Source organism: Lonchura striata, chromosome 35 (genome assembly GCF_050655825.1).
Source record: "Lonchura striata isolate lonStrDom1 chromosome 35, ASM5065582v1, whole genome shotgun sequence".
Classification (NCBI taxonomy): domain Eukaryota; kingdom Metazoa; phylum Chordata; class Aves; order Passeriformes; family Estrildidae; genus Lonchura; species Lonchura striata.
In genome coordinates this window covers 7441606-7502553 of record NC_140737.1, presented here as the reverse complement: position 1 = coordinate 7502553, position 60948 = coordinate 7441606, and the positions used below count along the sequence as shown (strand labels likewise).

The 60948-nt window shown below is 52.7% G+C and overlaps 1 protein-coding gene and 1 long non-coding RNA gene across 2 annotated transcripts; both read right to left on the bottom strand.

Moving 5' to 3' along the window:
* Positions 1-6528: 6528 nt before the first annotated feature.
* LOC144247599 (uncharacterized) lies at positions 6529-32339 on the bottom strand. The gene is made up of 12 exons (XM_085565009.1): positions 32275-32339; positions 28496-28608; positions 13363-13476; positions 12884-12921; positions 11601-12478; positions 10718-10766; positions 9600-9709; positions 8729-8846; positions 8237-8336; positions 7624-7820; positions 7070-7207; positions 6529-6623 (listed from the first exon to the last, which is right to left on the bottom strand). The coding sequence occupies exons 1-12, from the start codon at positions 32337-32339 to the stop codon at positions 6534-6536; spliced, it is 2010 nt and encodes a 669-aa protein (XP_085421135.1). The 3' UTR covers positions 6529-6533.
* Positions 32340-54325: 21986 nt separating this feature from the next.
* On the bottom strand, positions 54326-54948 carry LOC146764335 (uncharacterized). The gene is made up of 3 exons (XR_014950945.1): positions 54793-54948; positions 54519-54590; positions 54326-54431 (listed from the first exon to the last, which is right to left on the bottom strand). It is a non-coding gene; the product is annotated as an uncharacterized LOC146764335 (long non-coding RNA).
* Positions 54949-60948: the final 6000 nt, after the last annotated feature.

The window sequence follows — 60948 nt, the reverse complement described above, 5'->3', positions numbered from 1 at the left end:
GCAGTTTATGTATTGGTCCAACATGGAAAGGATGGGAATGGGACACGGTTCCCCGGCTCCCCAGCAGACCAGGGGTTAAACGAATGCTGCTACTCCTCTTCTGTGCTGCAGCAACTCTCATCTTTTTACCATGCTCCACACCTTGGCAGTGCAGCTCATCCAGCAGCTGAGCCAGGGCGTGCAGGTGGCAGCCAGGCCTCCTGATCCACAAACGGCTACAAAAGGACAGGGAATGAGGGCACCGAGAATAATCCCAAAAACAAAGAGGACCCGGGAAGAACAAAACAGAGTCAAGGAGTGAATCTGCCTGGAGATAGGGCCAGGAACTTGTAGATAAGGGGAGAAACCATCAGTCCCAATAAATGTTACAAATTGACCCAGACGGCTACTCAAAGTCCCGCTACATTCCCGAACTTAGAGGAGAAGAACAAAGACTTAACAGAGCCATGAATATCGGCTGTTCTACAAAAGGAGGGTGCACATTAACGAGGACAGGCTCCAGGCGCATCGGGAAGTCGGAACCTTCCAAGGAACTCAGCCGGTGGGCAAAGGCAGAGGGAGATGCGGCCGGGAAAATGAGGATAAAAAGGAGGCTGCGGACTACGAGCACGGCAGAGAGCGCACGGCAAATGCCCCACGGCCTCTGCCCCTGCTCGGCAATAAAGTCACTTTGACAGGACTCCTCGCTCTCCGCCGGGCACACGAACCTCCGGCGACGGGAATTTCCCCGCCCGCTCCCGGCCGCGGGGCAGCCCCTCTGTCCTACCCACAGCAGCCGGGCCGAGCCAGCGCTGCTCCGGCAGCGGCTCCTGCCCGGCCCCGGCGGGAAGGAGACCGCGGGCAGCCGCTCCCGCAGCGCCCTCAGCCCGGGGCCGGCACGGGCCGGACACGGCACCGGCGAGCCGCCGGAGCCCCCTGCCGCCCCCTCCGCCCGCAGCCAGCCCCGAGCCCCCGCAGAGCCCAGCGCGGCTCCCACCTGCGCCGGGGCCGCCTCCGAGCTCCGCCGCCGCCGCCTCACCGCGCTCCGGCCGCTGCCGCCGCTGCCGGGCCCGCACAGCCGCTCGGCCAATGGCGGCGCTGGGCGGCCACGGCCGCCCTCAGCCCGCCGCCGGGGCCGCGCCGCGCCCCGCTCCCACCAATCAGCGCGCCGCAACCGCGACTGACGGCACCGGCGGCCAATGGCAGCGAGCTCGGGGCGGGCTCTGCGCACGGCCCCGCCTCGCCCCGCGCTCTCGGCGCCCCCGGGCTGCGTGAGGGGAAAGCCGGAGATGAGGAACAGCCCCGGCACGGGCCCGGGCCGAGCCGGGATTGAGCTGCCCACACAAACAAACTTCTCCGCGCCTCCCGCCACGGCTTTCCCGGCCCTGCGCCTCCCGTGCCTCCGCCTCTGCGGGAAGCCCAGGAGCCTCACTTCTCCTGCCCCTCGTTAGCGCATCAGTGCTTCGCTTTGATTTCCCCCGAAAAGGGAAACCTGCCCGAAGCCCTGTGGGTGGGTGGGGCAGGGGAGAGATTTCTGTCAGAAAACTCCAAAGACTCGGAGCAGGAGAAGGAGAAGTCAGTGCAGAGCCTTAAATGCAGCTTTCCCCACGCCTCCCTGCTCCCAGCTGCACCTCCTCCCCCGGCAGGGCAGGAGACAGGGAATGGGGCCATGCTCAGCTCATCCCCCGGGGCTTCTCCCTCTGCTCAGGGACAGGAGTCGTTCCCTGCTGCACCCTGCGCTCTCTCCCGGCCGAGACTTCTCCAGGAACTTCTCGGAGCGGAGTCCATCCCCTGGGCACAGCCCCCTCCGAGTGCTGCAGCGTGGGTCACTGTGCCACGGGCTCAGTCCTGCCAGGACAGGCTGCTCCAGCGGGGCCCCTCTGCCCGCGGGCTCACAGCTCCTCTCAGGCATCGCCGAGCTCCAGCCCGGCTCCTGCAGGGGCTGCAGGGGATCTCTGCACCCCCATGGACCTGCAGGGGATCTCTGCATCCCCATGGACCTGCAGGGGATCTCCGCATCCACATTTTAATATATGTTATGGAATAATTTGTGCTTATGTAAAATATACATCAAGTCAGTTTTGCCTCTAGAAAAAGAATCTTCAAGTTTTAAATGACCAGTGGCTGCAGCCGGGGCTGGAGAAACCACAGATGGCAGAGAAAGAAAGACCTAATTTACAAATGAAAAAAGGTATCTCGGTGCAGAGATGGGCCCTTTCCGGGGACAATCCAGGAGACTCCCAACGTTTAACCCCTGGTCTGCCGGGGAGCCAGAAAACCGTGTGCCATTCCCATCCTTTCCATGCTTGGACCAATACAGAAACTGCTTTCCTATTTCCTTTATTATCTTTTTCAACACTTTCCCCTTGTCATCTCTTTGCCAACATCAGTTTGAGTAATTCAGTTTTCCACAAACTCCTCTTTTTTCTGCTAACAGATAATCTGATCCCATCGCCTGGTGAAATGTTGTGTTCCTCATTTCAGTGCCTTGGTCGGCAGGAAGGTCAGGAGCTGGAGCTGTCTGGTTGGTCCTTATTCCGAGGACAGCTTAAATCTAATGATTCCATTGAAATGATAAATTGTTTCTCTGTCTCCTGATAGGAATTTTTGAAAAATGCCGATCACTTGGTTTTTAGAATTTTAAAAGTTTAATAATAATAAAATGGTGAAAAAAATAGGAATATAATTAGACTGATAAAAATTTATAGTTAGGGCAATTACAAGACAATAAAAAGGAAAGAATATCTGAGGTCCAGATGCTCTCTGGCACTTAAACCAAGAGGAATGTACCTTGTGAATGAAAGAATCACCCCTAAAACAATACACTGTTGCATATTCATATATCCTTCATGGTTATGCATATATTCTATTTGAAACAAGAAACTCTGTCTGTTGTATGTCAACTGCTTTCTTTAATTCCCACGGGGTGTTCAAGTCTGAGCAAGGCGTGAAGAAATTAGCTTCTTCTAATAAGAAAACCATAAATTGCTCTTCTCTGGAGGATTTGCCTATTCCTTGAAGCGATATCTCATTCCTTAAACCCCCCCCCCCCAACACACACCTACATAGTTTCTTTTTTACTACTAAAGCTTCATTTTATCTACAAAGCTACATTTACCATACTGTTATATGTAGCAGATATAATTGGCGCCATTTCTGATATATGTGACATTGAATATTTGTTAGATTTGTTAGAACACTCTAACACTCTACACGTTTGTATTAGGATTCCCCCCCCTCCCTCGCAGGTGAGACCGGGTGTATATTGGAAACTGATTTACAAGTGAGAAGGTGCGGCTCCCCAGGAGATGGGCCATGGCTGGGGAGATACAGGAACCCCCGGTGCTGATCCTTGCCTGAAGGACCCGAGATGGATATCATGGAAATCCTTGGGCAGACACAGGTGAATGCAGCGTTCCCTCCCGTAAATTTCATCAAGGGATTCAACAAACTCCAGACACTGAATTGTTCTCCCTCATCACCAAAAAAGAAAATCTTATTAACATGTGGACTCTGAAGAGAAGACTGACTGCCGAAATCTTGGCCTCAGGCAGAATTTTCCCTATAAAAACTGCTTTTGCCAGGATGGAGGTGTGTCGGCATAGAGGAAAACCTCTGCTGAGGCTGACCTCTTTGTTGCACACCCAGGGCTGTCCCCGGGCTCGGCTCTGCTCTTTCCTTGTGGCTGGCCTAGATAGAATTTGATTGCGAAATAAATATTTTATTTTTTCATATTAATTTGGCTGGACAAATTTTCATTTATAACAGTTGTAACACATAAAAGGAAGAATCCCCATTTATTCCACCATCCCATCCTCAATACATTACCCCACCAGTTAGTTTTTAACATTGTTTTCCCATTTTTGGATTGGTGTCTGGGTTGTTTTTTTCTAGGATGACCTCCCCATTGTCATCTATTTTCAACAGTCTGATATATTAAACTTTCCACAAACACCCCCTTCATTAGCCAATAAATAGTCTAAAGCCAGCGTATTCTGCTACACTGCAGTTTTTCCCCATTTTGCCTGCAGGTACTTAATTTGGATGGGTTATAACAGTGGCTGTTGACATGGGTGTGTGTAACCAAAAGGAACTTTGGTTTCTTTCCCTGTAACACTTTCTGTAGCATTTGTGACACGATCTTGCTGCTATCTCAGAAGGGAAAAGACAACAAATGAGAGACAGAAACAGGAATGACAGAGGTCTGGCATGGCTTATACCCCCACCTCCCCTGCCTGTGGGGTTGCTGCCCACAGCAGGTACGTGTGATCTTCTCGCTGGTGAGTACAGTGCTCAATCCAGGCTTGCCCTCTGTTTCCCTTGTCACTCCTTCTTGCTGATTTTTCTATGCAAGTCCTTTTCAACACTCCTTTGGTGTGTTTTGGTGTTGCCCATTTTAGATGTGATAGTCCATTCCTCACGTTTCTTCACAAGTCCTCTGCCTCTGTTTCCCACTTTCTCTAACAACCTGAATACCACCTTCTTTCAACTACTCAAAAAGTCCTTTCTCTCACAATACCATTCAACACAATCCACCTGCCTCCAAGGAGATAAAGTAAAGCTCAAAATAAACAATCTACATTATATATACTTCCATTCATCTACATTTACTCACTTCTATTTTTCACTCACTCTCACATACAACAAGGTACCTTTTACTTTCAAACAGTCTACATTACATATCTACACCCTGAGTGCTCATGGAATGTTAATCCATCAACCCAGCAGGTTTAATCCTGGATGTCTCTCAACCCAGCAGAATTTTAGGTGTTACTGTTTTCCAACCCCAGATCCCCTTGGACATTTTTAACCTTCAGTCCTGCTGTGTTGTCCAACCCCAGATCCCCTTGGGCATAACCTCAATCCGCAACCCTGAGTGCTCTTGGAATGCAAATCCCCCAGATCCTCCTCTGAAGGAGCCCCCAGAAAACAAACCCCCACGGCTCCTCCCCACCCACCTGATTTGGGAAGAATTTTCTCTGAGAGAAGTGGAAAAGAACCGGTTTATTTAACAAACAAAACACTCCCCAGCACTAAAAAAAATGAACAACACCAGATGACAACAAAACTCTTTCACCACTCTGCAGAGATGACAAATCCAGAAAGTCTCTCCTGGGGGTGGTCGCCCGGGTCTGGGCGCTGGGGATTGCTCTGGGCACTGGGGATGGCTGCTGCAGATCACAGAGCGCAGGCTCCCGGTGCTCCTCGGGGTTCCCAGGTCCCAGTCCAGAGCAGGTTGGATGGTATTCAGGAAAGGGAAATGGAAAGAAACAGTCCAGGGGAAAAAATGGAATGCCTAGTTAAACTAACTAACAGGAAAAAGCAAAGGCAAGAGCGGAAGCAAAAGCAAGCAAACAAAGCCAGCAAGAGCAAGCCAAGCCAGCCCGCACAAGCCTCTTGTGGAGAACAGACCATGGTGGGAGGTGAGCCAGCTGATAACAAGACAAAACAAACCTTCACTTTCAGAGTCAGTTCTGAGAGCACAGAACAGAATATCAAACATGAACAGAACCTACAACTGGGGATACAAACACCAGAACCTCACCCTGGGACACCTGGGTTCCCACATCAGCAGGAGACAGTTCCTGACAGTCGAAGGGTCAGCGGCAGGGTCCTCATCACACCCGTTCCTTAAATGTTATCTGGCCATGCAGACGGTTTTAGCTACTTCCACAAGTACTTTAAATCAACATTGGCTGTTTCACAAATACCTCTGAGTTATTACTGTCAGTTAGTTACAAAAATAAAAGAATTAGTTATTATTTCACAACTACAGCTACTTCTGCAAAAGTTAACATTCTAATCACAACACATGGCATCCACTTCAATATTTTGCAAAAGCCAAAACTATCATGTATGTTTTTCACACTGTGCACAAACTAAACTATCAGCCATGAATGATGTTCTGAGGATATGAGCTACACAGGGGCCAGGGCATTGGCTACAAAAAGCTGACAAATTATATTACAGCAAAAGCAGTCAAAAGTGATTACAAACTGTACTGTATCAAAATCGTTGTGATTAAGAATAAGTTGCAGAAGTCAAGACATAAGAGCAAAAGCCACCAACTACATAGTTCTCTATAACAAACCCAGGGCAGGTGTTTCCCTTGCAGGGAGCACTGGGGCCTTCCCCGGGCCCCTTCTGCCCTCTGGCAGAGCCGGTGGCATTTTCCAGCACACGCAGTTTGTAACCAAGAGTCGGGTGCAGCCCAGAAGGCTCCGAGCGCCTCCTCCCAGGCTGACTCTGCAGATCCGAGGCTGCTCTGGGCTCTGCCAGAGCTCTGCTGGGGCTCAGCTCTGGGCCAGGCTGGGCCCGCTCTCCCCTGACATTGCTCCGGGCAGCCGAGTCACAGAGGGAGGAGGAAGGGACACCTCAAGGGAGTTGAGGCTTAAGAGAGTTTTTATTCAAAAAACTGCCATACCAAACAGGCTGTCATAAGAGCCGTAACAAACAGGCTGTCCTAACTACCATAACCAACTAGCACTGCTAACTACCATCACTAACTAGTTGTCCTAACTAACTACTGTAACTAACAGCTTTCCTCCAGTGCTTCATCTCCTCTGCTGCTGCCTCAGTTGCTTTGCTGCGGTGATCAGAGGGGTCAGGCTGGAGAGAGGCTTGGCTGATGATAAAAATGGGTGCTGCCCAAAGGATAAAAAAGAAAGAAATGAACTGTTACTTTCTAGAGTCAACTTCCTCACAGGCTCTGTTGCAACAGGACAAAGGGAAATGGTCTGAAACTCAGGAGAGGGAAACAGGCTCAGGTTAGATCGAAGGCAGAATCTTTTTGCCAGGAGTGGGGAAACACTGACAAAAGGTGCCCAGGGATGTGGGAGGTGCCTCCTCCCTGGGAACATCCAAGCTCAGGCCAGGCAGGGCTCTGAGCACCGGACCTGCCTGAAGATGGCCCTGCTCCTTGTGGGGCACCAGGGGCAGATGCCCTCGAAAGGACCCTGCCAAGCCAAACCCGGTGAGGATTCTGCTTGCTTTGCGTGTGGAACGCAGCAAGGCTGGAGACTATCGGAGGGGCCCCAGCAGAAAACCCCTCCCTGGCGCTGCTGCTTCCCCTCAGCCGCTCGGCATTCACCTGCAGCAGCTCCTGGGCAGACCAGCACTGCTCCTCGTCCGGCTCCAGGCTGCACTCGAGGAAGTCCCGCAGCAGAGCCGACAGGCGCCGGGGCTCCTGCAGCTGCGGGGTCCCGTTGTGCCGGATCAGAGCGTGAGCCTGCAGGAAAAGCAAACTCAGCGCTCTGCCAGCTTCCTTCCCACCCACAGGTGCTCACAGCGACCCCGGGTTCTCAGCCCCAGCTCCAGGAGCACTTTCCTCCCTGGCAGAGATCTGCTCACAGCTCATTTTCCTGTGCCAACCAAAAAACCCAAACCCTGGTGCTGCCACAGCCATTGGAAAGAGCTGATGCACTTGCTTCACATTTTCAGGTCATCCTCACAGACAGAAGAGCTGCAACAGCGTAAATCCCAAAGCAAATTGTTGCTGGAGAATGCAGAATACTTGTCTGTGTTGAGGCTCGAGTGCTCTGGGAATTCCCTTCCCCAGGTGCAGAAACCTCCAGCTGCTGCTCCCAGTGCAGGGTCACCCTGTGCTCACAGGGCTCTGCAGCCCCTGGAGAATTTGCCTCTTACCATGGCCCTCGTTTCCTTGAAGTAAGGAGGTTCTCCTTCCACCATCTCGATGGTGACAATGCCAAAGGACCAGATGTCCACCTTGGGGCCATAAGGAGCACTGGTCACAACTTCTGGGGCCATCCAGTGAGCAGTGCCCACCATGGAGCTGCGCCGGTCCTGCTCAGAGCTGAGCTGAGCACAGAGGCCAAAATCAGCTGAGGACAGAAACAAACACTGTCAAAGGCAGCTGGAATGAGGAAACCAAGCACCAAGACTCCCCACTCTCAGTCTGAGAATGCAGTAGTGAAGTCAGCTGGAAAAGTGCTCAGGGCTGTAGCCAAGGGAAGGTGGAACTGGACCCTTAAAGAAACCCTCAGCTTTTGTGCAGTGGCTTTTGCTGTTTCCCTTAAGCTTTAGATTCCAACTCCTGCCCCTCTGGCAGGGCCATACCCAGAGCAAAGCCACCCCTGGCACCCTGCTGCTCTCCGGAGCTCTCTGCAGGGGCAGCCACTCTCAGCTGGCAGCAGGGGCCGGGCAGTGCCCCCAGCAGCCCTTGTGGGGCTCTGGCCGGCACTGGGAAGCAGCCCCACAGCCACACCCGGGAGCGCCGTGCCTGGCCAGGAACACCCACCCAGCTTGACAGAGCCGGCCATGCCCAGGAGGATGTTGGAGCTCTTCAGATCTCTGTGGATCACCCGGTTCGCATGGAGGAAATCCAGACCCTGCAGGCACTGAGAGAGAACAAGAAACACCAGGACAAAAACCAATGGCCGGAATCTATCACACAAGAAAGGACAGGTCTGAATTCTGCCAGCAGCAGCTTTGCTGTGACAGGCCAGGAGTGCAGAGCAGACAGGCTCCAGGCAAACGGTTCAGGGCAAAGCTGAGAACAGCACATCAAATCCAGAACAGACAGAGAGTGCCACAACAGCAGGAAAGAGAGCAAGAACAGAGCAGAAGTGCAGCGATGCTGGCAGGCCGTTCACTGCAGAGGCTCCTTCTTCTCCAGCTCATAAAAACAACAGAGAAACAGAGCCCTGAGCATGGAGCCACTCCTGTTCTCACGCCTGTGTGGAAGGACCATCGTGTCCAAGCCGTGGCAGCCACAGGCAGGATCCCTCACCTCCCGACTGACAGCTGCCATCTCTCCTTCAGCCATGCGTGTCTGTCTGACAACGTCCTGCAAAGTTCCTCCATCCATGTATTCCATCACCAGCCAGAGATCTCCGCCAACAAGGAAGCTGGAAGAGGAAAGCAGTGACATGGAGACAAATGTGCAGTGCTCAATTCCCCCATGGAAAAGCCTGGAGTGGAGTTTTGTTTCCAGGTCACTTGTCCATGAGGACAGAATCTGATGGAGAGACATTCCTGCCAGGCTGCAGAGTCCTTGGAATCTGCACAGTCTAAAGGAGGAGACACCTGTGAGAAAGGAGAGGCCTTAGATGGCAAGCAGGTGAAAAATGCAGTTTAGCAACAGCCCAGATCAGTGTGGAACCACAACACTGGCCCCCAGCTGGTTCAGCTTCTGAGCTCATCAGTTCCACCATTCCCTGCAGAACAAGGCAACACAACTCCCAGCGTTATCCAGGGGAGGAGGCCTTGCAGCACTTGGGACAAAAGCAATCAGAAAACCTTTCAGAAAGTCCCTTCAGAAACAGGCAAGAGCAGTGAAAAATGGGCAAATGAGGCATTTGTGCAAACAAGGCCCTGGTTTTCCTGGCATCTGCAGCAATGGAAAAGGGCTGGGAAGAAGAAGCCAAGGGAAATAATTTCTGCTGTGGTTTATCAGCACTTGCTGTAAGACACAGAAAATGGGGTCAACTTGAAGGAAAAAACAAACCAAAGTAACCAAAGCACACGGAGGGAGCGAACTGCCAGGCTGCTGTTTTGGAAGATACGGCTGGGTCAGGCATTTTCAAAACAGGCTACAGACTACGGGTGCCAGGAAAGGTTAAGGCAGGGCCCGTGCACTGGGTGAGGCCTGGAGCACTCACCTGTCCAAAGAGTTGACAATGTTGGGGTTCTTCTTGTCCTTCAGGAGCAGGAGCTCATTCACAGCGCGTTCCCCGTTCTGCCCTCTGAGACTCATTTTCTTTATGGCCACCTGAGGGGACATTGCAGACCTTTAACTGGAGGAGTCTGTGGCAGGAGGCCACAGCCAACACGGGGCGAGGCTTTTTGGAGCGACGGAGCCGGGCTGTGCCAAACTGCCCTGGGATGGGCACCAGAGCTCAGCAAGGGCCACTCCCACAGCCCATTGCTCTGCTCGCTGGGGCTGCTTACAGGACACACGGCCAGAGACATTTGGCCTTGCAAGTTCTGCAGAAATAGCCCCTCAGCTGTCAGCCTCCAAGCTCTAACCACATTCTCTGCACCTACAGTCTTCTCAAATGGCCTCAACACTCTCATTATTATTCAAACACATTTTGCAAGCAGGAGGTAATTCTGGTTCTGTGAAAACAGAGCAAAACAGCCAGGAACCCTTTAGCAATTCTATGGGATTTAGTAATGATTTCAGATGCAGCTGCTCTGTTTGGGATTGCACAACAAAGCAAACACACACATCCATTGCTCAGGTGATCCCTGTCACAGGCTGTCACTGACCCCAGACCCAAACACAATTGCAGGGTTTAGGAGAGAGTTTTGCCCTGGACATCCACCTTCTCATTTCTTTCCCTCTCTGTGGACAGCTGAAGTGGAACTAAAGCCCCAAATTGAGCCCAAGCAGAATCTCTCCCTAATTAGGCCTTGAGGTACCCTTTGAAGATGAAAGGCAGGATGGAAAAATTGCTAAATAGTGTTCCTGTCTGTGGCTGGGGTGAAGATAAATTGGGCCTCAGTCTCCAGCACTGATCCATTCACACTTTTAGATATGAAGAGCAAGCCAGCGTGTCCTGCTCTGACAGACACCGCTGCCCTCCTTGCATCCCTTTGGGCACTCCAGAAGGACCAAGTGTGTCCCAGCTGTGCTCTGCAGGCTGACACTGCTCTGCCTTCAGAGGAGCAGCCTGTGCAGGAAAGCTCTGCTGGCCCCCAGAGCTGCAGCCACAGCTCCCAGCAGAGGGGAGAGCCCTGGAGAGCTGCCAGACGTGCTGGGCGTGTTGGCACTGACCTCTCCTCCAGTGGCCCTGTCGAGTCCTTTGGAAACGGTTCCGAAAGCCCTGGAGACAAAACAGCAGAGAAGAAAGAAGCAGCGCTTGAGGCCCTGGGAGTGAAAGCCAGCCCAGACAGGAGATCTCTGCTGCCTGCAGCGCTCACAAACACCTGGGTGCATCGACCCTTGTACCAACAGCGCAGCAGCCACCAGCCCTCTGCCATGCCAGGTGTGCAAGGGAAAACTGAGACCCAACACGAAGGAATTGGGCTGGAGCAAATCCCAAATGTCCACGCTGAATTGCTTTAGTTCAAAACCTGAAGTGAGCAATGGGTGTCTAAAGAACTGGAAAAGAATGCATTTCATCCTTTTCCATTTCCTGCCTAAGACCTGCAGGATCCACAAGGGCCCTGCCATCAGGCAGGTGATGCATTTTCCCCCAGAGTGCATCAGCTCTGTGTCTGTTGCTGAATGCATGGGCTCTACGAGCTGTGCTAGAATAGAGCACTCATTAGTTCATCGCTGGTTCCTGTTTCCAAACCATTAGGTTGTTAATGTTGACCAGAGAACATTTTTTGAAGTAAAATATTTGAAAGAAATCTCCTTGACAACTCTTTTCTGACAGTCACCAGATGGTGAGTGGCTCTTTTAGGCACTCTTTCCAGCTCCAGACACAGAAGATCTTCCAGGTCCTGCTCCTTGCTGCAGGCAGGACACTGCCAGCCTCAGGGGCCTGTGACGGCTCCTTCTGACCAGAGTTCTCAATTCTGATCAGGACTGAGAGACAGCAGGATGGCACCCCAGTGTCTGAAGGTGTTTGGAGCTCTCCTGACTTCTCCCTTGATCCTGCACCAGCACAACCCCTGGGCTGCTTGTGCAGAAGTAGCTGCCATGCACTTACCCTTGGCCAATCTGCTCCACTTCCAGGTATTTCTCGGCAGGCTCCTCCACGCTCACGATGTTCCCTGAAAGAAACCACGTGGAAGAGGCTCCCTCCCAGAGCGAGACCCCGCCAGAGCAGAGCCAGAATGCAGCCCCACTCCCTGGGGCCGTGAGCCCCTTGGTCTCAGCTGGGGAAGGACAATAAATGCCCCTGTGACATTCAGCTTCAGAGCAACGCTGGCTGCAGCTGATGCCGAGACACACACACAGCCCCTGCTCTGAACACAGGAACAGAGCAGACGTACTCAGCTGCACCAGGCACCACTCCCCTCTCCCCTCTGGCTGCAGGGCTGTGCTGCTGTCAGAACCTTCAGCCCAGGATCCCACAGCGGAGGGAGGTTCCGTGTCCTCTTCCCAAGCACAGGGAGGTTCTCCATCCTCTTCCCAAGCACAGGGAGGTTCTGGGTCCTCTTCCCAAAATGCTGCAGGTTCGCCATCATCTTTCCAAGCCACGGGACATTCACTGTCCTCTTCCCATGCTGGGAGAAGTTCATCCTCTTCCCAAGGCACAGGATGTCCTCTGTCCTCATCCCACACCATGGGGGCTTGGCCATCCTCGTCCCGCACCAGGGGACATCCACCGCCCTCGTCCCACGCCGGGAGATGTCCACTGTCCTTGTCCCACGCCGCGGGAGCCTCGCCGCTGTATTCCCACAGCACGGGATGTTCGCCCTCGTCTCCCAGAGCAGCGGGAAGTTCACTGTCATCTCCCGGCACCGAGGGAAGTTCACCAGCGTCCCCCAGAACAGCGGGGAGCTCACTGCTGTCTTCCTCCTCTTTGGCCTCCTCTTGGGAAGCAGAGGGAGCCAGAGGAGGGGCTGGTGCTGCTTTTGTGCCCTGTGGACAGACGGCAGCGTGAGGGACGGGAAGTTCTATCTCAGTGATCACCTTATTTATCCTCAGCTGCACATCCAGCTGCACTAAGCAGAAATTGGGTTTGACGCCCTTCAAACTAACAATGGGCTAAAGTCGACATTGCCACTTATTGTTGGGAAAACGATATTCCACTGTGGCTAAAGCCAGCAAGCAATCCTCTGCCTGCAAAACCAGACCTGCAGCCCTTCAAAAGCTCTGCAGCAGAAAAGGAGAAATCTGCTGGGATCCCGCTGCTGCTGCTGCTGCTGCTGCAAAGACTCTGACAGGAACTTTCCTTCAGCCTCCTAAGCTGGTACTCGGCTGCCACACGCCAAGCTCACAGCTTGCTGCACAATTCCAAACACCAAAGGTTCCTTTCCCACTCACCAGAGGAGGAGCTGCTCGGAATCCACACATGAGGTGCCCTGCAACGGGAGAGGGAACATGAACCAGATGCTGTCAGGGAAAAACTGCCTGTGGTGGGAAATGCCACGGAGCAGGGCAACCCCGAGAGAGCATTTTGCTTTCCCAGCGTCCCTCCAGGAGCCACAGTCCCTTCCCACAGCAAGAGAACAGCACAAAATGCTGGGCTGGGTCAGCTCTTGGCTGGGCAGGGAGTTCCCGGCTCTGCTGCCACAGACTCCCCGCTGGAGGGAACAGAACCCCCCAGGGCTCATTGCAAATGCTGTGCACGCCCCGCTGGCTGCAGACACCCCCTTTTTCAGCTGCAGCTGCTGGCAGGAGCTCTCCCAAAGCAATGGTGCCTTCATGGCCATTTGGTTACAAAGTCAGCTCGGGTCCAGAGGAAGAACAGAAAGCACACAGCAAGCCCAAAGCCACAGCACCGAGGGAAAACCTCGACTTACGTGCCAAGTGGGTTAAAAAATAGCCCGAATAAGCCACAGAGTACAGCGTGCAAACTGCAGCAGCCACGTGCTGGATCATTTTGGCTGCGCTGCACACGCCTGCAGACTGCAGCCCTGCAAGCACACAAGGACACCCGTCAGGGCTGGGCTGGTGCTGAGAATGCCTCGGGCAGGAGGATCCTGCGGCAAGGAGCAGTGCCCAGAGCCACTCGGGACACTGAGGCCTCCGTGTCCCACAGCCACGGGAGCACCTCGGGGACGTGGCAGTGCTCCTGTGACATCACAGCAGCAGCTCACGCAGAAACCGCCCGGAAGGTTCTCCTGGGTCACAAAGGAGCACAAAGAACCCTCCCAGGGCACAGCCTATTGCCCAAAGGCTCCAGGAGGAGCTCTGAAAATGCAGCAAACAGGGACACCCCATAGCCCAGCCTGAACACTGAGGAGGAACAAGGACGGGAGCACAGCAGAGGAAACAGGACCTTTAGTCACTGCTACTTCTGACTAAAGCCAGCAAGCCGTGTTCCCGCTGGGATCTTTGTTCTCGCTCTAAAAACAAGCAAGGTGCTCCACTCTAAATATACAGAAGGCAGGAACTGGGCAGGAGGTGGGATTAGGAAGGAGGAGGAGGAGGGAGAGAGGAAAAGGAGGAGGAAGATGAGGATGAGGAGCAGGAAAAGGAGGAGAAACAGGAGGTTCCAGTGCCCCCTGAGGCCGCAGCACCCTTGGCCCCGGGACCATCGCCCCCAGCTCATCCTGCAGGTGAGAGGGGAGGGGGAGCTCGTCCCAAATATATCGGGGAGTCTCTGAGAGGGTTTTTTATTGGGGTGTGTTGGGAGCTTGCAGATTGTGGAATTGAGCCCCAGATGTCGTCTGGGAGGCCCAAATAAACCCTGGGAGGTTTTTTTCTGTGTGTGTGTATAGGTTTGGATCTTTCAGGACCCCAAAGCTGAGCCCCCTGGGGGATCTTTGGGAGTCCACGTGGCCATTGCCCAGTGTCACCAGGGGGAGGACATTGGTCCTGGGGACCCCCGGGGGAGCAGAGGAGGGGAACCCCTGGGACCCCCGGAGTGGGGAGAGCAGAGAGGGGCGATCCTGGAGCTGGGGGACCCCCGGCTGGCTGGAAAGGGGGTGAGCCTGGAGAGGAAGGACCTCTGGGATCTCAAAGTAGAGCATCAGGGGAGAAGGGACCCCATGGAGCCCCAACAGCCCCTGGATCATCCCTAAGCAGGACACCTGAGAAGGGGGAACCCCTGGAGCCATTGGACCCCCATCATCCCAAGGAAAGGAAACCTCTGGAACCCCAAAAGTGGAGAGATCAGAGATAGGGAACTCCTGGGAGAGTTGTTTTGGGCTGAACCTTGATACTGTGGAGATTTTCATGGACACAAGAGTCCTGCTGAGTTCTAGGGATGGACTTGGGCAGGAGGAGCCTCCAGTCCAAGGCGCTCCCACCTTGTTTTTCCCCAAACCAGGATTTTTCATTCCCAGGGCGTGGCTGGATGGCAGAGGAGGAAAAGCCCCGGAGATGCTGCAGGAGGAGGAGCTGCAAACCCAGCCCAGGGAGCCAAGTGATTGGCGTTTTTCACAATTATGGTAGCACAGGATGGTTTCTAACACCTCTCTGCCGGGGCCTGAGGAGAGTCAGGGTGAGGAAGACGGGTCCTGCCCTATTTAGGCAGCCTCGCTCTGTTCCCCTGGTGTGTGACCACAGACACAGGTTATGATCCATGGGCAAAAGGAGACAATAAAACAAAGAACAGGGAAAGGATTCCCTAAAACCGTGGTAATTAGCCCCTGAGACTAAAGTGTACACGAAGAACCAAGACCCAAGGACAAAGGACAGGTGAGTATTTGTTGGGATGGGGCGGATAAGGGGGGAATGAATGTTTGTGACAGAGGCTGCTGGGTACCCCAGACTTGCCAAGTGATTGCTGCAGCCTCTCACGCTGCTTTTCGTCTTTTTCGTGGGAAAAGCGGCCAGTAAAGAGACCAAGGGAGTGATAAAAAAGAGAGAATCCCCCCCGGGGAAACTGGGACTGGGTCTTAGGAAGAAGAGGAACCCCGTGGAGAGAAGAAACCGAGGGTTTCCTGGCCACTGTTATAACCCATCCAAATTAAGTACCTGCAGGAAAAAGGGGGAAAATTATTAGATTGCAAAGAAGTTAAGAAAAAGTAGTAATACATAAAGCATAGAATATCCAAAAGGAGAGAGATGGATTTGCTTTACATTTAATCTTAAAAACATAGTCCAAAATCCAGTAAAAAACAATTAGTAAACAAAAAAAAAAAGTAAAACCAACACAACAGTCTAACTCTGTATTAACCCCCAATTTTATACTAAATGATATTATAAAACTCCAAACAGTTATAAGGAACATAAGAAACAAAGCTACTCAAACATTAGAGTTAATATTAAGCCAGGAAAACCAAACAAAATCTGCAGTGTATTAAAATATGTTAGCGTTAAACTATTTATTAGATAAAAAAAAGTGTATACAAATTATTAAAAATAGATAGCAATAGGGAAGTCATCCTAGAAAAGAAAAAAAATCCCAAAACCAAAAGATATATTAAAAAAATTATGACCCAGGTATCAGTCCAAAAATGAGAAAATAATGTTAAACACTAAGAAGTGGGTTACTGTATTGAGAATGAAATAGTAGAAAAAAATAAAATTCTTCCTTTTATGTGTTACAAGTGTTTTAATGTTTCCTCTTTGTTTAATCCCATGTTTTATTAGATTACCAACGGAGTCCAAAGAATACAAGTAAATAAAAAATATTGCTTAAGCCAAATGATTTATAAAAAATAAGAAGAAAGATGGTGAAAAATGCATATTTTATGACTGGCTTTTCGCAAATATTTTAATGAATATTATATGTGTAATGTTAGAAAGGTATTCTGTATTCATTCTCTTAACTAGTGTGTTAAATAAACTAATGGTGTAAGTTTTAGGTTCCAAAATAATATTAAAATAGAGACTATGTATGTGGTGGGAGGTGTTTTTTTTTTTTTTTTTAGAATGACATACTCACTTTAAAGAACACCTAAATCTTCAGAAAAAAAAAAAAACATTTATAGTTTTGCTATCAAAAGAAGCTAATTTCTTCAAACCTTACTCAGAGTCGAAGACGCCTTAAGAATTAAAAGAAACAGTTTACATACAACAGAAAGAGTTCTTGTTTTAAATAGAAGGTATGAAAGATATATGAATATGCAACCAGCTTTATTTTTAAAGCTATTCCTTTGGCCATAAAGTATGCTTTTCGTAATTTAGTGTCCAAAAGCATCCAGACGTCTGTAATTCTTTGCTTTTTATTGTCTTATAATTATCCTAACTCTAAACTTTACTATTCTAACAGTACTATTATTTTTATAACAATTTTATTATTATGAAAGTTTAAAAATTTAAAAAAACAGGTAATTAGCGTTTTTCACAACGGGGATGCCTGAGAGGAGGCTGTGAGCCCGCGGGCAGAGGGGCCCCGCTGGAGCAGCCTGTCCTGGCAGGACTGAGCCCGTGGCACAGTGACCCACGCTGCAGCACTCGGAGGGGGCTGTGCCCAGGGGATGGACTCCGCTCCGAGAAGTTCCTGGAGAAGTCTCGGCCGGGAGAGAGCGCAGGGTGCAGCAGGGAACGACTCCTGTCCCTGAGCAGAGGGAGAAGCCCCGGGGGATGAGCTGAGCATGGCCCCATTCCCTGTCTCCTGCCCTGCCGGGGGAGGAGGTGCAGCTGGGAGCAGGGAGGCGTGGGGAAAGCTGCATTTAAGGCTCTGCACTGACTTCTCCTTCTCCTGCTCCGAGTCTTTGGAGTTTTCTGACAGAAATCTCTCCCCTGCCCCACCCACCCACAGGGCTTCGGGCAGGTTTCCCTTTTCGGGGGAAATCAAAGCGAAGCACTGATGCGCTAACGAGGGGCAGGAGAAGTGAGGCTCCTGGGCTTCCCGCAGAGGCGGAGGCACGGGAGGCGCAGGGCCGGGAAAGCCGTGGCGGGAGGCGCGGAGAAGTTTGTTTGTGTGGGCAGCTCAATCCCGGCTCGGGCCCGGGCCCGTGCCGGGGCTGTTCCTCATCTCCGGCTTTCCCCTCACGCAGCCCGGGGGCGCCGAGAGCGCGGGGCGAGGCGGGGCCGTGCGCAGAGCCCGCCCCGAGCTCGCTGCCATTGGCCGCCGGTGCCGTCAGTCGCGGTTGCGGCGCGCTGATTGGTGGGAGCGGGGCGCGGCGCGGCCCCGGCGGCGGGCTGAGGGCGGCCGTGGCCGCGCAGCGCCGCCATTGGCCGAGCGGCTGTGCGGGCCCGGCAGCGGCGGCAGCGGCCGGAGCGCGGTGAGGCGGCGGCGGCGGAGCTCGGAGGCGGCCCCGGCGCAGGTGGGAGCCGCGCTGGGCTCTGCGGGGGCTCGGGGCTGGCTGCGGGCGGAGGGGGCGGCAGGGGGCTCCGGCGGCTCGCCGGTGCCGTGTCCGGCCCGTGCCGGCCCCGGGCTGAGGGCGCTGCGGGAGCGGCTGCCCGCGGTCTCCTTCCCGCCGGGGCCGGGCAGGAGCCGCTGCCGGAGCAGCGCTGGCTCGGCCCGGCTGCTGTGGGTAGGACAGAGGGGCTGCCCCGCGGCCGGGAGCGGGCGGGGAAATTCCCGTCGCCGGAGGTTCGTGTGCCCGGCGGAGAGCGAGGAGTCCTGTCAAAGTGACTTTATTGCCGAGCAGGGGCAGAGGCCGTGGGGCATTTGCCGTGCGCTCTCTGCCGTGGCTGTAGTCCGCAGCCTCCTTTTTATCCTCATTTTCCCGGCCGCATCTCCCTCTGCCTTTGCCCACCGGCTGAGTTCCTTGGAAGGTTCCGACTTCCCGATGCGCCTGGAGCCTGTCCTCGTTAATGTGCACCCTCCTTTTGTGTAACAGCCGATATTCATGGCTCTGTTAAGTCTTTGTTCTTCTCCTCGAAGTTCGGGAATGTAGCGGGACTTTGAGTAGCTGTCTGGGTCAATTTGGAACATTTATTGGACCTGATGGTTTCTCCCCTTATCTACAGGTGCCCGGCCCTATCTCCAGGCAGATTCACTCCTTGATTCTGTTTTGTCCTTCCCGGGTCCTCTTTGGTTTTGGGATTATTCTCGGTGCCCTCATTCCCTGTCCTTTTGTAGCCGTTTGTGGATCAGGAGGCCTGGCTGCCACCTGCCTGCCCTGGCTCAGCTGCTGGATGAGCTGCACTGCCAAGGTGTGGAGCATGGTAAAAAGATGAGAGTTGCTGCAGCACAGAAGAAGAGAAGCCGCATTCCTTTAACCCCTGGTCTGGTGGGGAGCCAGGAAAGTGTGTCCCATTTCCATCCTTTCCGTGATTGACCAATACATAAACTGCTCTCCTATTTCCTTTGTTATCCTTTTCACCACTTTTCACTTGTCATCTCTTACCAGCAGCAGTTTGAGTAATTTAGTTTTCCACAAACTCCTGTTTTTTCTGCTCACAGATAATCTGATCCCATCCCCTGGTGAAATGATGTGTTCCTCATTTCAGTGGATTGGTCGGCAGGAAGGTCAGGAGCTGGAGCTGTCTGGTTCGTTCTTCTTTTGAGGACAGCTTGTAATTTAATGATGCCATTGAAATGATAAATGGGTTCTCTGTCTCCTGATATGAATTGGTTCGGGTTCTCAGGGGCTGGTCCATGGTGTTGTAGGATTTGTTCTGGTGGCCATTAATCTTTTCCCCATTTTTGGGTGCTCCCTTCAGCTGGGACTCCATCAATTGACCGCTTTTTTCTAATTACATCATCAAATACTTGAATTCCAACTGATTTTCCTGAACTTGTTCTAGCAAAAACCCCAGTGCTCTGATACACCCTGTACAGCACAGACAGTGACAGTAGATGTTGGAATGGGCAGAGGGATGATCCCCCCCTTATTTTAGTGAAGTTTTCCCAACATTCTCCATTTGCTGTTTCCCTTTGCAGCTTCAGCCATTTCTGTTGCAGAGTCAGAGATCCTCAGCATGGGCTCTGCCTTCAGCTGTGGAGATTCCATCTGTGCAAGCAGGCAGAGCTTGGGGTGAGGGGCAGAGGGAATCAGCCAATTCCTGCCCCAGGCAAGAAGAGCCAGGTACATTGTCCTCACTTTGCCCCTGCAGTGCTAATTTGCATTTCTAAAGCTCCTATCCATGCTACCTGTTTAAACATTAAGGGGTCACCTTTAAATCTCTTCTAGTGATGCAGCCTAAAGGTGAACTTTGAAAAACCCAGATCAAAATTTTTGTATCTTTTACAGCTTCACAAAAACATAGAGAAAAAGGCTCAAGGTAATTCAGTTTTTTCTACTTCCTCTCGGAAGAAAAACTCATTCTCACATCCTTTACCCAAACCTAAGCACTATATAGAAGTATGAGTAATAAAAAAATACTCTAATGCTCTAAACTTTGCACTGAAACTTCAGGAAAATAAAAAGATTAGTGAAGTTTTTCTGTGTTAGAGTCGAGGCATTCCTTGATTCTGGCCAGGATGTGCAACAAAAATCATTCCATTCCCACATAGCCCAGGTGTGCAGAGAAAATAGTTCCATTACATGCGGGTTTTACTAGGTTTTCCCCAAATTTGTGCAGTCTGAAGCAATCTAAATCAACTGGTTTAATATTCTGTAGTTTCAAGTTGTGCAGTTTATATTATTTGGTTTCCTATTGGACCCGGATTTATTGCTTTGTGCTGTTAATGAGGTGGGAAGTGCTGGATTTCCTTCTCAGCCTTTTGCAGACCAGGTGTCTGCAGCCCTGCCGGGGGCAGTGTCTGGGGTAGGTGTTGGTTGCTGTTTGCTGCTGGGGTTGATGTTTTGCTGCTGGTCGTTATCTTTGTCGGTGTCTTTTGGGCCATTCCCAGTGTGTTGAGATGTTAAACTCATCTCCACTGAGTGGTGTAACATCCCTTAACAAAACCTTTAACATTTCTTTCCCCAAGGCCAAGGCAAAGCAAGCCTGAGTAGAGAAATCAAAGGTTAACAATGTTCAAGTCTATGAGCTGGTCTATTTTCCATGGATGCACTGGCCGGCAGAGCAGTGTGTGAGTGTGAGTGAGAGCCAGAGTGGAATTGTCCCGGTGTCTCCCCAGCAGCTGTGGCAGTGCAGGCCCAGAGAGCACTGAAGCTGCAGCAGTGGCAGCAAGGGCTGGCCCCGGTGGCTGGAGCTGCCCAAGGAGGGTGGCCAGGCCGAGGATTTCAGCAGAGGATGTGTGGGCAGGCCCAGGGCCTTGCCCCGCTGTGGAGCCCTGGCTGCTGCTGCGCTGCCTTCAGTGCAGGCTCAGGGGGGCCTCCCATCCTCCTGCTGCAGGCGGGAAGTGCAAATCTCCGGGGCTGCAGAGACCTGGAGCCCAGGCTGAGGGGTCCCCCCGTGTTCAGCTGTGCTGGCGGCTGTTTCTGGCCTCGGGGCCCCTTGGCATGGGCCACGCCACTTGGCCACCAGTGGTGCTGCTTTGCACTCCTTAGGCAGAGCCCACGTCCTGCTTGGATGTTGGCAGCAGCAAAGTGCCAAGGCAGGCTCTGTGCCAGCCCAGCTTCCTGGGGGAGAGATTGCACCAGAGACAGGATTCTGGCCACAGACTGCTTTAAATGTGCATCCGTTATCTCCACCCTGCACTAGGTGGAGAATTACCAGGGTAAGGAATTCCTGATATCAATTGCAAGGGGAAATAATTGAATATGTGCCCTGTGTCTGGCTCTTCTTCTTGCCCAAGCCAATGGCAAAAACCATACCCATGGCATCTTGGTCTCTATCCCCAGCTTCCAAAGGTGTTTCTTTCTTTCCCCTTTCATTCTTTGTACCCAGCCTGAGCTCTGGGGTTGCCAAGAGGTTACGGAGGTCCCATTGTATTCCTAAAGCTTCCATAAGCCCCTGGAGGATCTTTCCTGTAAAATGAGTTCTGCTTCCTGAGTCTGTTGCTTCCACAATCCCTTTTATTGGAATTATGTCTTTTAGAAATGCCTTAGTAAGTGATCCAGTGGTTGCTGAGCAATCAGAATTGCTTTTGCCCCCCTGTTAGGTGAGATGGTGTCACCAGAAGATATTGAAGCCTTCCTGCTCAGGGCATTTCAGTGCCAGGCTCTTACAAGCACACACAGCTGTGCTGGTTGAGCTGACCATGGGGGGTAACCTGCGCTTTGTCTGATTCCCTTTCCTCAATAACAGCGTGTCTTGGAACTCTTTTCCCTTCTGCTGCCCTTGAAGAGCCATCCACAAAGACATTTTCTGCCTGAGGCCAGGCAATGTCTCCTGAATCTCCCCCAGGCTGGGTCTGGAGCTGTGTCACTTGAATGCAGTGCTGGGTTTCTTCCCAGCCCCTCTGTGGGCTGTTCAAACAGGAGGCTGGGTTAAACCCTTCCCCTGTGCTCAGTTCTGAATCCTCCTGTGCCACTGCACAAGTTTCACACTGTAATAACCGAGCACTGCTCATCCATTGCGAGGCTCTTTTGGTGATCAAAGCTTGAACTTGATGGCAGACTGGAACAGTTGGAGATCCTGTTGTCATCAGGTTTTGGGCCTTGGTTCCCGTTGAAGCTGTGGCTGCACAATTCTGCAGACAATGAGGCCACTTTGGCCACTGGGTGAAACATTTTGGCCCAAGAATTCCTTTGGCATGGCCCTGTTTAACATTCACCTACAATTCCAATTTCTTTTCTGAGTCTGGAAGAGCCACAGCTGCAGAATCAATAATTTTAGGTTTTCATTTTCTGAAGTTTTGCTCTCTTTCTCCTGTCCATACCACAGCATGGAGGCTGTCTGGGGTCAAAAAGTCCTACAATGTTCTGGCTGGAACAGAGAATCCTCAATCCAGGCTGTGTAATTCTGTATTAATTCTCAAAATTGTTTCAGGTCCTTTTTGGTGCTGGGATATGTTACTTCTTAGATTGCCCAGACCCTCTCTAGGTAAATCCACCAGAAATCTTCAGTCCAAATCTTTCCAAAATATTTAACCATTTTCTTCTCAATTTGCCTTTTTCTTTTTCCAGATACTCAAAAGATGTTTTTTGCCAGGAAATTCAGCCATTTCACAGGGCTTTGTCTAGCACTTGTTCTTGTCCTCCTCATTGGAGCCATCTGATTCCCTGACTGGCAGGATAGGAGTGCTGTAGGGAGACATCCCTGGCTCCAAGAGCCCTGCCTTTAGCAGGGACTCCATACCAGGCTGTGAGCCCTTCCTTCCCTCCCCTGGAACAGGGTGTTGCTTTTAGACACCACTTGTCCTGGTTGCTTCCAAGTAATTTGGAGAGGCTCCACATCAAATTTTCCCTCTTTCCCTGGGGCTGCCCACACCTCTGGGTTCCCTTCAGCACAGGCCTTGCCAGACATTTGACCCAAAGGTACAGCAGCAATAGCCTCTGTATCACCTTTTACAATATTACAATGCCACCATCAAATTCCTTCCTAGTTAATTACAATCACAGTAGGAAGAAAAAGAAATTAGTTTATTTCAAATCTATCCTCCACACCTTGTAATAATAATTGAACAAATTATACCAGCTCGGCTTTCCCATTTATTCCCTTAATAATTAAACATTCCTTTACAATTTTCCCCCCTTAGGTGTAAGATTCCGAGTGGATGGAGAGGCCCCTGTGTCCATCAGGAGAGGCCTCCTCTGGATGCAGACCCAGCCTGAATGTTCTCCAGGACTCCAGTGTGGTGGGTCCCCGGTGGGATGGGAGCTCAGAGAGCCCTGACAATCCATGTCCATGCAGGGGTGGACTTGCTCCTGCTGAGGGTGCTGCTGTCTGTGCTTGCAGTGTCCTTGTGGGCTGCAGCTGGAGCCCTGACTCCTTCCCAGGGGCTGTTTGGGTGGGCTCTGCCCTGGCCAGGAGGGCAATGCCTCTGCCAGGTGCTTGTGGCCGACCCCATCATGCCCTGGGTGCTGGGGCCCCCTTGGGCCCTGGGGTTGATCCCTCAGGGGCTGTGGGAACTCTGCCGTGGCCTTTGCCTTCAGCTTGGCCTTTTGCTCATCCCTTCTTGCCTTCAGCTGCTGTGCCTTTGTGCCCAAGTGCTGCAGGGCCTTCTTGTGCCACTCCTGCAGCCCCGGTCACTGCCTGTGGGTGCTCATCCTCTGAGAGCTGCTGAGCTTTCTGCAAAACCTTTCCTTTCTGCAGGGACCCAAAGCAAATCCTGAACAGCAAATCCTGATCCTTCCATGTGCACTCTGCATTTCCCAGCTGTTCCTTTGTTTTCCCCGTTGTGCTCAGGGTCCCTGCCCAGCCCGTGTGGCAGAGCCGGTGCCTGTCCTGCCGCAGTGTCCAAAGGCGGCCCCCCCGGCGGGCAGGGCCGGCAGCTCCCCGGGGCCGGGCAGCGGCCGGGGCGTCCCGCAGCCTCCTGGGGGCCGGGGGCCACTGCCGGCCCTGCCCGGGGCTGGTGGGGTCAGGCAGCGCCCGGCGCTGAGCCCCGGCTGCCCCACAGCCCCGGCCTGGCCCCGCAGCTCCCCACAGGCCCCAGCCCGTGCTCCCGGTGCCGCACCTCTGCGCCCGGTGCTGCCGCTGCCAGCGCAGAGAAACCCCTGGCATCCTGACCTCCTGCTTTTCCTGTCTTGGGCAACTGGGAATTCAAAATATTAGCTGGCAAATTGTGAGGTTAAGACTCTGTGGAAAAACATCCCAATCCAGAGTATTTTTCTCTTCCTCCTCTTTGCTATCATCCTTTTTCTTACCACATAGATTCCTCCTGCTGCTTCTTGCCAGAACCATATTTTTGCACACTCCCCTTCACCTGATTTGTTCCCAGCACACCAACACCATCCATCCCCTGTTGTCCAAATCCCTTCTCCACTTCCTCAGTATTCTCCCAAGGGACCCTTCAGAGATATTTTGGGATCATCATCCCTTTGGCCAGACCCCCTTCCTGGCTTTCCCTTTTCTCCCCTCCATGGGTGCCCTGCCATGTTCACTCCCCGAGGATCCCAGGGCACTCACTGATGAGATTTTCAGTGCTCTCTCCCTGCTGACTCTTCCCAGACCCCCTGATGTGTCACTCGTCTGTCTCCTGGTCACTCCCGGGTCCCCAATCAATCCCCGGTGCCGCTGCCAGCCAAGGGAGTCGATCACCCAAAGTGGGTGAGGCACCTTCAGCTGCACTCCCTGCCCACCGCCCCGGAGGGTGGAAGGAATTCCGGATGGGCCCCAGTGTGTGTGGAAAAATTGACATCAGCAGAGAATTCTGTCCACAAAGCAGACAGAGGAGTCCTGTAGAAGTAATTTCATTTCAAAAATGGGAAAGGCCATTGGACATTCCCGATGGGATATCTCCAATTAGTGGAGCACACAGCCTCCTTTTCATCCTAATTCTCCTGGCCACATCTCCCTCTGCTTTCCTCATTGGCTGAAGCACTTGAGAGGTACAGACTTCCCAATCCACCTTCTATATACCCCCTTCATATGCGCCCCACTTCTGTATGGCAAACGATATTCATGGCTCTGTTAAGGCTTTTTTATGTTTCTGGAAGTTCATGAATAGAGTAGGACCTTGTCTGAGCAGCAGTCTGTGTCATCACTTATTTCCTGAAACCAATGGCTTCTCCTGTCACTTCCTTATGAACAGGTCCCTGGCCCTATCTCCGAGCAGCTTCAGAGCATCTGTTTGTAAAGACACTTTCCTGTTGTTCCTTTCATGGGGTCCCCCGTTTGTGGGACATCCCCCCTGGAGCAGGGTGTCCCCTCTGTGCTGCAGCCCCAGGGCTCGGGCAGAGCTCAGCCAATCAGAGCCCGCGGCGCTGATGACTCACCAGTTGCCAGGCAGACTCGCAGCTCCCCGCGTTCCCCCCCTGGACCCACCTGCGCCCCCCCTCGGCCCCATGGCCCCGCGAGGGGAATTTGGGGAGGTGGGAGTGGGGCAGCGCCAAGGCCGGGCCCCCCCGCGCTGTCCTGGCGGGAGCGGCTGCAGTGGGGACCGAGTGCGGGCGGGAGCGGCCGAGAGCCCAGCGCTGCCCCAGCCCGACCTGCCCCAGCTCCATCCCTGCCCCTGCGCTGGGATGCTGTGGGTGTGGGGGGAAGAGGGAGCCGGCAGTGGGTGCTGGGCCTGGGGGCAGGAGGAGAAGGGAAGGAGAAGCAGGCTTGAGGAACAGAATGGTCAAACGATGCAGGTGGCAGGGGAGGGTGGGATTGTGCAGGAGAAGGAGGAATAGCAAGAGAAAGAGGAGTGTGAGGAATAGTAGAGACACAAGAGGAGGAGGAGGAGGAGCAAAAAGAGGAAGCAGCAGAAGGTTCCAGCACTCCTAGTTGCAGTGTCCCCCCAGCCCCAGTAGCATTGCTCCCCCCACATGCAGCAGGTGACTATGGAGATGGATCCACGATCTTCACGGGGTGAATCTTGGTGTTTCTGAGCTTGATCTGTGTCTTGAAGTTTGTGGGATTTTTGGGCTGAAACTTGGTGTTTTGGATGTTCTTACAGACACAAGATTCCCAATGACTTCCTGAGATGAACTTGGGCAAGGAGTAATCTCCAGTCCAAGGTGCTCCCCTCTTGTTTTTCCCTCAAACCAGGATTTATCATTGCCAGGGCGTGGCTGGATGGAGGAGGAGGAAAAGCCCCGGAGATGCTGCAGGAGGGGGAGCTGCAAACCCAGCCCAGAGAGCTGCGGGGAGGAAAGAGCCCCCCTGAGTCAGGAAGGCGGGCGGAGATCCAGGCGGAGCTCGGAGCTGGTGGAGAAGCCTCATGGCAGGGAGAAGCCCCACAAGTGCTTGGAATGTGGGAAGGGTTTCAGCCGGAGCTACCACCTGATCGAGCACCAGAGGATCCACACTGGGGAGAGGCCCTACGAGTGTGGGGAGTGTGGGAAAAGGTTTCAGACCAGCTCCCATCTCCTCAGTCATGAGCGGATTCACACAGAGGAGAGGCCCTACCGCTGCACCGACTGCGGGAAGGGCTTCAAGCACAACTCCAGCCTCACCGTGCACCGGCGCATCCACACCGGGGAGAGGCCCTACGAGTGTGGGAAGTGTGGGAAGAGCTTCATAGACAGGTCTGGCCTGATCAATCACCTGGTGGTCCACACTGGGGAACGGCCCTATGAGTGCTTGGAATGTGGGAAGAGCTTTGGGCGGAGCTCACACCTGCGAGCACACCAGTGCATCCACACTGGGGAGAGGCCCTACGAGTGTCCCCAGTGTGGGAAGAGGTTTCGGACCAGCTCCAATCTCCTCCTACATGAGCGGATTCACACAGAGGAGAGTCCCTTCCGCTGCCCTGACTGCGGGAAGGGCTTCAAGCAAAACTCCAGCCTCACGGTGCACCGGCGCATCCACACCGGGGAGAGGCCCTACGAGTGTGGGAAGTGTGGGAAGGGCTTCGTACAGAGCTCACACTTGACCCAGCACCAACGGAGGCACCACTAAGGGAAGCCCTGTGAGTGCCCCACGTGAGGGAAGAGCTTGGAGTGAGGGAAGAGCTTGGAGTGAGGGAAGAGCTTGGTGTGCTGCTGCAGCTCCACCCCCATGGGAGGATCTGGGCTGGATGATCCCCAGTGACCCCCGATGGACAGTGCCCTGGTGTCCCCGTCTGAGGAATAAAACAGAGAGTAAAGCAATGGAGCTGATAAAGGGGCCTGATACCTGAGGCCTGACTGAGAAGAAACTGTGGGAGACACAGACACACTTGAAGTCTCCCTGGGCAAGAAGACTGGCCAAGCAATATGGTGTGAGACTTTGTGATAAGATAAATGTTCCCAGGTGATGTGATGTCACCGAGAATGTGTAATCAGTGGGAAATTGTTACCAAAAACAGAGCCCTCTATAATCACTATACAAGTAAATCCCTGTATAAACACCTGGTACACTCAGTAAAATTGGCTTTGGTCTAAACTCTGATGTCCTCGTCTCTCCATGGTGGATAACCCTGTTGTGGGTGATCCCCGTTGGGTGGGGGAAGGTGCTGGAGGGATTTCTTTCCCTTCTCCTGGTGCTGCCGTGGTTTGGTTGGTAATAAATTCCCTCCCTGTGCCCAGGCCGGGTCTGTTGTCCCCGTGCCGGTGCTCGGGGCGGGATCTCTCCCGTTCCTTCTCTGCACTGCCGGGCCTCTCCTCAGCCAATGAGAGAACGCGGTGGAGAAGAGTCAGCCAATGAGAGCGAGCGGGGCTGATGACTCACCAGTTGCCGGGCAGACCCGCAGCAGGCAGTGTTCCCCACCTGGACCCGCCCTCCCTGCCCAGGGCCGGCCCCGCCGTGGGGTCCCCCCAAGTCCCTCCCCAGTGCCCCCATGAACTGGGCTGGGTTTAACTGGGAAGCTTTACTGGGAACACTGGGAGCAGGCGGGCAGGGGCAGAGTGACAGCAGGGCTGGGGGGACACTCAATCCCCCTTAAAATCACCGTGGAGTTGGAGTGGTGGTCCCGGCCGGGCCTGAGGCCACGGGGAGCGGCTGCGGCCGCCGGCGGCTCAGGAGCTCTGTGGGCAGAGAAAAGGGGGTGACACCGGGCGGGGGGGGCCCGTGGGCAGCACACACCCTGGGGGAAGGGGGGAGACGACTCCTGGGATCCCCCTGACCTTGCCCAGGTAGAAGCCATGCCCAAGCGCCAGGAAGATGAAGCCCAACACTAAACCCTCAGTGTCTGACAGCATCTTGCTGCATGCAGCATGTCTGGGGGGTTCCGCAGGGATCAGATCCCCTAAAAGCTCTCACAAACACCCCAAGCCCCTCCAAGCACCTTCCCGATCGCTCCCACCCAGCCAGGACCCACTGAAACCTTTCCGCAATCCCTTCCCGGCCTTTCCAGGACCCACCAAAGCCATTCCCATCCCTCTCAGGATCCCACAACCCCCTTTCAGTTGCCCTCCACTGCCCCAGGACCCCCAAACCCTCTTCCAGTCCTTTCCCAGCCCCACCAGGACTCACCCAGACCTCTCCCAGTGTCTTCCCAGTACAGCCAACTTCATCCCAAGCTTCAGTAATCCATCCCCAATCTCCTTCCAGCCCCTCCAGGCTCTCTCCAATCTCTCCCGTCACACCCAGTACCCCCAAACTCTTCCCCAGTTCCCACCAGGACCCCCAGAACCCCATTCCTCCCTCCCCTGTATTCTTCAAACCCATTCTTAGCTCTTCCAAACCCACAACCTTCTCTGCCAGTTGAAACCAGGCTCTCTCCAACTCCCTCGCAGTTGCTCCCACCACATCCCAGTGGCTGTCCCAGCGCCCCCAATTCCTCCCCTGTACCCCAGTGGTGGCTCAGGGGGTGCTCCAGGCTGACGTGCTGCACCTGGCAGGTGGAGGTGACCCTGGCCCAGGCTGGGGTTTCCAGCAGTACCAGGAGCTGGTGGATCCAGTCCCTGTTGGGGACCACGTCGGTGGCCACCACAGAGAGCTCCTGCTGGCCCTGGAACCACCTCAGCTGGGTGTGGGCAGGGTAGAAATCCACCAAGGAGCAGAGGAGGCGGCCGGGGCCGGGCTGGGAACTCAAGGGCACCAGCGAGACGGACACGCTGGGTGGGGGGCACTGGGAGAGAGGAGGGAGGGTTGGTGTGGCCTTGGGGCAGTCTGGGAATTGACTGGGAGATACTGGCAATGGACTGGGAAGACTGGGGTGGCACCCAGAGAGAGGGGAGGGGATGGGGGGCACAGGGAGAGAGCGTGGAGATCTCGGAGTGAACTGGGGAGGAACTGGGAATGGGCTGGGAAGGAGTGGGAGGGACTGGGGCGGCACTGGGAGGAACTGGGAATGGGCTGGGAAGGAGTGGGAGGGACTGGGGCGGCACTGGGAGGAACTGGGAATGGGCTGGGAAGGAGTGGGAGGGACTGGGGCGGCACTGGGAGGAACTGGGAATGGGCTGGGAAGGAGTGGGAGGGACTGGGGCGGCACTGGGAGGAACTGGGAATGGGCTGGGAAGGAGTGGGAGGGACTGGGGCGGCACTGGGAGGAACTGGGAATGGGCTGGGAAGGAGTGGGAGGGACTGGGGCGGCACTGGGAGGAACTGGGAATGGGCTGGGAAGGAGTGGGAGGGACTGGGGCGGCACTGGGAGGAACTGGGAATGAAGCGCGCGGCACTGGGAGGCCGAGTCCAGTGCGGGGCACGCGGCGCTGCGGGTCTGCCTGGCAACAGATGAGTCATCAGAGACTCGCGCTCTGATTGGCTGAGAGGCGGCAGCGCCACGCCAGGCTGAGATGGACAGCCGGGAGGCGCTGGGAGAGACTGGGATGGACTGGGAGAGCCACGGGGTCAGTAATTAGTTGGTTGGTCCGTACTTGGGATGCTGCAGGCGAGGCTACAATTCTGGATGGCACTGAAGTGAGACATTTGGGATCCCTGTCACATGATCCTGTCATTGATCAAGAAATGATGAAGGGGGCTAACCCTCACAGCCTCTGGGCACGGGTTCTGGAAAGTGTAGCACAAAGATACCTGTGTGCAGATGATCTTTATATGCAGCAGACTCAGTGGAAGACTATAGAAAACAAGGGATCCAACGTCTGAGAGAAATGGCAGTGGCAGAGATTATCTTCTCAGATGAAATAACAACTAGGAATCCAGGCTTGGTACCATGTACATCTGTGATGTGGCGAAAACCTTTATGGCTTGGGCCACATGAATACGCTTCTGCTTTAGCAATAATGAAGCAGGAGAAGAGGGATGAGACCGTGCTCAACATGGCAAGGAAACTCCAAGCATATGCAGATGCTGTACATGGCCCAACCCATGCCAGAATTGCAGCAGTGCAAACACGTCTGCAGAAATTAGACGATAAGATAGAGGAGAATCATAAAAGACTCGGAGGAGATTAAGGAGGACCTTTTCCAAATCTCAGCAGTACAGATCAGAGGTTCTGGTATGCAATGTAGATGTTCCTCAGATGGTGAGAGAAGGTACACCCCACAAGCTGAGCTGTGGCTCTTCCTGCGTGACTGCAGAGAAAACATGAGGAGATGGGACGGAAAATCTACTGCTGCTCTGGCACAACGGGTGCATGAATTGAAGGAAGGCAAGACCCAGAGAGGAAGTGCCACCAAAAGGAGAACAGCTCCAGTTGCCCGTAGCCAAACTGCCAGGCATGATGATGATGATGACATGTCCGATCCCCTTGAAGGAACCTCTAAGACATACGCCCAAGGCAAGAAGGATAGCCAGGCTTAGAGGGGCCCTGCCTCTAGCCAGGTAGAGGCGAGGGAAAACCGTGTTTTCTGGACTCTGTGGATTCGCTGGCCTGGCACATCAGAGCCACAAAGATAAAAGGCTTTGGTCGATACTGGTGCCCAATGCACATTAATTCCATCGAGACACATAGGGGCAGAATCTGTCTCTATCGCCGGTGTGACAGGGGGATCACAGGACTTTACCTTGGTGGAAGCTGATGTAAGTCTGGCAGGAAAGGAGTGGAAGAAACACCCTATTGTGACTGGCCCAGAGGCCCCATGTATCTTGGGCATAGATTACCTTCGAAGGGGGTATTTTAAAGACCCAAAGGGACTCAGGTGGGCATTTGGGAGAGCAGCTGTAGTGACAGAGGGCATCCAGCAATTGAACACCTTGCCTGGACTGTCTGAGAATCCAACTACAGTAGGACTTCTGAAGGGAGAAGAACAAAAGGTACCAATTGCCACTTCAACAGTGCATCGTCGACAGTACAGAACAACTCGAGATGCTGTGGTTCCCATCCACAGGATGATCCGAGAGCTGGAGAGCCAAGGGGTGGTCAGCAAAACCCACTCACCCTTCAACAGCCCCATCTGGCCTGTGCGCAAATCTGACAAAGAATGGAGATTGACTGTGGACTATCATACATTGAATGAAGTGACTCCACCACTGAGTGCTGCTGTACCGGACATGCTGGAACTCCAGTATGAGCTGGAGTCCAAGGCAGCAAAGTGGTATGCCACTATTGATATTGCCAATGCATTTTTCTCCATCCCTCTGGCAGCAGAATGCAGGCCTCAGTTTGCTTTCACCTGGAGGGGCGTGCAGTACACCTGGAACCGACTGCCCCAGGGGTGGAAACACAGCCCCACCATCTGCCATGGACTGATCCAGGCTGCACTGGAAAAGGGTGAGGCTCCAGAACATCTACAGTATATTGATGATATCATTGTGTGGGGGAGCACAGCGGCAGAAGTGTTTGAGAAAGGAGAGAAAATCATCCGAATCCTCCTGGAAGCTGGTTTTGCCATCAAGAAGAGCAAAGTCAAGGGACCTGCTCGAGAGATCCAGTTTTTGGGAGTGAAGTGGCAAGACGGACGGGGTCAGATTCCTACAGATGTCATCAACAAGATCATGGCGATGTCGCTACCAACCAACAGGAAGGAGACACAAGCTTTCCTAAGTGCCATAGGTTTCTGGAGAATGCAGATTCCTGAGTACAGTCAGATCATGAGCCCTCTTTACCTGGTTACCTGCAAGAAGAACAATTTCCCCTGGGGCCCTGAGCAGCAACAAGCCTTCACCCAGATCAAGCAGGAGATCGCTCATGCTGTAGCCCTTGGCCCAGTCAGGACAGGACCAGAGGTCAAGAATGTGCTCTACTCTGCAGCCGGGAACCATGGGTTGTCTTGGAGCCTTTGGCAGAAAGTGCCTGGGGAGACTCGAGGCCGACCACTGGGATTCTGGAGTCGGAACTACAGAGGGTCCGGAGCCAACTACACTCCCACAGAGAAGGAAATCTTGGCCACCTACGAGGGAGTCCAGGCCACCTCAGAGGTGACTGGCACGGAAACACAACTCCTCCTGGCACCCCGACTGCCGGTGCTGGGGTGGATGTTCAGAGGAGAGGTTCCCTCCACCCACCATGCCACCAGAGCTGCATGGAGCAAGTGGATTGCTCTCATCATGCAGCGTGCCCATATGGGTAAACTGAATCACCCTGGGATTTTGGAAATAATTACAAATTGGCCCGAAGGTGAAAGTTTTGGTGTCACAGATGAAGAAGAAGAACCAGTGACATGGGCTGAAGAAGCTCCACCATACAACCAACTGCCAGGAGATGAAACACGCTATGCTCTCTTCACCGACGGTTCCTGTCAAATCGTAGGGATGAATCGGAAGTGGAAAGCAGCCGTATGGAGTCCCACATGACGGGTTGCAGAGGCCACTGAAGGAGAAGGTGGATCAAGCCAGCTTGCTGAACTCAAAGCTTTTCAACTGGCCCTGGACATTGCAGAAAGGGAGAAGTGGCCCAAGCTCTACCTCTACACTGATTCATGGATGGTAGCCAATGCTCTATGGGGTGGCTGGAGAGGTGGAAAGAGGCTAACTGGCAGTGTAGAGGAAAACCAATTTGGGCTACTGAAGAGTGGAAAGATATTGCTACCTGGGTAGAGAAGCTACCTGTGAAGGTTCTCCATGTAGATGCCCATGTCCCCAGAAGCAGAGCTAATGAAGAGCAGCAAAACAAGCAGCAGGTAGATCAGACTGCAAAGATAGGGGTGTCAAAGACAGACCTCGATTGGGAACACAAGGGAGAGTTGTTCCTAGCACGATGGGCCCATGATGCCCCAGGTCATCAGGGCAGAGATGTCACCTACAAGTGGGCACGAGACCAAGGGGTGGATCTAACCATGAACAGTATTTCTCAGGTGATCCATGACTGTGAGACCTGTGCTGCCATCAAACAGGCAAAGCGGGTGAAGCCCCTGTGGTATGGTGAGTGGTGGTCCAAGTACAAGTATGGGGAGGCCTGGCAGATTGACCACATCACACTGCCCCAGACACGCCAAGGCAAGCACTACGTGCTCACCATGGTGGAAGCCACCACAGGATGGTTGGAAAGCTACCCTGGGTCTCATGCTACAGCCTGTAACACCATCCTGGGCCTTGAAAAGCAGGTCCTTTGGAGGCATGGTACCCCTGAGAGGATTGAGTCAGACCATGGGACTCATTTCAAGAACAGCCTTATCAACACCTGGGCTAGGGAACATGGCATTGAGTGGGTGTACCACATCCCAAACCATGCCCCAGCTGCAGGCAAAGTGGAGAGGCACAATGGACTGTTAAAAACCACCTTAAAAGCATTGGGTGGGGGATCTTTCAAAAATTGGGAGCAACATTTAGCAAAGGCCACCTGGTTAGTTAACAGCCGAGGTTCCACCAATCGAGCAGGTCTTGCCCAGTCTGAGTCCCTGAATATAGTAGATGGAGATAAAGTCCCAGTGGTACATGTCAGAGGTTTGTTAGGGAAATCAGTGTGGATCAATTCTGCCTTGAGTACAGACAAACCCATTTGTGGGATTGTCTTTGCTCAGGGACCAGGTTGTACATGGTGGATAATGCAGAGAGATGGAGCAACACGATGTGTACCTCAGGGTGATCTGATTGTGGGGTGAGACTCATGGCAAATATCACTGTTTGCTGGATGGTGCTGCCAGTGTCTGTACATGAAAACACACAGACATGAGACAGAAAGAAATGTGTACGTGTCAAAGGTTTGAGCAAGTGAAATAAAAGGAAATGTGTAAGTGTTGAAGGTTTGAGTAAGTGAAAGATGGAAGTTTTAACTTGATGGAGTTTTTACATGATGTTGAAGATATGGAGATAAGGGGTGGAATGTCCGAGGGTGACGTTATGGTGTTTGTATCTCCAATCGTGTGTTCTGTTTATGTTTGATATTCTGTTCTGTGCTTTCAGAACTGACTCAGAAAGTGAAGGTTTGTTTTGCCTTGTTATCAGCCGGCTCACCTCCCCCCATGATCTGCTGTCTAGAAGAGGCCAGTGCTGGCTGGCTTGCTTTGCTTTGCTTGCTGGCTTTTCCTTGATTTGCTTTGCTTTTTTTCCTTGCTTCTGCTTTTGCCTTTGCTTTTTAAAATTAGTTAAGTTAAGCAGTCCAATTCTTTCCCTGCATTGTTCCTTTTCCCTTTCCCTTTAGTGAATACCATCCAACCTGCTCTGGACTGGGACCTGGGAACCCCGAGGAGCACCGGGAGCCTGCGCTCTGTGATCTGCAGCAGCCATCCCCAGTGCCCAGAGCAATCCCCAGCACCCAGACCCGGGCGACCACCCCCAGGAGAGACTTTCTGGATTTGTCATCTCTTCAGAGTGGTGAAAGAGTTTTGTTGTCATCTGTTGTTGTTCATTTTTTTAGTGCTGGGAAGGGTTTTGTTTGTTAAGTAAACAGGTTCTTTTCCACTTCTCTCAGAGAAAATTCTTCCCAAATCAGGTGGGTGGGGAGGGGCCGTGGGGGTTTGTTTTCTGGGGGCTCCTTCCAGAGGTTTTTCTCCCAAATTTGCCCTAAACTAGGACAAATATTTTACTGCCCATTTCGTGTCTGGAGAGAGTGAAAAAAAAAAACCTGTTCTAATAATATTTTGGTACCAATTACTTTGTGTTAGTATGGAGTAGTTACTGGCTTTGTTGTTTGAATTCATAGTGTCTTTTAGAGTAGAGGCCTGTATGTGTTTCTGGTCCCTAGGGTTTTTTAGAGATCTTAATCCCTCTATGGTCCCTAGGTTTATTTTCTTATTCAGGAATAGCTCTGGTATTGTCCCTAATACGTAGTTTTTGCAGTAGAAGGGCACTGACCAGAATATCCATCGGGCTGTGCTAGGGTGTGATGGCATCCAGGGGGTTTATGAAGGTGCTGAAGTCTGTTCCAGGAATGCATGGCTCATGGTCATGGTTGTGCAGCCAGTTTGTTAGAGGGGAAGCGGGGGATGAGGCTTTTCAGACGTTGCTTTCCTTCTTCTCCTCTGAATCTCTCAGCTCCCTATTAGACAATGTTCCGTTTCCCCTGACTGTTAAAGAGACCATCTTCCTGGTGTTTAATCTGGTAAGCTTTCTCTCTACAATCTGCAGTCTCTCTAGAATGAGGGCTGAGATTTCTAGAGGGGCTGAAGAGACCCCTGACCCAAGAGTAGACCCAGGTGTGAGAAATCCTGAGTGGTGTGGGAAATGGGGGGCGCGGGAATTGGCACATAGACCGTTTTCCCACATTCAAATAGATTTTACTGATTTGCCTAAAGTAGGAAGGTATAAACACTTATTGGTGATAATAGATCACTTGACTCACTTTGTAGAGGCTTTCCCTACCTTCAGGGCAACTACACAAACAGTAGTAAAAATACTATTAGAAGAGAGAGTCCCCCGCTATGAACTAGCAGAAGTAATAGACTCAGACAGAGGGCCACACTTTGCCTCCAAAATAATTAAAGAAGTAGTTACAGCTCTAGGAACAAAGTGGCAATATCATACACCCTGGCATCCACAAAGCTTGGGTAAAGTGGAAAGGGTAAATGGGAAAATTAAGAAACAACTAACTAAATTGATGTATGAAACAGTTATCTTGGGAAAAATGTTTACCTTTAGCCTTGTTAAATATAAGAATTCAGCCCAGAACCGATATTGCAATTTCTCCCTTTGAAATGCTTTATGGGATGCCTTATGACATGGATTCTCCTATAGATCACCCTGAAATAAGTAATCAACAAATTAACCAATATGTCATGCAACTTATGAAGGCTCGAGAAGGGCTTAGAAGAGCTGGGTTACTAGTGCAACAACCTCCTTTAGACCTAGCAATCCACAATATAAATCCAGGTGATAAGGTGTTAATAAAAACCTAGAAAAAAACCTCACTAACCCCAAATTGGGAAGCCCCCTATGTTGTTTTACTCACTACAGAAACTGCAGTCAGAACCGCCGAGAAGGGGTGGACCCATGCGAGCCGAATAAAGGGAGCGATTCCTGCTGCTGCCCAAGAGCCCTGGAGAATAACCAGCCAGCCCGGGGACCTTAAGGTCACATTTGAATTGACTGAATGGACTCAGTAAAAATTGTACGAACCAGCTGGTAGAGTGGGATGTTGGACTATGGATATCCTATAACTAATGATTTTAGAGTATATTGTACAAAGAAAGATTGTGATTGTTACCCTTTTGTATGCTATATTTGTAAAATTTACCAGGAACGGTGGTGGGTCCATAGTTACAGAGGCACTCCTCCTAGGGGTATTTGTAAAGGTGTTATCAGTTAGAACTGACAGAGTCAGTCCTAAGGATTGGAGAAGAGAACGGGACCCTACCAAGGGAATCCCAAGAGTGGTGGGAGGTGTTTACTAAGGGGGCTAGACCCGAAAATTGTTGTTTCCACTCCAATGAACCAATTCCCTTAATTGTTCAAATTATAAAAGGGAATTGCTAAAAAACTTTACCTGGGATTCGGTGTGACTCACCACAAGTGAAGGATAAAAACTGGAAATCATTCAAAAAGAGGCAACAAAAACAGAGTTTGGGTCCTCCTGAAGAATATCCTTGCTCCGAGAAGATGGTGCGCCTCGCGGCCCGGAGCAGAGGGATGAGAAGCGGTGGAGGAAAGAGCCCTCAAATGGGACAATTCAAAGTATTTCAAGAACTGCCTCAAGGATACTGATCTCCCAAGGGTAAAGGTGAGCCCAGCAATAACATGTCAAAACAAACACTGGGAATGGGGAGATAATGATAATCAAACCCTGGGGCAGTTTGGACTCCACCCTTGCTGGCAAATTCTGTGCCTATTAGTTATATGTTGTACCTGGCCTGTACAAGGGGACTATGCACACCAGCCAGTTTTCCCCAGCAGCAGCTGCAGGCAGTGACCCTAATTGAAAGGTAGGGATGGTGTTTCCTGGTTATAGAGGAACTGGTAGGGGTTGGTTGGACTCTGACCGAAATAGACCAAGGGAAAGTTGTTAAGCATAATGCCACCACTGTAGCTCCCATTTTTTTGTTACTAATGAGGACTTGGTAAACTCTATGTGGAGATGGAGTAAACCTGAACTCCGGGCTACCTATTGGTGTCCTAGTTCCAATCGTGGGGGGGGGATATTGAAATTATCCTGGGGAATATCTGTGAGTATTAGGGCTGTAAAGCCATAGCAACCTCCTTGGCTGTCACCCATCCAGATAAATTTTTAAAGGTCTCATGGTACCCTGAGAGGTGTAAAATTCCAGAGTATGGCACTCAAGGATAAATTCTGTATAAGGGAGATTGCAGGTTATTGTTGCTACTAAGTTTAACTTTCAAACCTTGCATTTTTAATAAAATCATAGGCATTATAAAAGGAAGACTAGAGGCAGCTCATCTAATGCTTATTAGAGATGGGTACGAAGCATTGCCCAGAGATTCAAAAGCAGATAAAATCCTGGTCTTAAGCTACCAAAAGTTAAAGTGTTTTAATGAACAAATTGGTAAAGAGAAAAAGGAGGGATTGTAATAAATAAAAAGGTCTTTGTTCATCAAACGAGCATTGAAGGAGATAAGAATTTGAACGGAGGAGGGAATCTCAAGATGTGGGAGGAGAAGGAGAAAGGGGGGGAAACAGCAAGTATTCTGCTTAAGAATTGTGCAGATGTAACTAGCATAGAAGACTGTGTAACAAATTATATACAAGTTAACTTTTAGGCCAAGGACCATCCGCAAGGAAGATGAGGAGCCTTCATTCTTATGACCACCAAGGGCAGAAAAAAAGACCCCCAGCAACCAATTGCACCGGTGAAGAGTACATCGAGAGAAAACACGTCAACCAGAAAAAAAAAAAGGGACTATAAAAACAAAAAGGTCAAAGGGGGAAGGTGCACCGTGGCAGAGCAGACACTCCCCGGCCACCCAGCGCTGTTCTTTTGCTTAATTCTGCTTGCTTAATAAATTCATGTTAATTGATTTATCTATAATTAGCCTCCCCAATTGAATTTGTCCATAACAAGCCTGACTAGAGAAATGAAAAAAAATTAAAGTTGGTATATTATCCAACACACATGTGCAGAGCAAGCCCCCGGCTGCTGAGTCTCAGGAGAAGGCTGAGGGAAATGCACCCACTACGACCCCTCTGCGACTCACTTGGCACCTGGTGCAGAAGTTTGGATGCCTGCAGGGGTTGCTTGTCTCCTCTGGGTGTGTTCTTCCTTCCCTCTGGGAGGGCCTTAATGGAAATTAGTTCCATTTCTCCTGCAGACCAGAGTGGCAGGGAGTCACTGCAGGCTGGTGATACTCTGATACAAGGAAATGGGTGTGCATACAAACCACGCAGTGAAAAGCCAGTGTCCATAAGGGAGCCAGAGGAGCCCTGCATCTTTATTTGAATAAAGGGAGAGAGTCCATGGGGTCATCTGCTGCTGGGGTTTTCTCTCTCAAAGTTTTGGAGGACACAGCTTCCTTTTAAACTCCTGGCCACATGCTGCCCTCTTCCTTTCCCCACTGGCTGGGGTACCAGGCCAGGGGACTGCAGGGACCTTTGTACCCTCTTTTCCTTTTGCAAGGTATTAGTTCTGGTCTCCATCCAAACTGTAATAGATAGAGAATAAGATGATTGGCTCTCACAATTAAGGGATGAATATTGTGTGTATCTTAAGAGAAGCTTTATTGATGTAGAGTTATGTTATTGTGATTTGTTGTTTAGATGTTCTCTGTTCTCCCCACAGTCCCCGTCCCCCCCACTCCCTATTGTTCCCACCTGGAACAGGTGGGCTTTCTAGGACAGGTAGAAGGCATGTGTGGTATTCACATATCCTTTGAACAGTGAGAGACACAGACTTTCCCAGGAAAATCCTGGGGAAGGCTGTGAGAAAGCTCAGAGAAAGAAAAACAATTATCTTCATTTGCTGCATCTGTTGTTTGGCACATGTGGAATGGAGATTGTTTACCAAAGAGGGGTTTCTTCATTGGACTCTGGTGATGGTGTTTTGATTTAATTTGACCAACTGGAGCCACTCTGTGTTGGACTGTCTCTAAGGGTCATGGGTTTTTCCTCAGGATAGCAGTAGTATAGTTTTTAGTATAGTGTAATATAGGACAGCTTAATAAATCTTTTGTTCAGCCTTCTGCAAACATAGAGTCAATGCACGTCATTCCCTGAGGTGGAGGTCCACCACAATAGGTGTCGACATATACCCCTTGCATGGGAGAGTTAGGAAAGGAAATGCTTGTTGCTGGGGGAACACAACGTGACAACACCTGACCTTCAAATGCAGCTACAAGAAATAAATTCTACCAATAAAGGGCAAAGAAGGGTTGACTGAGAGACTTTGGGAGGGGCCAGGGTGGCTGATGCACCCTCCAGGAATGTGAAAGGTGAAGCATCAATCTTGAATATGAGGCAGCCACCTGGCAGGCAGCCATGGGGCAGGGGCACTTCCCAGGCCTGTTCTTCCTTATTTATCCTTCTCTTATGTTTTTGTAAATGTTTAATAAACATTTTAAAATTTTTAAAGTGAACAGTTGTTTCTCACAAAACCCAGTCCTAAGGTGAGATGGTCGTGTGTCATGGTTTGACACGGGAAAAGAATTTTCTTGGAAGAAAGAGGTCAGTCCAGTCAGGGGTCAGGTTTGGATACTGACACTTGGGGTGACCAATTGAAGGTGGACACACCTCTGAGAACACAGAGGGGTTAAAAGCAGAACTCCCAGGAGAACTCGCTCTCTTTGGTTCCGGTCAGCGGAGAGTGCAAACCTCCCCTGCCCAGCCATGAGCTGGGTGGGGAAGGGGAAGCCATGTGGCCTGCAGAGGTAGGCCAGGGGGTGAAGGGTCTGGAACCGAGCTGGGCCAGTTCCTGCAGACGGAAGGGTGGAGAATGTCTGAGATGTCTTTGTTTCCCACCCCCCCCCCCAGCCTAGAGGAAAAGACAGAGAGCCTGCAGACACCTGGGAGTTTGCTGGCAGAGGAGAAGGAGGAGGAGGGGGGAGATACCAGCATGGGAATGGGAGACAGAGTCCTGGGCGGAGAGATTTCAGCTGTCCGGGGAGTCCGGGAATTTTAACCCTTTCCTGTGAAATGAAGGCTTTGTGAAATATTGCTCCTCTTCAATTTGAAGGAAAGAGAGACAGCCGGGGACCTCAGTTGTTAGGGAAAGAAGGTTGGGGGGAGATGATGGAGTGGCTGTTGGCTGGACTCTTCTTGTCAGCCATAGACTGAACCAACTTCTCCAAGAGAGACTGCATTTTAGGGGGATGCAATGGTGAGCCAAGAAACACCTCCAGCAAATACCAGTTCAGGGATGAACAGAGGTCAGCGGAGGAGGGTGTGATGATGCTCTCCGTCTTCAGAGAAGAAGAGAAGGTGATCTCTGTTCTTGGACCCCTGGCCTCAGGGGAAAATGGGGGGAACTGTAGTCCCAAAATGAGACACTGGACTGTTGTTCCTGTTGGTCCTTGGCAAAGCATCCTTAAAGGGGCCCTATAAGCAGTCTCTGTCCATGCACGGTGGTGAGAGCACTGTGACATGGAGAGGAGAGTGTCAGACTGGCTTGGTGTGTTTGGGCGGTGCCATGTATGACATGGAAAGACAAGAGGTGGCATCTGTGTTTCCTGGGGGTCTATGGTGCAAGGGAGACTCCTCTCTCCCCTGATGGACTCGGTATTGATTATGTGGAAGGGTGAAGACTTGATTAAGGGTCCAATCGTGTCTCGCTGTGGTTTGTTGGAGGTGGGTGGTGGGAGGAGGAATGTTTTGAAAGGTTTTCATTTCAAATTTTGTGTGTGGTTTTTTTTTCCTCCCTTTTTTTTCCCTTTTATAGTAGTAGTAGTTTAATAAAGTTTTCCCCTTGTTATTAAGTTTGGCCTGCTTTGCTCTGTTCTCAATCGCATTTCACAGCATTCAATTGATGGGTTACATTTTCATGGGGGCACTGGCATTGTGCCAGTGTCAAACCATGACATCATGTTACTCCTGACAGGAATGGGCTCTCTGCAGTTCGAGCTGTTCTGCAGCTGGTGCTTTTCCATACCCTGCTTTGCTCTTCAGGTGGCAGATACCTTGGGCAGGTTACTCCAGACACACGAGAGGGCCAGGGCAGGCCCAATCCCTAAAGCTCTCACAGAGCTGTGCTTGACTCAAAATTATGTAAGCATGAAACGGATTTTAAAGACTTGTCTTGGTTCGACAAGACAGGAATCTGCGAAGGAGGGCTAAAGCCTCCTGTGCAATGGAGAAGGCAAACCCCCTCCCTCTGAATTACTAGGAGTTTTAAATCAAAAGGCTCTCAGGCAAAGATATGGGAATGGGAGTAACAATTCTTTACTAGGAGAAAACTAGACAACAATTTAAAAAGGCAAATGCAATTGGTACAAACAAAACCAGTGAAAAAAGTCCAGAACCTGAGGATTCGGGGTGCCAGTAGCAGTCCTGCTGGGACGATTGCTCCCCTTGCAGTGATTGATGAATTGCAGCTGCAGTGGTGATCTTTTGAAGGGTATAGTTTTCCTCTGAAGATCTGGTGGCAGTGGGGCTGGTCTTCCTCTGCGCTGGGGTTGCCTCCAGGCTCCGCCGCCGTCGCCTCAGGGCGCTCCGGCTGCTTCTCTGCGAGTGCCGCCGAAGAGAGCTGCTTCTCTGGGAATCCCCCAAAGTAAAGAGCTGCTTCTCTCGGAGTCCCGCCCAGAGAGCTGCCTCCTCTCCCCAAAAAGCTACCCCTTTAAACAATAATAGAGTGCTTGGCTTCCCCCTCTGGGTGGGACCCCTCACGGTGTTACATTTACCAGCCCTGCATTGAATCAGTCAATGGCCCACTAACAAACCATTACCTCTTAGGAGCAAAACCGGTTCTTGGAAAAGATAACAAAACCTGTCCAACAGGTTTGCCTTCAACAGATGGCAAATAGAATACAAGCTTATCTTACAACCCAGGACATTATCCACCCCTTATTCTATTTCCATCTGCACACCATGAAATCTTACACCCAGTTCTCTCTTAAGACCTAGTTTCCCTGTGGTACACAGCGGGTCTCCCCATCTTTCTGCATTACCCACCAAGTGTAACCAGGTCCTTGAGCAAAGACAATCCCACGAATGGGTTGGTCTTTGCCTGAGGTGGGATTAATCCAAACAGTTTTCCCTAAAATACCTTTCATATGTACTACAGGGACCTTATCTCCATCTACTGCGTGTAAGGGTTCTGACTGGGCAGGGCCAGCTCGATTGACAGACCCTCGGGTGTTGACCATCCAGGTTGCTTTTGCCAGGTTAATTTCCCAGTTTCTAAATGTTCCCCCACCAAGTGCCTTTAGGGTAGTCTTAAGGAGTCCGTTGCACCGTTCAACTTTGCCGGCAGCTGGAGCATGATAGGGAATATGATATATCCATTCGATACCATGTTCTCTGGCCCAGGTGTTGATAAGGCTGTTCTTGAAATGGGTGCCGTTGTCAGACTCAATTCTCTCAGGGGTGCCGTGTCTCCACAGGACTTGCTTTTCCAAGCCTAAGATGGTGTTCCGGGCAGTGGCATGAGGTACAGGGAAAGTCTCCAGCCATCCAGTGGTGGCTTCCACCATGGTCAGCACGTAGCGCTTGCCTTGGCGTGTCTGGGGCAGAGTGATATAGTCAATCTGCCAGGACTCCCCATACTTGTACTTGGACCACCACCCACCATACCATAGGGGCTTCACTCTCTTGGCCTGTTTGATGGCAGCACACGTCTCACAGTCATGGATAACCTGGGAAACACTGTCCATGGTTAGATCCACCCCTCGGTCTCGTGCCCACTTGTAGGTGGCATCCCTGCCCTGATGACCTGAGGCATCATGAGCCCATCGAGCCAGGAACAACTCCCCCTTATGGTGCCAATCTAAATCTATCTTTGACACCTCTATTTTTGCTGCCTGATCTACCTGCTCGTTGTTTCGGTGCTCCTCATTAGCCCGACTTTTGGGGACATGGGCATCTACATGACGGGCTTTCACCATCAGCTTTTCCACCCGAGAGGCAATGTCTTTCCATATATCAGCAGCCCAGATTGGCTTTCCTCTACGTTGCCAGTTGGCCTTCCTCCACCTTCCCAGCCAGCCCCACAGAGCATTGGCTACCATCCATGAATCAGTATAAAGGTAGAGCTTTGGCCACTTCTCCCTTTCAGCAATGTCCAGAGCCAGCTGAACGGCCTTGAGCTCAGTGAGCTGGCTTGATCCACCTTCTCCTTCGGTAGCTTGTGCAACTTGGCGTGTGGGGCTCTATGCGGCTGCTTTCCACTTCCGGTTCATCCCTACGATGCGACAGGAACCGTCAGTGAAAAGAGCGTAGCAGGTCTCCTCTGCTGGTAGTTGGTTGTATGGTGGAGCTTCTTCAGCCCTTGCCACTTGTACCTGCTCCTCCACATCAGAGAGACCAAAGTTTTCACCTTCTGGCCAGTTCGTAATTATCTCCAAAATCCCAGGGCGATTCAGGTTTCCAATACGGGCGCGTTGAGTGATGAGGGCAATCCATTTGCTCCATGTGGCGTCAGTGGCATGGTGGGTAGTAGGAACCTTTCCTTTAAACATCCACCCCAGCACCGGTAGTCGGGGTGCCAGGAGGAGTTGTGCTTCTGTGCCAATTACCTCTGAGGCGGCTTGAACTCCTTCAAAGGCAGCCAAGATTTCCTTCTCTGTGGGAGTGTAGTTGGCTTCAGACCCTCTGTAACTTCGGCTCCAGAATCCCAGTGGTCGGCCTCGAGTCTCCCCAGGCACTTTCTGCCAAAGGCTCCAAGACAACCCATGGTTCCTGGCTGCAGAGTAGAGCACATTCTTGACCTCTGGTCCCATTCTGACTGGGCCAAGGGCTACAGCATGAGCGATCTCCTGCTTGATCTGGGTGAAGGCTTGTTGCTGCTCAGGGCCCCAGTGGAAATCATTCTTCTTTCGGGTAACCAGATAAAGAGGGCTCACAATCTGGCTATACTCAGGAATGTGCATTCTCCAGAAACCTATGGCACCCAGGAAAGCTTGTGTTTCCTTTTTGCTGGTTGGTGGGGACATAGCTGTGATCTTGTTGATGACCTCAGTGGGAATCTGGCGCCGTCCATCTTGCCATTTCACTCCCAGGAACTGGATCTCTCGGGCAGGTCCCTTGACTTTGCTCTTCTTGATGGTGAAGCCAGCTTATAGTAGTATCTGGATGATCCTCTCACCTTTCTCAAACACTTCTGCTGCTGTGCTCCCCCACACAATGATGTCATCAATTATTGCAGGTGTTCTGGAGCCTCACCCTTTTCTAGTGCAGCCTGGATCAGTCCATGGCAGATGGTGGGGCTGTGTTTCCACCCCTGGGGCAGTCGGTTCCAGGTGTACTGCACGCCCCTCCAGGTGAAAGCAAACTGAGGCCTGCATTCTGCTGCCAGAGGAATGGAGAAAAACGCATTAGCAATATCAATGGTGGCATACCACTTTGCTGCCTTGGACTCCAGCTCGTACTGGAGTTCCGGCATATCCGGTATAGCAGCGCTCAGTGGCGGAGTCACTTCATTTAAGCCACGATAGTCCACAGTCAATCTCCATTCTTTGTCAGATTTGCGCACAGGCCAGATGGGGCTGTTGAAGGGTGACTGGGTTTTGCTGACCACCCCTTGGCTCTCCAGCTCCCGAATCATTTTGTGGATGGGGATCACGGCATCTCGATCCGTCCGATACTGCCGGCGGTGCACTGTCGAGGTCGCAATTGGCACTCGTTGCTCTTCCACCCTTAGGAGTCCTACTGCAGAGGGGTTTTCTGACAGTCCAGGCAAGGCGTTCAATTGCCTAATGTCTTCTGCCTCTACAGCGGCTATTCCAAAAGCCCACCTGAGTCCCTTTGGGTCTTTGTAATAGCCGTTCCGGAGGAAGTCTATGCCTAGGATACATGGAGCATCTGGGCCAGTCACTATAGGATGTTTCTTCCACTCCTTCCCAGTCAGGCTCACCTCGGCTTCCACCAGAGTCAATTGTTGTGATCCCCCTGTCACACCAGCAATGGAAACAGGCTCTGCCCCTACATGTCCCGATGGTATCAGAGTACACTGTGCACCAGTATCAACTAAAGCATCATATCTTTGTGGCTCTGATGTGCCAGGCCATCGGATCCACACTGTCCAGAAGATCCGGTTTTCCCGTGCCTCTCCCTGGCTAGAGACAGGGCCCCTCTAACACTGGTTATCATTCCTTTCCTGGGCATACATACTAGAGGTCCCTTCAAGGGGGTTTGACAGATCGTACCCACAAGCTTGGTCACGGGAGGTTGAGGCTACCTTCACTTTGGTGGAACTCCCCCGGTTAGAGTTTCCCTCCTTAAGTTGACGGACCCGTGCTGCCAGGACAGAAGTGGGTTTCCCATCCCACCTCCCCATGTCTTCCCCATGGTCACGCAGGAAGAACCAGAGATTAGCCTTTGGGGTGTACCCTCTCTCTCTAGCTGGGGATTGTTGGGTGCTGATTCTGGGGCCTGTGACTCTCACGGGTGCTGTATTAACCTTCCTTATCTCCTCCCTCATCTCCTCTTTAAATTCCTTAATCACGGCTGAGATATGAGCCTGCATTGGGCCATTAATCATACTCTCATAATTCCTAAGTTTGTTGGCAACAGAACCCACTGTCTCACGGTGAGCGTCAGCATTGATTGTTGCAATGAAGGTGGTGTATTGAGATGGCCCAAGATTTGCCAGACTCCACAGCATTTGTCCCGTACACCTGACCTTGTCGGGGTCATTATTGTGTCGTCCATCCCTCCCAAAGAGTACCTCCAATACTGCCACTTCCCTCAGCTGTTGGATCCCTTCCTCGAGGGTCTTCCAGCGCATTCTATGATGGTGCTCTTGCATTCTCTCTCTGTGGACAAACCTCTCCCTGACACTCATTAAGAGCCGCTCCCAGAGAGAAAGGGACTCTGGTTCCCTTACAAAAACCTGATTTATACCCGAGTCCTGGGTCAAGGGTCCCAAGTTCCTTGCCTCACCACCGTCCAGCTGCACGCCTGTACCCATAAGATCCCAAACCCGGAGTAGCCAGGTAGCATAAGCCTCACGCCCTCGTCGCACAATGTCTTTATGCAGATTACGAAGACTTTCGTACGTCAGGGACTCGGTGATGATAGCAATCTCTGGGTCCCATGTGGGTTGTGAGGTTCCTCCATTCCTGTCCCTATCTGCAGGGTGTTCTGCTTTCACCTTAGACTTCCTTGTTTCTACCGGGGCAACTGCTGCTGACCATGACTGCCTTTGTGGTTCAGCTGGAACCTGGACAGTTGTAACATCTGTGGGTTCCACAGCTGTACTATTAGACTGTCCCTCCTCAAGGCAAAGGGCCGGTTTCTCACCAGCTGGGGAAATGCACTCCTTCAGCATCTCTCGTATCTCCTTAACCAGAACCCTCACCCAATCTGGCTGGTTCATTTCTGAGGTGGGCTCTGGGGCAGTGTCAGGTTCTGCAGGAGCATCCCTAGCCTCTGGTGTAGGTGTGAGGGTAGTTATCCAGGTTAATCTTCCCTTATCTCTGAGTGCTAAATATAACAGGACTATCAGCAACACCACCCATTGTATGATATCATCAGCACTTAGAAAGGATCTTAACCCTTTGAGAACTGGTGGAGCAGACCCAAAAAGATGGTTAAAAGGTTGGGAGAAAGTTTGCCCAGGCACTATTTCCTCGCAGTAGGTACCGTTATTAAAGTAACCCCAAAAACATACAGTTAATGTGTGATAGCTATGAATCCATGTACCTGCCTTCCAGAGGAAATTAAAGATCCATGAATTCCTCACCCAATTAACCCAGAAGCCAAACTTGATAACAGACACCGTAGCCTTAGTTATAGGACCCATTTTTAGATAAGGGTCTGCAAATGGGAAAAGTATAGCTACGATCACATGCCACCCAAACCAAGGTAAACTAGACCACATGGTGATGCTGAAGATGTTTTTACACGCAACAAAAAAACAAATTACTTAAGAACTGTTAATCCTTTTTCCCTCTCAATGCCCTCGAGCCTCACATTGGGCGCTAAAATCTGTCTTGGTTCGACAAGACAGGAATTTGCGAAGGAGGGCTAAAGCCTCCTGTGCAATGGAGAAGGCAAACCCCCTCCCTCTGAATTACTAGGAGTTTTAAATCAAAAGGCTCTCAGGCAAAGATATGGGAATGGGAGTAACAATTCTTTACTAGGAGAAAACTAGACAACAATTTAAAAAGGCAAATGCAATTGGTACAAACAAAACCAGTGAAAAAAGTCCAGAACCTGAGGATTCGGGGTGCCAGTAGCAGTCCTGCTGGGACGATTGCTCCCCTTGCAGTGATTGATGAATTGCAGCTGCAGTGGTGATCTTTTGAAGGGTATAGTTTTCCTCTGAAGATCTGGTGGCAGTGGGGCTGGTCTTCCTCTGCGCCGGGGTTGCCTCCGAGCTCCGCCGCCGTCGCCTCAACGTGCTCTGGCTGCTTCTCTGCGAGTGCCGCCGAAGAGAGCTGCTTCTCTGGGAATCCCCCAAAGTAAAGAGCTGCTTCTCTCGGAGTCCCGCCCAGAGAGCTGCCTCCTCTCCCCAAAAAGCTACCCCTTTAAACAATAATAGAGTGCTTGGCTTCCCCCTCTGGGTGGGACCCCTCACGGTGTTACATTTACCAGCCCTGCATTGAATCAGTCAATGGCCCACTAACAAACCATTACCTCTTAGGAGCAAAACCGGTTCTTGGAAAAGATAACAAAACCTGTCCAACAGGTTTGCCTTCAACAGATGGCAAATAGAATACAAGCTTATCTTACAACCCAGGACAAGACTGTAGCACATCTGCAGATTCAAGGGATAGTAAAGCCAGTGCTGCACTCTGAGAAGTAAGTCCACAGTCTGAGTCGTTGATGTCATTTAACTAATTTGCAGTTCATTGTGATGATGATGCTGATAGTATCATAGAACATTTCCTTTTTTTTTTTCCTCCCCCAAATAAAATGGTGCCATTCAGCTTCTGGAGAAAAGAACTCTCAAAGGTGCAGTTTGGCAGTCATGGAGGCAGAGGTGGGGGAGAGACAGATATGCCCTGGAGGGATGCTCTGGTGGGCTCCAGCATTTAAACAAGCTACTTTGATACAAAGACTGGGCCATTTTCAATACTAAATGGCTGCATTAAATGGTTTTCCAAGCCTTATGCTGGCCAGAAAGATTTTAAAGCCCATGGGAGTTTAGCCTCCATGAGAAAGGCAGCATCAGTTCCTGTGCCAGGTGAGACATAGTGTTCAAAAGCTCAGCTTGCGTCTAGAGAAGCCACCAGCCTAATGTAAGCAAGGCCAGAAAGCTTCTCCAGTCCTGCTGAGCGGGTGTGGCAGAGCTGTTGTGTTTTACAGCAGCTCCATGGCAGAGCAGCAGCTGCAGGAGAGGGCTCAGGACAGGCTTGGGGGGAGCGGGGCGGCAGGAAGCTGAGCGAAATCTCCGCTCTATGACTGACGAACTTTGTGCAGAAGCAAACAAAGATGGTGACTTGTAGAGGTTCCTGCTGTGCTCAAAGTTTGCCTCTGAAGACTGAGAGGTGAGCTTGTCAGGAATCCCAGCGAACATCAGGGTAAAGGTTTTAGATTAGTTGTTGTGATTAGGCACAAGTGTCCAGTGAGAAAAGAGCCTCTGAAGCAGGCTGTGAGTCATAGGGTGTCTTAGGTTTTAGTAAAGCATAGATCACCAATTAAATACAATTTTAATTTTTATTCTAGAAATGTAAAAATATTCTAAGTTTTTCTGAATTCTAAAACTACTTTGAAAAATATAGAACTGCTGTGGGAAAAGGGACAAAATATTTGGAGAATTCTCTATGAAAAATATTCCTAAATCTTGCAAAACGAAAAATAAAGGCAGTAGCTGCTGGTCTCAGGAGCCCGAAGCCCAGCTGCTGCCTGCCCAGCACTGGCTGTGCCCAGACAAGCAGCTCCGCCAGTGCTGGTGGTAGCAGCCAGGGACCAGAGCTGAAGCCCAAAGATGCTGCTGGAGTCAGAGCATACACTGGCAGGAGGGCTGCACCTCCTGTCCTGGCTGGACACCAGGGCCAGCACCTTTGGGGACTGAGGGCTCTGTTATGGGTGGTGGCAGCATGTCCCCAGCAGTAAGTGGGTAATGCAGCTCTGGAAGGGCTGTTGGAAACTGGCTTGGGGACGGCTGATGACAGGCACAGGTCTCCGTGGCTGAAGTCTTTGTCTGGTCTTGTGAAGCTGCAGAGGCGCTGCTGTGGAGAGAGGAGTGGCTGAGGCCCCAGCTGCCAGTGGCACACAGGGACCCTCGTGCACAGCAGGGCCCAGAGCTGGCAAGGCTCCCCAGCATGGCTGGAGCGGCTGGCACACCTTGGCCCAGCTGCACAGCTGCCCCTCGAGGCCCCGGCGAGCAGGGGACGGCTCTGGGCAGGCTCCCTGGCCAGGAGCAGCCCCAGAGCCCCTCTGCCTTCCAGGGGCAATCTTGTCCCCGCTCCTTCTCCTGTCCACCTTGCTGTGCCTCTGCCCTGTGCCCCTGGGGCTGCTCCTGGCCAGGCAGCCTCAGGGGGAGCCAGCACTGGCTGCAGCCCCAGCGGCCCCCCAGGACAAGGCCCAGCAATGAAGAGGCCAAGGAAAGCACTGGGCATCAGCAGAACCCTCAGCAGAGTGCTTTGGGCAGCCATGGACTGGCCACAACTCCACTGCAGCCTGACTGTAAATGTTTCCCATCTACATTAGACTTTTAAAAGAAACTGTTTGAGGGAAAAATGATGAAAACACTCACTGTTTTCTCTTCCAGTAACACCAGATTCCAACACAGGGCAATATGAAGATAAGCTCCAAAAACAGCAGACCTACAATTAACTGTAGCACACAGCGTGTTTCCCAATAGCAACCACTTCTGAGGCTGTTCTGGGCATCGGGAACAGTTGTTGTGGGGCCGGCTGCATCTGTGGGAGCAATGGGGAGCGTGAGCCCGCGCTGTGCTGCACTGCTGAGCTGGCAGCACGGTGGATACGGCCAGGGCGTTCTCTGTTTGCCCAGAGCTGGGGCCTGCAGGCACCTTGCCGCCCCTTGGCACAGGCTTTGCCTCCCAACACAGCCCAGCAGGCCGGGAGGAGAGCCCGGGGCCAGCGCAGCTGCTTGGGCCGTGGCTGCTTGGAGGGACAGGGGCCAAACCCATCCCTGAGCAGCCCCTGCCAGCCCTGGCCCTCCCTGCCCTGGGACAGCTCCCCCAGCCCCAGGGGACAGAGCCAGGCCCTGTCAGGACCCAGTGCAGCCCCTGCCCAGCCGGGAGCCAGGGCTGGCTCTGGCCCTGGGCTGGCTGCAGGGCTCCCGCTCGGGGCTGCTCCTGTGCCTGGGGCCTCTGGGCACTCAGGGCGGCTGCGGGAGCAGCTGCAGCGGGAGGGACGTTGGTGCAGAGTCCCGATTCCCCGGGGCTGGCAACGAGCTCCAGAGGCCTGGAAGCCGAGGCACTTCCAGCTTTGGCTGCTGCCGGGCCGTGCAAGGGCAGGGCCTGGGGGAAGAGCTGCTGCCACACAGCCCCGCCGAGGGCTGAGCCCGGCTGAGCCCGGCACAGCAATCACCTCCTGTGCCTGTGCCCGTGCCTGGCATCGCCTTCCTTCCTGCAGCAGGGGCTGGCACTGAGCCACTCCTTCCTCCGGGTTGTACTGCCTTCTGCAGAGATGTTTGGTCCATTACTTGGAAAAGGAAGAGAGACAGCTGGATCAGATGGAACCATCCATCATTAAGGGAAGTGGCACCTTCAGGGGGCAAAGGTTTTCAAAGTCATGGTTAAGGATCACGAAAACATCTGGGAATTGGCACTAGGCCAGGGCCCTCCCTCCATCAAGCATCAGCCAGGCCTGAGCAGAAGTCATAAGGGGATGGCCCAGGGTGATGGCACACACGTGCATGATTCTGTCCTGGCACCTGCAGTGATGCCCCTCTGGCCGAGTTTTGGGCTCTGAGCTGGCAGCTCTCACAGGGGGAAAGGCCTTGACCTACCCTCAGCATCTCCCAGAGGCTCCATCCTGAATGTGGGTTGGGAAGCCAGATCACTTTCACTAGCAGGGTTATCTGCAAAGAAAGGCAGGACAGAACAGCTCCTGTGATGACAATGTAGGAGATCCTCAGGCTGCACCCAAGGTTCAGCCCCAGGGCCCAGCCCTGGGCTCGGCTCCTTCCCTCTCTGCTCTTCTCTGTGGCTGCACAGAGCACACGGAAGGACAAACTGGCATTGCACACAGGAAGAAAACTGACAGCTAAATGCTCCTTCCTCCCACTGACAGTGATCCTGTGGGATCAATCAGGGCTCTAGAAGGGAGCAGGGCAGGGCTTCCCAATCTCAACAACCTTCAGGCTCTTAAGGGAATGGCACATGATTGAGCTCTTGCAAAATGGACATTGATTGTTCCTTCAGGAAGAGAGACATTGAGAGTTTGCCTCCAAAATTCTCCAAGGATTTCAAACTGTCTTGTGCTAGGCCTCCCAGATAAGCCATTTCACGCTCCCAAGTCTATACAGAAGCACAGATCAGAAGCATTTCCATGGTGTTCTGGGATCTCCCTCTGCTTTTGGGAAATGGGCACTGCAAGGGGGTCAGGTAAGGCAGTGGGAGCCGGACGTGATTGGCCACGGCCAAAGCTGCACAGGGGCCTGGAGAGCCCTGCACTGGCTCCTGGTCACTCTCCACCCTCTTTGCAGGCCCTGTGCAACATCCCTGGAGGGGTTGCTGAACCTGCCCGGGGCCCATGGTGGTTCTCTGACTCACACAGAGGAAACCCTCACTAATTTCCTGAGGAAATGTGCAGCAGGCAGTGCCACAACTATTCCTTCCTGCCTATCTCTGCTCAGTCAGCTCAGACCGGCCAAGGAACAGTCAGACCCTCTCACACAGGTCAGGCCCTAGGAGAAGGGCTTCTGCCACACAGTCTCAGCAAGGGCTGAGGCCAGCACAGCAATTACCTCCTGTGCCTGTGCCCATGCCTGGAATTTCCTCCCTTCCTTCAGGAAATGCTGCCTTCCATAGAGCGTCTCTGTCCATCCCTTGAGAAAGGAAGAGGCACAGGTGAATCAGATGGAAGCATTCCACATCAGGGGGGTGGAAACTTCAGGAGGCAATCCTTGTCAAAGACATGGATAAGGATCAGGAAAAGGCCCAGGCTCCTGGGGCTGTGACAGGGCTCTCTCTTTTCCAAACCGCCAGCCCTCCTGATCTTCTGGGGACTGGGAAATTGCAGGGGACATCAGGGTGTGCGTGGCCCGTGGCGAAGTTGGGGCTCCCTGTCAGCTGGTGCCAAATGCCTTCCTGCAGAGGCTGGGGAGAAGCTGCAGCCAGGCCAGCCTGGGAAACAGCCCTGCAGGGCATGAGAGCAGCAGTGGGGCAGCGAGGCTGCCATGGATCCCTTCCCGCTGTGCCAGGCACGGCCTATCCAGATGTGCAGGGAAAGCCCCCAGCTGCTGAGTCCCAGGGGATGGCTGAGGAAATGCACCCACCTTGTCCTGCCTGAAGCATTTCCTTCAGCATTTGCCTCATGTTTTTGGATGGCTCATGGGGTTTCTTGCATCCTGTAGCTTTGTTCTTTCCTGTCGGAGGACCTTAGAGCAAAACAATGTCAATTCCCAGGAATGGATCCCACAAAACCAGTGCCCAGCCTGTGGGATCAGCAGGGACACACTACTCACCCCTGCGATGGGAGCTGGGCTTGCGAGCAACATCCACCAAAGGACCTGGGAAAGTCCTCCCGGCAGCCACACCTGTAACTCAACAGCCACAGAAGCTTCTGTCATCTCTGCAGATTGGCACGGGCAGCACTGAGCCGCAGGAGCAGTGAGGGCATGGCCCAGGGCGAGGGCACACACGTGCATGATTCTGTCCTGGCACCTGCAGTGATGCCCCTCTGGCCGAGCTTTGGGCTCTGAGCTGGCAGCTCTCACAGGGGGAAAGGCCTTGACCTACCCTCAGCATCTCCCAGAGGCTCCATCCTGAACGTGGGTTGGGAAGCCAGATCACTTTCACTAGCAGGGTTATCTGCAAAGAAAGGCAGGACAGAACATCTCCTGTGATGACACTGTAGGAGATCCTCAGGTTGCAGCCAAGGTTCAGCCCCAGGGCACAGCCCTGGGCTCGGCTCCTTCCCTCTCTGCTCTTCTCTGTGGCTGCACAGAGCACACGGAAGGACAAACTGGCATTGCACACAGGAAGAAAACTGACAGCTAAATGCTCCTTCCTCCCACTGACAGTGATCCTGTGGGATCAATCAGGGCTCTAGAAGGGAGCAGGGCAGGGCTTCCCAATCTCAACAACCTTCAGGCTCTTAAGGGAATGGCACATGATTGAGCTCTTGCAAAATGGACATTGATTGTTCCTTCAGGAAGAGAGACATTGAGAGTTTGCCTCCAAAATTCTCCAAGGATTTCAAACTGTCTTGTGCTAGGCCTCCCAGATAAGCCATTTCACGCTCCCAAGTCTATACAGAAGCACAGATCAGAACCATTTCCATGGTGTTCTGGGATCTCCCTCTGCCTTTGGGAAATGGGCACTGCAAGGGGGTCAGGTAAGGCAGTGGGAGCCGGACGTGAATGGCCACGGCCAAAGCTGCACAGGGGCCTGGAGAGCCCTGCACTGGCTCCTGGTCACTCTCCACCCTCTTTGCAGGCCCTGTGCAACATCCCTGGAGGGGTTGCTGAACCTGCCCGGGGCCCATGGTGGTTCTCTGACTCACACAGAGGAAACCCTCACTAATTTCCTGAGGAAATGTGCAGCAGGCAGTGCCACAACTATTCCTTCCTGCCTATCTCTGCTCAGTCAGCTCAGACCGGCCAAGGAACAGTCAGACCCTCTCACACAGGTCAGGGCCTTGGAAAAGAGCTTCTGCCACACAGTCTCAGCAAGGGCTGAGCCAGCACAGCAATTACCTCCTGTGCCTGTGCCCATGCCTGGAATTTCCTCCCTTCCTTCAGGAAATGCTGCCTTCCATAGAGCGTCTCTGTCCATCCCTTGAGAAAGGAAGAGGCACAGGTGAATCAGATGGAAGCATTCCACATCAGGGGGGTGGAAACTTCAGGAGGCAATCCTTGTCAAAGACATGGATAGGGATCAGGAAAAGGCCCAGGCTCCTGGGGCTGTGACAGGGCTCTCTCTTTTCCAAACCGCCAGCCCTCCTGATCTTCTGGGGACTGGGAAATTGCAGGGGACATCAGGGTGTGCGTGGCCCGTGGCGAAGTTGGGGCTCCCTGTCAGCTGGTGCCAAATGCCTTCCTGCAGAGGCTGGGGAGAAGCTGCAGCCAGGCCAGCCTGGGAAACAGCCCTGCAGGGCATGAGAGCAGCAGTGGGGCAGCGAGGCTGCCATGGATCCCTTCCCGCTGTGCCAGGCACGGCCTATCCAGATGTGCAGGGAAAGCCCCCAGCTGCTGAGTCCCAGGGGATGGCTGAGGAAATGCACCCACCTTGTCCTGCCTGAAGCATTTCCTTCAGCATTTGCCTCATGTTTTTGGATGGCTCATGGGGTTTCTTGCATCCTGTAGCTTTGTTCTTTCCTGTCGGAGGACCTTAGAGCAAAACAATGCCAATTCCCAGGAATGGATCCCACAAAACCAGTGCCCAGCCTGTGGGATCAGCAGGGACACACTACTCACCCCTGCGATGGGAGCTGGGCTTGCGAGCAACATCCACCAAAGGACCCAGGAAAGTCCTCCCGGCAGCCACACCTGTAACTCAACAGCCACAGGAGCTTCTGTCATCTCTGCAGATTGGCACGGGCAGCACTGAGCCGCAGGAGCAGTGAGGGCATGGCCCAGGGCAAGGGCACACACGTGCATGATTCTGTCCTGGCACCTGCAGCGATGCCCCTCTGGCCGAGCTTTGGGCTCTGAGCTGGCAGCTCTCACAGGGGGAAAGGCCTTGACCTACCCTCAGCATCTCCCAGAGGCTCCATCCTGAACGTGGGTTGGGAAGCCAGATCACTTTCACTAGCAGGGTTATCTGCAAAGAAAGGCAGGACAGAACATCTCCTGTGATGACACTGTAGGAGATCCTCAGGCTGCACCCAAGGCTCAGCCCCAGGGCCCAGCCCTGGGCTCGGCTCCTTCCCTCTCTGCTCTTCTCTGTGGCTGCACAGAGCACACGGAAGGACAAACTGGCATTGCACACAGGAAGAAAACTGACAGCTAAATGCTCCTTCCTCCCACTGACAGTGATCCTGTGGGATCAATCAGGGCTCTAGAAGGGAGCAGGGCAGGGCTTCCCAATCTCAACAACCTTCAGGCTCTTAAGGGAATGGCACATGATTGAGCTCTTGCAAAATGGACATTGATTGTTCCTTCAGGAAGAGAGACATTGAGAGTTTGCCTCCAAAATTCTCCAAGGATTTCAAACTGTCTTGTGCTAGGCCTCCCAGATAAGCCATTTCACGCTCCCAAGTCTATACAGAAGCAAAGATCAGAACCATTTCCATGGTGTTCTGGGATCTCCCTCTGCCTTTGGGAAATGGGCACTGCAAGGGGGTCAGGTAAGGCAGTGGGAGCCGGATGTGAATGGCCACGGCCAAAGCTGCACAGGGGCCTGGAGAGCCCTGCACTGGCTCCTGGTCACTCTCCACCCTCTTTGCAGGCCCTGTGCAACATCCCTGGAGGGGTTGCTGAACCTGCCCGGGGCCCATGGTGGTTCTCTGACTCACACAGAGGAAACCCTCACTAATTTCCTGAGGAAATGTGCAGCAGGCAGTGCCACAACTATTCCTTCCTGCCTATCTCTGCTCAGTCAGCTCAGACCGGCCAAGGAACAGTCAGACCCTCTCACACAGGTCAGGCCCTAGGAGAAGGGCTTCTGCCACACAGTCTCAGCAAGGGCTGAGGCCAGCACAGCAATTACCTCCTGTGCCTGTGCCCATGCCTGGAATTTCCTCCCTTCCTTCAGGAAATGCTGCCTTCCATAGAGCGTCTCTGTCCATCCCTTGAGAAAGGAAGAGGCACAGGTGAATCAGATGGAAGCATTCCACATCAGGGGGGTGGAAACTTCAGGAGGCAATCCTTGTCAAAGACATGGATAAGGATCAGGAAAAGGCCCAGGCTCCTGGGGCTGTGACAGGGCTCTCTCTTTTCCAAACCGCCAGCCCTCCTGATCTTCTGGGGACTGGGAAATTGCAGGGGACATCAGGGTGTGCATGGCCCGTGGCGAAGTTGGGGCTCCCTGTCAGCTGGTGCCAAATGCCTTCCTGCAGAGGCTGGGGAGAAGCTGCAGCCAGGCCAGCCTGGGAAACAGCCCTGCAGGGCATGAGAGCAGCAGTGGGGCAGCGAGGCTGCCATGGATCCCTTCCCGCTGTGCCAGGCACGGCCTATCCAGATGTGCAGGGAAAGCCCCCAGCTGCTGAGTCCCAGGGGATGGCTGAGGAAATGCACCCACCTTGTCCTGCCTGAAGCATTTCCTTCAGCATTTGCCTCATGTTTTTGGATGGCTCATGGGGTTTCTTGCATCCTGTAGCTTTGTTCTTTCCTGTCGGAGGACCTTAGAGCAAAACAATGCCAATTCCTAGGAATGGATCCCACAAAACCAGTGCCCAGCCTGTGGGATCAGCAGGGACACACTACTCACCCCTGCAATGGGAGCTGGGCTTGTGAGCAACATCCACCAAAGGACCCAGGAAAGTCCTCCCGGCAGCCACACCTGTAACTCAACAGCCACAGAAGCTTCTGTCATCTCTGCAGATCGGCACGGGCAGCACTGAGCCGCAGGAGCAGTGAGGGGATAGCCCAGGGCAAGGGCACACACGTGCATGATTCTGTCCTGGCACCTGCAGCGATGCCCCTCTGGCCGAGCTTTGGGCTCTGAGCTGGCAGCTCTCACAGGGGGAAAGGCCTTGACCTACCCTCAGCATTTCCCAGAGGCTCCATCCTGAACGTGGGTTGGGAAGCCAGATCACTTTCACTAGCAGGGTTATCTGCAAAGAAAGGCAGGACAGAACATCTCCTGTGATGACACTGTAGGAGATCCTCAGGTTGCAGCCAAGGTTCAGCCCCAGGGCACAGCCCTGGGCTCGGCTCCTTCCCTCTCTGCTCTTCTCTGTGGCTGCACAGAGCACACGGAAGGACAAACTGGCATTGCACACAGGAAGAAAACTGACAGCTAAATGCTCCTTCCTCCCACTGACAGTGATCCTGTGGGATCACTCAGGGCTCTAGAAGGGAGCAGGTCAGGGCTTCCCAATCTCAACAACCTTCAGGCTCTTAAGGGAATGGCACATGATTGAGCTCTTGCAAAATGGACATTGATTGTTCCTTCAGGAAGAGAGACATTGAGAGTTTGCCTCCAAAATTCTCCAAGGATTTCAAACTGTCTTGTGCTAGGCCTCCCAGATAAGCCATTTCACGCTCCCAGTCTATACAGAAGCAAAGATCAGAAGCATTTCCATGGTGTGCTGGGATCCCCTTCTGCCTCAGGGAAGGGGCTCTCCAAGGAGGTTGGGGAAGGTCGTGGGAGCCTGATGTGAAAGGATAAGGCTGATGCTGCAGAGGGGTCTTGGGAGCTCTGGGCTGGCTCCTGATCAATCCCCATCCACTTTGCAGGCCCTGTGCAACATCCCTGGAGAGGAAACTGGAGCAGCAGGGGGCCCATGGGGATGTTTCATTTGCACAGAGGAAACTCTCTTTAATCCCTGGGGAAAACTGCAGCAGGCAGTGCTGCAAATATCCCTTCCTAACTCCCTCCCTCCCTCCTGTCCTACCAACTGCCCATCATCCTTCGGCTGAAACAGCTCCCCTGTCACAACGGGAGATGGCAGAGCTTTTACAGGACACCCTGGAGCCTTGCTCTCACCCTCTGCCCTTTCCCCACCATGGGCACCCCGTGCAGTCGCTCCCAGGTCTCGGGACGTGTCTCCCACGGAGGGACCCCAGCAGGACTGCTCAGTACCCGAGTGCCCTGAGCATAATAATTCCTCTGGGCTGTGCCAGCCCTGTCTGAGCTGTGCCCGCACTGCCAAGCAGCAGAGAGGGCAGCTCAAGCCTCAGCAGGGCGCAAGCCCAGAGGCACAGCAATTACCTCCTGTGACTGTGCCTGGCAGCAACTCCCTTCCTGCAGCAGAGGCTGCCAATGAGCCACTGCTTCCTCTGGGAAATGCGGCCTTCAGACCAGCTTCTACATCCACTTCTGGAGAAAAGAAAAGACACAGGCGGGGCTGTTCCACATAGTGGAGTTGGCATCTTCAGGAGGCAATGCTTGTCAAAGGCAAGCATGGTTAAGGATCAGGAAATCTCTATAAAATTTCTGGGTAGGCTACGACCCACTCCCTCCTCCAAATCGCCACCTCTCCTAATCGGCCTTGAGAGTGGGAAATTGCAGAGGAACTCAGGGTGGGCATGGGCTGTGGTGAAGTTGGGCTCCCTGTCTGCTGGTGCCAAATGCCTTCCTGCAGAGGCTGGGGAGAAGCTGCAGCCAGGCCAGCCTGGGAAACAGCCCTGCAGGGCATGAGAGCAGCAGTGGGGCAGTGAGGCTGCCATGGATCCCTTCCCACTGTGCCAGGCACGGCCTGTCCAGATGTGCAGAGAAAGCTCCCAGCTGCTGAGTCCCAGGGGAAGGGTGAGGGAAATGCACCCACCTTGTCCTGCCTGAAGCATTTCCTTCAGCATTTGCCTCATGTTTTCGGATGGCTCAAGGGGTTTCTTGCATCCTGTAGCTTTGTTCTTTCCTGTTGGAGGACCTTAGAGCAAAACAATGCCATTTCCCAGGAATGGATCCCACAATACCAGTGCCCAGCCTGCGGGATCAGCAGGGACACACTACTCACCCCTGCGATGGGAGCTGGGCTTGTGGGTAGTAATCAGCAAAGGACCCAGGAAAGTCCTCCCGGCAGCCACACCTGTAACTCAACAGCCACAGAAGCTTCTGTCATCTCTGCAGATCGGCACGGGCAGCACTGAGCCGCAGGAGCAGTGAGGGGATGGCCCAGGGCGAGGGCACACACGTGCATGATTCTGTCCTGGCACCTGCAGCGATGCCCCCCTGGCCGAGCTTTGGGCTCTGAGCTGGCAGCTCTCACAGCAGGAAAGGCCTTGACCTACCCTCAGCATCTCCCAGAGGCTCAGTAATGCGTATGGGTGGGGAAGCTGCACCACCTTCACCAACAGGTTCAGCTGCAAAGAAAGGCAGGACAAAACATCTCCTGTGGCAATGTAGGAGATCCTCAGGCTGCACCAAGGCTCAGCCCCAGGGCCCAGCCCTGGGCTCTGCCCCTTCCCTCTCTGCTCTTCTCTGTGGCTGCGCAGAGCACATGGAAGGACACGCTGGCATTGCACATGGGAGGAAGATGAACAGCTAAATGCTCCTTCCTCCCACTGACAGTGGTCCTGTGGGATCACTCAGGGCTCCAGAAGGGGAGCAGGGAAAAGTTTTCAGCATTCTTCAACTTTCAACAAAAATGGCATGTGTGAGTTCTTGCCACCTTGATACTGATTATGCTGTCAGGAAAAAGGGAAATGCAGAACTTGCCTTCAGCATTTTCCAAGATCTTTAACGTGTCATTCACCAGCACTTGCAAATCATTCAAGTCGCGATCCAAATCTAGAGGGAAGCAGAGACCAGACCCATTTCCATTGTGCTGGAATCCCCTTTTGCCTCCGGGAACTGGGCACTGCAAGGGGATCAATAAGGCTGTGGAAGCCAGGTGGCAATGGGCAAGGCCAAAGATGCACAGGGGCCTGGGGAGCTCTGGGCTGGCTCCTGGTCACTCTCCACCCTCTTTCCCTGTCCTGTGTAACATCCCTGGAGAGGAAAATGGGGCTGCCCAGGGCCCATGGGGGGGTTCTCTCCCTCCTACAGAGGAAACCCTCCCGAAAGCCCACGGGAAAACCATCCCCAGCGCTTCCTGGGGAGCAGGGAGCGCTGTCCTCGGAAAGGGCAGCCAGGCTGCCGGCTCACCTGCTCCCCGTGCTTGCAGCGGGGCAGCCTGGGCAGCCCTGGCAGGCAGGGCCACGGCCAGGAGCAGCAGGAGGAGGAGGCGCAGAGCAAGGGCCATGGTGCCTTGCACTGTGCCAGTCCCGCCGCTCTCGCTGCCACCACTGTCCTGAGGCCGCTGTCCCAATGTCAGCACCACTGCTGCCACCGCCGCTGCTGCCGCAGCAGTTGTGCTCCAGCACTGCCTGCTCGGGCCTTGTGGTGCTGTGCAGCCACGGGGCTCTGGGACCTCTGTGACCTCAGAGCCCGCTGTGACCTCAGCCTGCTGTGACCCAGAGCCCTCTGTGACCTCATGCTCTTAGCTGTACCCCCAGAGTGTACCCCCTTCTGTACAAATGGACTGCCCTGACTGTAAAGGTTTTGCTTCATCCAAGGGCCATTGCTCAGAAAAACCTTCAGGGACACAGGGTTTTGTTTGGGTGGAGGCAGCATCTGCAGAGCAACAAGCTGGTAATGCAGCTGTGACAGGGACATCAGGCATGGGCATGGAGATGGGAAATGAGGGCAGATGTGTCCCTGACTGAGATGTTTGGCCGTTCTTGGAATTCTTTGCCCCATTCAGAGGAGCAGTTGCTGAGAGAGGAGGTAGCTGAGGCCCCAGTTGCAGCTGGGACACTGTCCCTGGGTGCCTTTATGATGCTTATATCCCCATTTGTCAGTTCAGCCCAGAAATAAGTTTTGCACCTTTAAAACTGGTTCCAAGAGTGAAGGGGGAGGCAAGAAGAAGCGCAGAGTTTATTGTCAGAAACTGCACTTGCTCCCCCACATCCTTCTCCTGGACTCTGCTGTCTGTGGACAGACAAGACAGCAGGATAGAGCTCTCCTTTGCTTTTTAGTTAGTATTTAGCTAGCTGAGGAAGGGAATTTCTCTGGACTGTGATTTTTCTTTTTTCATGGAACTGTTTAAACCTGCTCTGGACTGAACACCCAGAAGAGCCCCAGCAGCTCACACCTGTGGCCCACCAGGCTGGGCCTGGGCTGCGGCATTTCCAGGGCCAGAGGGACTGATAACAGAATGAGTTTGCAGAGCCACAGCCCACAGAGGGGACTTTCTGAGTTTGTAATTTCTTCTATGTGGCGAGAGGTTTTATTGTTTAATAATGTTCTTTTTTTTTTTTT

Bases quoted from the DNA above. Each gene is read 5' to 3' on its own strand.
- LOC144247599 (XM_085565009.1), bottom strand. From the start codon at position 32,339: ATGTGGGACTCCATACGGCTGCTTTCCACTTCCGATTCATCCCTACGA. The intron at 12,479-12,883 runs GTGAGTGGGAAA...GTCTGTCCACAG, and splicing joins TCCGAGCAGCTCCTCCTCTG to GGCACAAAAGCAGCACCAGC. The intron at 7,821-8,236 runs GTGGGTGTTCCT...TTCTGTCCTCAG, and splicing joins GGCCGGCTCTGTCAAGCTGG to CTGATTTTGGCCTCTGTGCT.